A 72,089-nucleotide genomic window follows, 5' to 3' on the forward strand; every position below is an offset into this window, starting at 1 on the left:
TAATGCTGGATAGTGAATTTTAATACGTCAAATGTCAAATTTAAATTAAATGTGCTGATTCTTTCTCTAGTAATCGAAGCTTTGGTATTTGGCACCAACAATCATCAAATTCTTTTGCACGCAAATATTTTCTGCATCAGACCAGTTTAAAATGATTAGATTCACGCCATTAAAATTATACTAATACAATTTTAGCCATAGCTGGAATAACTAGCAAATCCAGTCTTTAGAAAATAATTAAAAATAATTTATAAGAAAAACTTTTATACTGTTTATGTACAGTTCAGCATTTAGGAAAATGCTGGATAGTGAATTTTAATACGTCAAATGTCAAATTTAAATTAAATGTGCTGATTCTTTCTCTAGTAATCGAAGATTTGGTATTTGGCACCAACAATCACCAAATTCTTTTGTGCGCAAATATTTTCTTCATCGGACCAAAGTTTAAAATGATTAGATTCACACCATTAAAATTATACTAATACAATTTTAGCCATAGCTGGAATAACTAGCAAATCCAGTCTTTAGAAAATAATTAAAAATGATTTATAAGAAAAACTTTTATACTGTTTATGTACAGTTCAACATTTAGGGAAATGCTGGATGGGGAATTTTAATACGTCAAATGTCAAATTTAAATTAAATGTGCTGATTCTTTCTCTAGTAATCGAAGCTTTGGTATTTGGCACCAACAATCACCAAATTCTTTTGCACGCAAATATTTTCTGCATCAGACCAGTTTAAAATGATTAGATTCACGCCATTAAAATTATACTAATACAATTTTAGCAATAGCTGGAATAACTAGCAAATCCAGTCTTTAGAAAATAATTAAAAATGATTTATAAGAAAAACTTTTATACTGTTTATGTACCGTTCAGCATTTAGGAAAATGCTGGATGGGGAATTTTAATACGTCAAATGTCAAATTTAAATTAAATGTGCTGATTCTTTCTCTAGTAATCGAAGCTTTGGTATTTGGCACCAACAATCACCAAATTCTTTTGCACGCAAATATTTTCTGCATCAAACCAGTTTAAAATGATTACATTCACGCCATTAAAATTATACTAATACAATTTTAGCCATAGCTGGAATAACTAGCAAATCCAGTCTTTAGAAAATAATTAAAAATGATTTATAAGAAAAACTTTTATACTGTTTATGTACAGTTCAGCATTTAGGAAAATGCTGGATAGTGAATTTTAATACGTCAAATGTCAAATTTAAATTAAATGTGCTGATTCTTTCTCTAGTAATCGAAGCTTTGGTATTTGGCACCAACAATCACCAAATTCTTTTGCACGCAAATATTTTCTGCATCAGACCAGTTTAAAATGATTAGATTCACGCCATTAAAATTATACTAATACAATTTTAGCCATAGCTGGAATAACTAGCAAATCCAGTCTTTAGAAAATAATTAAAAATGATTTATAAGAAAAACTTTTATACTGTTTATGTACAGTTCAGCATTTAGGAAAATGCTGGATGGGGAATTTTAATACGTCAAATGTCAAATTTAAATTAAATGTGCTGATTCTTTCTCTAGTAATCGAAGCTTTGGTATTTGGCACCAACAATCACCAAATTCTTTTGCACGCAAATATTTTCTGCATCAGACCAGTTTAAAATGATTAGATTCACGCCATTAAAATTATACTAATACAATTTTAGCCATAGCTGGAATAACTAGCAAATCCAGTCTTTAGAAAATAATTAAAAATAATTTATAAGAAAAACTTTTATACTGTTTATGTACAGTTCAGCATTTAGGAAAATGCTGGATAGTGAATTTTAATACGTCAAATGTCAAATTTAAATTAAATGTGCTGATTCTTTCTCTAGTAATCGAAGCTTTGGTATTTGGCACCAACAATCACCAAATTCTTTTGCACGCAAATATTTTCTGCATCAGACCAGTTTAAAATGATTAGATTCACACCATTAAAATTATACTAATACAATTTTAGCCATAGCTGGAATAACTAGCAAATCGAGTCTTTAGAAAATAATTAAAAATGATTTATAAGAAAAACTTTTATACTGTTTATGTACAGTTCAGCATTTAGGAAAATGCTGGATAGTGAATTTTAATACGTCAAATGTCAAATTTAAATTAAATGTGATGATTCTTTCTCTAGTAATCGAAGCTTTGGTATTTGGCACCAACAATCACCAAATTCTTTTGCACGCAAATATTTTCTGCATCAGACCAGTTTAAAATGATTACATTCACGCCATTAAAATTATACTAATACAATCTTAGCCATAGCTGGAATAACTAGCAAATCCAGTCTTTAGAAAATAATTAAAAATGATTTATAAGAAAAACTTTTATACTGTTTATGTACAGTTCAACATTTAGGGAAATGCTGGATTATGAATTTTAATACGTCAAATGTCAAATTTAAATTAAATGTGCTGATTCTTTCTCTAGTAATCGAAGCTTTGGTATTTGGCACCAACAATCACCAAATTCTTTTGCACGCAAATATTTTCTGCATCAGACCAGTTTAAAATGATTAGATTCACGCCATTAAAATTATACTAATACAATTTTAGCCATAGCTGGAATAACTAGCAAATCCAGTCTTTAGAAAATAATTAAAAATGATTTATAAGAAAAACTTTTATACTGTTTATGTACAGTTCAGCATTTAGGAAAATGCTGGATAGTGAATTTTAATACGTCAAATGTCAAATTTAAATTAAATGTGCTGATTCTTTCTCTAGTAATCGAAGCTTTGGTATTTGGCACCAACAATCACCAAATTCTTTTGCACGCAAATATTTTCTGCATGAGACCAGTTTAAAATGATTAGATTCACGCCATTAAAATTATACTAATACAATTTTAGCCATAGCTGGAATAACTAGCAAATCCAGTCTTTAGAAAATAATTAAAAATGATTTATAAGAAAAACTTTTATACTGTTTATGTACAGTTCAGCAATTAGGAAAATGCTGGATGGGGAATTTTAATACGTCAAATGTCAAATTTAAATTAAATGTGCTGATTCTTTCTCTAGTAATCGAAGCTTTGGTATTTGGCACCAACAATCACCAAATTCTTTTGCACGCAAATATTTTCTGCATCAGACCAGTTTAAAATGATTAGATTCACGCCATTAAAATTATACTAATACAATTTTAGCCATAGCTGGAATAACTAGCAAATCCAGTCTTTAGAAAATAATTAAAAATGATTTATAAGAAAAACTTTTATACTGTTTATGTACAGTTCAACATTTAGGGAAATGCTGGATTATGAATTTTAATACGTCAAATGTCAAATTTAAATTAAATGTGCTGATTCTTTCTCTAGTAATCGAAGCTTTGGTATTTGGCACCAACAATCACCAAATTCTTTTGTGCGCAAATATTTTCTGCATCGGACCAAAGTTTAAAATGATTAGATTCACACCATTAAAATTATACTAATACAATTTTAGCCATAGCTGGAATAACTAGCAAATCGAGTCTTTAGAAAATAATTAAAAATGATTTATAAGAAAAACTTTTATACTGTTTATGTACAGTTCAGCATTTAGGAAAATGCTGGATAGTGAATTTTAATACGTCAAATGTCAAATTTAAATTAAATGTGATGATTCTTTCTCTAGTAATCGAAGCTTTGGTATTTGGCACCAACAATCACCAAATTCTTTTGCACGCAAATATTTTCTGCATCAGACCAGTTTAAAATGATTAGATTCACGCCATTAAAATTATACTAATACAATTTTAGCCATAGCTGGAATAACTAGCAAATCCAGTCTTTAGAAAATAATTAAAAATGATTTATAAGAAAAACTTTTATACTGTTTATGTACAGTTCAGCATTTAGGAAAATGCTGGATAGTGAATTTTAATACGTCAAATGTCAAATTTAAATTAAATGTGCTGATTCTTTCTCTAGTAATCGAAGCTTTGGTATTTGGCACCAACAATCACCAAATTCTTTTGCACGCAAATATTTTCTGCATGAGACCAGTTTAAAATGATTAGATTCACGCCATTAAAATTATACTAATACAATTTTAGCCATAGCTGGAATAACTAGCAAATCCAGTCTTTAGAAAATAATTAAAAATGATTTATAAGAAAAACTTTTATACTGTTTATGTACAGTTCAGCAATTAGGAAAAAGCTGGATGGGGAATTTTAATACGTCAAATGTCAAATTTAAATTAAATGTGCTGATTCTTTCTCTAGTAATCGAAGCTTTGGTATTTGGCACCAACAATCACCAAATTCTTTTGCACGCAAATATTTTCTGCATCAGACCAGTTTAAAATGATTAGATTCACGCCATTAAAATTATACTAATACAATTTTAGCCATAGCTGGAATAACTAGCAAATCCAGTCTTTAGAAAATAATTAAAAATGATTTATAAGAAAAACTTTTATACTGTTTATGTACAGTTCAACATTTAGGGAAATGCTGGATTATGAATTTTAATACGTCAAATGTCAAATTTAAATTAAATGTGCTGATTCTTTCTCTAGTAATCGAAGCTTTGGTATTTGGCACCAACAATCACCAAATTCTTTTGTGCGCAAATATTTTCTGCATCGGACCAAAGTTTAAAATGATTAGATTCACACCATTAAAATTATACTAATACAATTTTAGCCATAGCTGGAATAACTAGCAAATCGAGTCTTTAGAAAATAATTAAAAATGATTTATAAGAAAAACTTTTATACTGTTTATGTACAGTTCAGCATTTAGGAAAATGCTGGATAGTGAATTTTAATACGTCAAATGTCAAATTTAAATTAAATGTGATGATTCTTTCTCTAGTAATCGAAGCTTTGGTATTTGGCACCAACAATCACCAAATTCTTTTGCACGCAAATATTTTCTGCATCAGACCAGTTTAAAATGATTAGATTCACGCCATTAAAATTATACTAATACAATTTTAGCCATAGCTGGAATAACTAGCAAATCCAGTCTTTAGAAAATAATTAAAAATGATTTATAAGAAAAACTTTTATACTGTTTATGTACAGTTCAGCATTTAGGAAAATGCTGGATAGTGAATTTTAATACGTCAAATGTTAAATTTAAATTAAATGTGCTGATTCTTTCTCTAGTAATCGAAGCTTTGGTATTTGGCACCAACAATCACCAAATTCTTTTGCACGCAAATATTTTCTGCATCAGACCAGTTTAAAATGATTAGATTCACGCCATTAAAATTATACTAATACAATTTTAGCCATAGCTGGAATAACTAGCAAATCCAGTCTTTAGAAAATAATTAAAAATGATTTATAAGAAAAACTTTTATACTGTTTATGTACAGTTCAGCATTTAGCAAAATGCTGGATGAGGAATTTTAATACGTCAAATGTCAAATTTAAATTAAATGTGCTGATTCTTTCTCTAGTAATCGAAGCTTTGGTATTTGGCACCAACAATCACCAAATTCTTTTGCACGCAAATATTTTCTGCATCAGACCAGTTTAAAATGATTACATTCACGCCATTAAAATTATACTAATACAATCTTAGCCATAGCTGGAATAACTAGCAAATCCAGTCTTTAGAAAATAATTAAAAATGATTTATAAGAAAAACTTTTATACTGTTTATGTACAGTTCAACATTTAGGGAAATGCTGGATTATGAATTTTAATACGTCAAATGTCAAATTTAAATTAAATGTGCTGATTCTTTCTCTAGTAATCGAAGCTTTGGTATTTGGCACCAACAATCACCAAATTCTTTTGCACGCAAATATTTTCTGCATCAGACCAGTTTAAAATGATTAGATTCACGCCATTAAAATTATACTAATACAATTTTAGCCATAGCTGGAATAACTAGCAAATCCAGTCTTTAGAAAATAATTAAAAATGATTTATAAGAAAAACTTTTATACTGTTTATGTACAGTTCAGCATTTAGGAAAATGCTGGATAGTGAATTTTAATACGTCAAATGTCAAATTTAAATTAAATGTGCTGATTCTTTCTCTAGTAATCGAAGCTTTGGTATTTGGCACCAACAATCACCAAATTCTTTTGCACGCAAATATTTTCTGCATGAGACAAGTTTAAAATGATTAGATTCACGCCATTAAAATTATACTAATACAATTTTAGCCATAGCTGGAATAACTAGCAAATCCAGTCTTTAGAAAATAATTAAAAATGATTTATAAGAAAAACTTTTATACTGTTTATGTACAGTTCAGCATTTAGGAAAATGCTGGATGGGGAATTTTAATACGTCAAATGTCAAATTTAAATTAAATGTGCTGATTCTTTCTCTAGTAATCGAAGCTTTGGTATTTGGCACCAACAATCACCAAATTCTTTTGCACGCAAATATTTTCTGCATCAGACCAGTTTAAAATGATTAGATTCACGCCATTAAAATTATACTAATACAATTTTAGCCATAGCTGGAATAACTAGCAAATCCAGTCTTTAGAAAATAATTAAAAATGATTTATAAGAAAAACTTTTATACTGTTTATGTACAGTTCAACATTTAGGGAAATGCTGGATTATGAATTTTAATACGTCAAATGTCAAATTTAAATTAAATGTGCTGATTCTTTCTCTAGTAATCGAAGCTTTGGTATTTGGCACCAACAATCACCAAATTCTTTTGTGCGCAAATATTTTCTTCATCGGACCAAAGTTTAAAATGATTAGATTCACACCATTAAAATTATACTAATACAATTTTAGCCATAGCTGGAATAACTAGCCAATCCAGTCTTTAGAAAATAATTAAAAATGATTTATAAGAAAAACTTTTATACTGTTTATGTACAGTTCAGCATTTAGGAAAATGCTGGATGGGGAATTTTAATACGTCAAATGTCAAATTTAAATTAAATGTGCTGATTCTTTCTCTAGTAATCGAAGCTTTGGTATATGGCACCAACAATCACCAAATTCTTTTGTGCGCAAATATTTTCTTCATCGGACCAAAGTTTAAAATGATTAGATTCACACCATTAAAATTATACTAATACAATTTTAGCCATAGCTGGAATAACTAGCAAATCCAGTCTTTAGAAAATAATTAAAAATGATTTATAAGAAAAACTTTTATACTGTTTATGTACAGTTCAACATTTAGGGAAATGCTGGATAGTGAATTTTAATACGTCAAATGTCAAATTTAAATTAAATGTGCTGATTCTTTCTCTAGTAATCGAAGCTTTGGTATTTGGCACCAACAATCACCAAATTCTTTTGCACGCAAATATTTTCTGCATCAGACCAGTTTAAAATGATTAGATTCACGCCATTAAAATTATACTAATACAATTTTAGCCATAGCTGGAATAACTAGCAAATCCAGTCTTTAGAAAATAATTAAAAATGATTTATAAGAAAAACTTTTATACTGTTTATGTACAGTTCAACATTTAGGAAAATGCTGGATGGGGAATTTTAATACGTCAAATGTCAAATTTAAATTAAATGTGCTGATTCTTTCTCTAGTAATCGAAGCTTTGGTATTTGGCACCAACAATCACCAAATTCTTTTGCACGCAAATATTTTCTGCATCAGACCAGTTTAAAATGATTAGATTCACGCCATTAAAATTATACTAATACAATTTTAGCCATAGCTGGAATAACTAGCAAATCCAGTCTTTAGAAAATAATTAAAAATGATTTATAAGAAAAACTTTTATAATGTTTATGTACAGTTCAGCATTTAGGAAACTGCTGGATGGGGAATTTTAATACGTCAAATGTCAAATTTAAATTAAATGTGCTGATTCTTTCTCTAGTAATCGAAGCTTTGGTATTTGGCACCAACAATCACCAAATTCTTTTGCACGCAAATATTTTCTGCATCAGACCAGTTTAAAATGATTAGATTCACGCCATTAAAATTATACTAATACAATTTTAGCCATAGCTGGAATAACTAGCAAATCCAGTCTTTAGAAAATAATTAAAAATGATTTATAAGAAAAACTTTTATACTGTTTATGTACAGTTCAGCATTTAGGAAAATGCTGGATGGGGAATTTTAATACGTCAAATGTCAAATTTAAATTAAATGTGCTGATTCTTTCTCTAGTAATCGAAGCTTTGGTATTTGGCACCAACAATCACCAAATTCTTTTGCACGCAAATATTTTCTGCATCAGACCAGTTTAAAATGATTAGATTCACGCCATTAAAATTATACTAATACAATTTTAGCCATAGCTGGAATAACTAGCAAATCCAGTCTTTAGAAAATAATTAAAAATGATTTATAAGAAAAACTTTTATACTGTTTATGTACAGTTCAACATTTAGGGAAATGCTGGATAGTGAATTTTAATACGTCAAATGTCAAATTTAAATTAAATGTGCTGATTCTTTCTCTAGTAATCGAAGCTTTGGTATTTGGCACCAACAATCACCAAATTCTTTTGTGCGCCAATATTTTCTTCATCGGACCAAAGTTTAAAATGATTAGATTCACACCATTAAAATTATACTAATACAATTTTAGCCATAGCTGGAATAACTAGCCAATCCAGTCTTTAGAAAATAATTAAAAATGATTTATAAGAAAAACTTTTATACTGTTTATGTACAGTTCAACATTTAGGAAAATGCTGGATGGGGAATTTTAATACGTCAAATGTCAAATTTAAATTAAATGTGCTGATTCTTTCTCTAGTAATCGAAGCTTTGGTATTTGGCATCAACAATCACCAAATTCTTTTGCACGCAAATATTTTCTGCATCAGACCAGTTTAAAATGATTAGATTCACGCCATTAAAATTATACTAATACAATTTTAGCAATAGCTGGAATAACTAGCAAATCCAGTCTTTAGAAAAAAATTAAAAATGATTTATAAGAAAAACTTTTATACTGTTTATGTACAGTTCAACATTTAGGGAAATGCTGGATTATGAATTTTAATACGTCAAATGTCAAATTTAAATTAAATGTGCTGATTCTTTCTCTAGTAATCGAAGCTTTGGTATTTGGCACCAACAATCACCAAATTCTTTTGTGCGCAAATATTTTCTTCATCGGGACAAAGTTTAAAAAGATTAGATTCACGCCATTAAAATTATACTAATACAGTTTTAGCCATAGCTGGAATAACTAGCAAATCCAATATCTAGAAAAGTATCAACAATGACACTTAAAAGAAAACTGTTATACTTTATATGTATAATAAAGCACATAGACCAGTACCGGCTAGAAAATTATAGTTTGTTAAAAGTGCTTATGTTCTATATACTATAATGTTGTATATAAAAAATGTGCATTATTATATATAACATTAATTATTAATAAATTAATGTTATTATTATTAATAAATTAATGTGTAAACTTTTGTAAAAAATAATGGCTATTAATTATTTATAACTATGCACTTCTTATAAACAACGTATAGATACCAAAGTAGGCGTTGCAATATATTTATGCAAATATAGAAATTTTGGAATCATTTAAGAAGCTTTCGGAAATGAAAAAAATTGTAGTTGATAGATTTTATACAAAATCAAAGATGAGTGACTGGGGGGTTAGAATCGATTATCAACTCAATCTGTGTATTTGCATACAGTGGCTCAAAAAATTGAGAGTACATCTTACGTTTACTTGATAAATGCGACTTTCAATATAAGTAACACATTACCGGGAAGTGCAAACATGTTTGTATTTTTACACCTAACAAATGGTTTAATTTAGAGTAAAAATTAAGAAAAATCAACGAAAAACTTCTAAATTGAAAAGTTTCAGAAGCATTTTAAATAAACATACACAGAATTTTGCCTCAAAAAATTGAGAATACACCAATGAAATTTTTGCAATACACGCATAGAAACAAAGTGTCGCTATTAAGTTGCATGTCTTTTGGCTCTTATAATGGCCTCTAAACGTCATAGTACCTATTCGATCGATTTTTGGGGGTATCTGAAGATATGTTACCCCATTCTTCTTGCAACATTTGTTTTAAATGGGTTTTGTTTCTAATTTTGGTTTTTGAGCCACTGCTTCGAGTATGGCTCACGAATATTCAACGGTATTGATGTCGGGGCACTGTGATGGTGTGTGTAATTGCTGTTTACAATAAAAAATACACCATATTTTGACGTTACGTGCATTCTGTTTGGGGTCGTTGTCCTGCTAGAAAATGGAATTTCCATTTAAACCGGAATTTTTAACACTTTCCTTTAGATTGCTGAGACCATATGGTTCATCCAACTTGTTGCAGGAACTTGTCAAATCATAGGCAAAAGTGTAAGTGTTAAAACTGTGGAAAATGCTATTAGACAAGCTGGATATAAAAGTTGCATTGTTAGAGAGACACCGTTCATCAGCTTGCAAATGTACAATGAAAGCTACATTTCATTTAAATGAATTAAGAAATATCTAAATATAAGGGAAATCTGTGCAAACCTAATATAAAAACTTTACAAACAGAAATAAATCTAAAATTGTCCGTAATGTAATTAATATATTATTGAAACTAATTTAGAACTGATCGATCTTCTAACAATTACATTTATCTGGGTGCCGTATTTAAATAAACCTTTTACTCCTTTGAAAATTATTTAAAGCTATCTTATCATACGTGTCCCAAGACACATACTTAAACCAAATATAACCTTTTCCAATACACTTATTTACTTTCCACCCCAATTAAACCTCACTCCCTCATTATCAAACTTCAATCAATTGCTCCTGAAAGTCCCCTGGTGCATCTTAGAGATCAAAACCCTCACACAACACTAGTACAGTCGCAATTAACACCGTGGCGTCGGACCCACTCATTAATCGCTTAAGCAAGGCACCTTGCAATGATTTAAGTCCCCTTATTCCAGCGATATCCCAAAATTACGGAAGCTAAGCCGCGTTGTCAGATTACTTGATTGATTGACTCCCGATTTCTGCTAATGACTTTGGCAACCGCGCAATGAAGCGCAGCGCCCTCTGTGGTCAGATAATGCCACTGGATGAGTTTGCTCGCCACGCTCCGCCGATCGACGGCTTTGCAGGTGTAGTGATGTGGTACAATCTGTGGATTGTATTTATAGAAAATGTATATTCCCGTGCAGTGATTCAAGTCACGATTGGATTGCATGGTCGTGACACATGATGCTATGGTTTGAAATATAAATTAAGGTTTTATTTGTTTATATTTATGAAAGTATTAAGGATTCGTTATGTTATAAGAAAAGCAAGTTTATTATTATAAAATATTTCTTAACTAGCAATAAAGGGAAATAGTCACTCGAAATAGGAATTTTTTCTGCATAATGGATTTTTTTTTTTTTTTTTAGGATCTGGCTTTTTATTTTTTTATGATGACATCTGCAGAAAGTGAAAAATGTTAAATAAGTTAAATTGTCAAATTTTGTTATGTTGTTTTGTTTGCGTGTCATCTGTGAAATGTTAGTGTTAAATTTTTTTTCGATTTATCGGTCACAATTGGACAAAATTAGAAAATTTGATAGTTTTTTTTAATCAAAAGAATTATAAGATTTTTTTATACTTTTGAACAGCAAAATTAAACAATATTTTAAAAAATACGAAAAATTTCGTCCGAAAGAAATGCATGTCTTATAGCGGTGACATACAATGTCGAATGCCTATGTGCTTACGAAGTAATTACAGGAATTAAAAAAAAAATTTTCTTTGTCTATAATAAAGCAATAACAAATGCTCATATGCATGAACATTTCTTGTTAAATTTCAGGAAAATCTGCAGCCTTTCCTCCGTTTTGATACATTTAACTTTCTTTATTTGTGTGTCATCTGTGGGCAACCTCTCCACCTTATTTCCATATGTTCGATAACTTCGAACATATACTATAGAGAATATGATGCATATAAAATTTTGCTTTCAAACTTGAATTTGTCAGTTACTGATCAACTGTTGCCTGGCTCATAAAAGAAATTGGAGAATCTCTATAAACACATACAGAAAAAAAAATTGTTGCCTAGGTTTGTCTTGCTAAATAAATACTTAAATAATCTTTTAAATTAATTTGCATTTCTTTAAAAATGAAGACATTTTTAGAACATAAACATAATTTAAATAAAATTAGTGATACTCCGTAAAGTTCACTAAAAATCTTATTTTCTTATAAGTGTATTAATATTGAATATTTTTTTTACCCTTTTGTAAATCTTTAGAAAATAAAATAAGAAGTGTCAGGGTTGACCACAGTTTACAGTCTGAATATATCAATTTTTTTAAAAAACTTCTAATGTAGCAATCATAAGAGATTTTTAAATTGCAAAATAAAATAAAAATCGAAAATAAAATAAACTGCAATTCCATATCATTTTTTAGAAAATGAAAATTATTTATGTGTTATTTTATAAAGATCATCCAAGTACAGCTATAAAAAATATTTGACAGTTTGAAAGGTCCATACATCAAAAATGAGTTATTTTTTTATATTTACGATATTTAATTTGTCGCATTAAGGTAAAATTTAGTGCCAAATCGCGGGAACCATTCTAGTGTAAGAGCTATTCTGTAGGAGATAAATGAGTTATATGCCATTTTTTTGAGAGGAAGCTATGATTAATTAATTACTAAATTTATCCAATGTATCTTCATAATTTTTCATAATGAGTCCTAAACTACCATTAATGGATCGATTTCTTTTAATTTTATTTCATTACTAGATTTTTTCTTTTTTTCTTCGCTTTTCATTTTTTTTTCTTTTGCTACAAAAATGGCTTAATTTACTTGTGATGTGTGTGCATCCTGTGAAAGTAGTGATTAATTGATTCAATTTGCTCTTAGTTATCATTAATAATAGAATCGCTACGGAAAAAAAAGGTTAGTTTTTTTGTAAATGTAGAGCTATATATATTTCAAAAACCTAGATACTTGTTTAAATTAATCGTTTTCAAATGTATATAGCAAGTTGTCCAGGAACTTAAGAAAAAAAATTTTGTATAAAGCAGTTTTAATCTAAAACTAAATAAAAAGCAGTTTTAATCTAAATTAATATAAATTCAGTTCCAAATTTCAGGTCTTTACAATAAAAAGATACAAGTTTTCGCTGTCGATGCTTAAATAACCTATTTCTTGAATTGAGCTTTCATACAAGCTCAAATTTCCATTCTCAGGGTTTATTAGAATAGTGTGCTTAAGGACTAAATATTTTGCCTAAAACACAATTGACCGTTGAGAAGAATAACTGCCTTATAGAGGTAACCTTTCAAGAATTTAGAGAAATACGTCTATCACAATTTCCTGTTTAAATCTGTAGTATTATATTCATTATAATTCAGATTTAATTATTTAATATAAATGCTCAGAAGATTGGCTATGACGCCATTAGATCTCCAGTCTTACGATATTTCTGAACTTTACAGTTTAAAAATAGACATCCTATTTTTGATTATTTATAATATTTTATATCCTACGTTTATTATTATTATTTTTTACTTTCTGTTTTAAAACAAAAAGTTTCCAAAACGCGCACATACACACACGCATTTATCTTTATTATTAGTAGAGATATAGAGATTTGTACATCATTTCTTCTTGATCTTCTTAAAATAAACAAATCAGTAATTATTTACAGTTAAGGTCACAAATATACACAAGATATATACAAATATGCTTCAAAATTTCTGAAAGATAATAAAAGAAAAAAAACCCGGCAATTATATAAAAAAAAAATTACGAATTTTTGTTAGTCTGTGGAACTAATATAATTAAATAAACTATTGAACTAAAATAGTTGTAAGTGATTGTTGCTGATTGATTCGTTTGGATAAATTGATTCGTTTTGGATGTGTCATTAATTTCAGACTTCTTATAAATTAGTTCATTGTATTCATCTGCAATAATTAATCCCGAAGTTTCGTTATTTTCTGCTTATATAATGATCATTATCTAACACGAATGTGAAAACTATAAAAATATATAGTTCCAAACAACAAGTTGGATTGGCATATACATTCAAAATACTAATAATGTAACTTAATAGAGAAAATCAAAATTTGTAACTAATACAAAACAGCTTTTTGCATACAAAATAGTAAAATACTTTCATTTTTTTAAATCTTTATTTAAATTCTTGCTAGGTATTAAACGTAAGTCTAACTGGGGAATTATAAAGAAGTCATACGATAATATATAATAATCATTATCTGTACAAGAAGTTGAAAACTATTCAAATATTGTCTCAACATAGATTTGACTTCTCCATGCAAGAGACTGATAATGCAACAGAAAAGATAAATCATAATTTGTAATTAATGTGAATACGAAATATCTTTTCGCCTACAAAACCGTAAAACATGCATAACTTTCAAAATCTTTATTTAAATTTGTACTAGATATTAAGCATAAACATAACTAGAAAATTATGAAGGAAATCATTAATTCAAAATAATTTATTTGATAGAAAATGTCTCCTTTTAATATTTTAATTTTATTTAGCAATAATTTTCGATTCCTTCTGAAAATCAAGCGTTTCTGCTACGTTGCTCTAATACATTATGAAAGCTCAAAATGAAGCGAACATTCTTTTCCTTAAAGAAATCGTTTGCATGGAAAATCAACATTCCAATTCAAACTTCCACTAATCCTCTCTTGCAGAGTTATGCAGTCGTTTTTTTTTTAAACGAAAGCGGGAAAAAAATCGTTTGAGCCAATCTCTTCTTTAATTGAGAGAAGCGTAGTTTCCGGGCAAATGGTAAGCGAACAAACACTTTCCCGCGCCCTGAAAAGACGCATTAGTGGATTTCCCCTTCTTCTGTGAATGTCTGGGTTTCTTATTATTTCTATCTTCCCTAATTAATTGAAAACTAATATAATTAGCGAAGATTTAAAGATGAAAAAATTGATTCTTTTTAAATGGTTGGAATATAATCTCTGCTTTCAGCAACCCTGGGTTTGCTGGTATATATGTCCTTAATAATTGAAGTTGGCATTAGTGTGCGCTAAAAGGTAAATATTTGTTCGATGTTGCTAGTGTTTTTATTTGTTCATTTAAAAGAAATGCGAATAAGAAAGGGTGAATATTTATAAGGTTCGTTTTAACAGGCTTTCTGGAGATCAGTTATAATTTTGATTTCTTAAATAGGAAGATCTGGATTCAAACTGAAAAGAGTAATGGTAACATCTGTAAACACAACTAAGCTCTTGATTTAGGATTGATTTTTTTTTATATATATTTGGACACGTTTCTTGAGAAATAACGTCTCCTTCAAAAAGAAGAAATTTCTTGGGAAATAAATTCGTAACATACATAATTCAAAGTATTTTCTTGAATCTGTGCAATACATTAGTCACATGATCATTCGAAACCAGTTTAAATCGGATTTTTTTTTGGGGGGGGGGGATCTGGCCTTGAGAAAACAGTTTGGAACTTGAACGATTTTGAGATGGGCTACAAAATAAAAATCGTTTTCTAAACATCGCTAAAAATCGTTTCCTAAACATTTCTAAACATCAGATAGTTCAAACCGGTTCAAAATGGTTTCTTAACAACAAAATAAAATACTGGCCACAAGAAAAAAGAAATTTAGAATTCGATTGATTTTGAGATGGTCAAAAACCATCGCTTTCCTACATGTTGGTGATTGCGAAATATGAATCAGGTGAGAACATGATGACGTTTTTCTGTCGGATTGGTACCACGCGACTTAAAAAATAATGTTCTTACATGATAACTTGAAATTTTTGATAACAGATTTCAATTTTTTTTTGTTATTATTTTTTTTGAAAAAAAATTGAGCTGTTTGATTTTAGCTGGTGTTTCATTTCTATTACTATAATATAGATATTCTAGATTTTTTCATGAGGTTTCATTTTTTTTTCTTGCTTTAACCTATTTCGATTATACGGAGAAAAGTGTCATTACAACAAAATCACATATAATATAAAAATATTTAACATATAAATATATATATGTACTTATATGTTATTTAGAATCTTATTCTATTCTGAATTACACCGGAATGTGACGTCATACTCAATTCGATCTTTTTTTCAGGTTACGCATAGGGATTCGTTATTCGTTTTTGAACTTGTTGAAATGGCTGTTTTTATAAGAATTAAATTCTTATTTTAATCACAATTTTCATAGGTAATATTTTAATTTCGTTATTACAGCGTTTAACTTCAACGTTTTTGGTTTAAAACTGTAGTCTTTTTACAACATCAATTTTGTAATTTTTTCTTCATAGTCCACTGCAATTTTTTAAAATCAAACTTTACATAATGATGCGTCATTGATAAGATAAAAACTGTCTCTTTACTTCCAATCAAAACTTTTGTTGAAGCTGTACTATTATACTGCATTTTTTTCAAACTCTTTTCAACAGTTTCAGCCATTTTAAAACTACATGTAACCCCTTGATAATCACAATAATAAAGGACTAAAAATTAAAAAAAAATCAATTTTGATTGATAGTTGCACTTTAATGAATACTTTTCACAAACCAAAGAGAAGAAAAATAGCTTCTTACGTATAGAAAGTGATTTATACCAAATAGAAGTTATCTTTTAAAAATACACCAAACAGAAAAAATTGCCTTTCAAGAATACCTCATATAACAGAAATTATCTTTCCGGAATGCAAGATATAGAAGAAATTATCTTTTAAGAGTACACCATACAGTCCACTGCAAATTATCTTTTAAGAATACATTATAGAAATTACTTTTCAAGAAATGATGAATTTGAACCTTTTACGAGAAGAAATTACCTTTTAAAAATATATGCTGTAATAGAAATTAACTTTTACGAATACATGATACGGAAGAATCTATATCCACATAGAAAAATTATCGCTTAAAAGTACACTTCATATAGATGAAAATAGACCATATTTTTATGAAATAATGATTTGGAACCTTTTATCAGAAGAAATTACCCTTTAATAATACACGATACAGAAGAAATTCTCTTTTAAGAATATAACATATAAAAAAAAAATTAACTTTTATGAATACACTACATAGAAGAAATTATTTCATTTATGAAGTAAATTTAAACTTTTTTCCATTATGATTCTCAACAGACATTGTTTTTAAAAATTTTAATCTCACGTTTTCAGATTTGTTTCATAGATTCGCATCTATGAACAGAGAATTAAGAAAAGATTTGTTTCATAGATTCGCATCTATGAACAGAGAATTAAGAAGAAAACGCATTATTATCACAAGTTTGCATTAAAAAAAAAGATTTAGCGTTTTTTTTTTTCACTAAAAAATAAGCAAAATTAGATTAAATGTCCTTAGCTACAATTTTGCTTAATTTGTCTTGAACCATAATTGCCAAAACTGTTTGAAAAGAATAATAAGCATGTTTCTGATATGAAATTTGCCATGAGACTATATCAGATGTATTCATACCCCTGGGGGAGCACCCCGAAATGAGGACGAGATGCTTCCGGTTTGGTGGTTGTATCTCGCCACCCTGGTGGGTACATAAATAGAAAGGGATATGGCTCCTCCCATCGATAACGGGACGTACTTCCTTCGGGAAGGGTTGTACCGTGGCGGTGATAGCCCTTAAAGTTCAACAATTCCCTCTAATGTTGCTGTTGCGGCTGTCCAATCATTCAGTATTCTTTATCCGTGTGCCTTCGGGAGGGTTGGAGAATCAGTGATGTGACTTATCAGATGTATTCTCCTTATTGCAATGTATTTCATTTTATTATAATGGTTCTAATTTCGAGTACAGAGTAAAAAAAGGGATTCTAAGAATAAAAACATTACTAATACAATACACAACTGTATCAATATTATTCAGAGGACTTAAGCACAGGCTCAAACAACGAAGTTAAACGTTTTATTACAGTAAGTTTTGTGAAAAGTCCAGCCATACATATATATACAGTGAAAAGTCCAGACAGGCAAGCCATTGGATACATATATTTTTAATAAAATTATAATGAATATGAATGAAATATCGAAATAAATGCAGTTAAAATGAAAGGGTGCTTAATGTTTTATAAGATATGAAAAGATTAAGAAAGAATATTTAGCAAATGAAACTAATGAAAGCGAGGAATTTTGTCAACAATATACTGAGTAATGGTATCAAAGAACTAAAAAAATCTCTCGATAAAAATAAATTAAAATGTTAAAGAAGTGATTAAATCTGATAATTTTAATTCTTTCTGGCCATTTGGTCAGTCATTTGGCTTTAACAAAGTAATCTACTATCAATAATCAACATAGCAATATATAATAGCAATCATATCGAAATTGCATCTTCCAAGATGACAACATAATAAATATAAATATTTTATATAATTTATTTAATCTAAATTAAATTAATTAATATTATAATGAAATGAATAATTTTAAACATGTAATGAGTATTCGATTCTTTTTTCAAATTAAAAAGTTGTGTATATTTATCTCCTTGTCCATAAAGATTTTCGAGCATCTAATTCGAAATGTAAAAGCATAATAATACTTTCATTTCCAGTTCATTCGCTGATTATGGACAGAAAGATTGTATATCCATCACTATGATTCATTGCATTTCTTACTTTTATCCAATGCAATATTTTATTACCTATTTATAAATTATCCACCGACTTTTTTTGCCGGTGAATATAAGTATTATCACTTTTAAATAAATTTGATCGAAACTGTTAATACGAAATGCTGTATTGGCGTTTCTGAAATCTGGATATTCCAAACACTCTAAAGGTTGTTTAAAAATTGTTTAGAAAGCCATACTTCATCAAAATTTAATTTTTATTTTCATCCCAAACTCGAAGGCAGCATATGTTTTGACAATAACATAATGGTTTTCCAACACAACATGTTCCAGCAGCTGGCAAACAGAGAGTCGTTTGGTAACCTAATAGAACTGAAGTGAAAACCAATTCCCAAATTGCACTTGTGTTGCTCTTCAAATGTGTAGTTTTCTGTCCACCTAATTGTTCGACAACATTATTTTTAGTTTCCACTTTTATAAATGTATTTATTTTTCCTTTCTTTACTTTGTCTATTACTTTTCGAACGATTTTGTTTCACTGTTATTTTAACGTTTTTTAACTCTTAACAAAGCATTTTTAGATTTAACAGATATCTAATTCTGTTGTTTGATGTTTGATAGTGAAGTGTTATTTCACACAACAGTGTTCGAAAGAAAACTGTAGAAGGAAAAGTAAATAAAGTTGTTTCATTTTGTTCGACAAGGCGCAAGAAGTGATTTTCTTTTCTTTTCTTTTTTAACCTTGGTGATAGCAGATGGCTTCTACTGATTGATAAAGAAAGGTAACAGATTTTATCATCGGTTATAGGCATCTCTTCTCTCCTATAAATCTCTGATTCTCAACAACAGCTGCCACAACAAGTTAGATAAAAAATATCTAGAATCCAATTTGTTGAAATGCTCTTATAAAGTCCAGTTAAAATGAGTTGTTGTCCATCGACATTTATTTGGTCTCTTCAATTTTTACGTTACAAACTTTTTGCCGAATCAGACATTAATGAAATTTATTTCTTTACTTTAATTGTGTAAGCGTGAAATAATATACAATGCACATCCGAAGAACGCTCTATTTTTATATATTAAAAAGGCTTAGAAATCTTTAAAATAAAATTTTCATACCCCATTTATAAATACATTTTTACATAATTTTCTCCTTAAGGCTTTTTTTATATTTCTGAATATTTTTTTCTTTCTCCCAAAATGTTCTATTAGGAAAAGTAATCAATCAATGTAGGGCAAGAAATCCTACAGCGTGTACGTGCATAAATGCATTTAGGCACTAAATTAATTCTAATTAACAGCAAATCTACACATATGCCTTTAGGAACTAAATTAATTCTAATTAACAGCAAATCTACACATATGCATTTAGAATCTAAATTAATTCTAATCAACAGCAAATCTACACATATGCATTTAGACGCTAAATTAATTCTAATCAATTGCAAATCTACACAAATGCATTTAGAATCTAAATTAATTCTAATCAACAGCAAACCTACACATATGCATTTAGACTCTAAATTGATTCTAATCAACAGCAAACCTACACATATGCATTTAGACTCTAAATTGATTCTAATCAACAGCAAACCTACACATATGCATTTAGACTCTAAATTGATTCTAATCAATTGCAAATCTACACATATGCATTTAGACACTAAATTAATTCTAATCAACAAATATGCATTTAGACTCTAAATTAATTCTAATTAACAGCAAATTTACATGAATGCATTTAGACTCTAAATTAATTCTAATTAACAGCAAATTTACATAAATGCATTTAGAATCTAAATTAATTCTAATCAACAGCAAATCTACACATATGCATTTAGACTATAAATTAATTCTAATCAACAGCAAACCTACACATATGCATTTAGACTCTAAATTGATTCTAATAAACAGCAAATCTACACATATCTATTTAGACACAAAATTAATTCTAATCAACAGCAAATCTACACATATGCATTTAGAGTCTAAATTAATTCTAATCAACAGCAAATCTACACATATGCATTTAGACTATAAATTAATTATAATCAACAGCAAATCTACACATATGAATTTAGACTCTAAATTAATTCTAATTAACAATACATCTACACATATGCATTTAGAAACTAAAGCAATTCTAATCAACAGCAAATCAACACATATATGCATTTAGACTCTAAATTAATTCTAATCAACAGCAAATCTACACATATAAAAACACTGATAGGTGTGATGCAAAAATCATTTTTATTACTTAATATCGAATGGCAACAATCAAATGCAAATAAATGCTTCACGGATCTTTAAGATTGTTTTATGCAAATATGTTTTTATAGCAGCACTTAATTCAATGCTTCTCTTAGCTAATTAATAGAGCGGCAAAACGCATTATTAAAGATGCTCAAAATAATGCTCGCCGATACCTTTATTCAATCTAAGGTAAAGAAAAACAATACAAATAGTCTACAAATAAAAGGTTTAATTTAGTGAAATAGAAGATTTAATCGTGTGCAAAAGTAGATTAACCACTTTGATTGCCGGGGCACTCACCGATAATTTCCACCTGCTATTTAATTAGATGGTCTCTTCTCTATTCCAATTAAGAGATGGGAAAGAAAGATAATGACAACTAATGTATAACGTTATAATTTAAATAAACATACATCAACATTTCTTTATAAGTTTTACTGTGTTAATGTACTTATTTTAACATCTTTCAAATCGGTAATGATTTTAACATGTATTTTTTATGCTTATTTTTTTAATATTTGTCTACTTTAAAAGTCGTTAATTTTTAATGGATATTAACTTCTAAAATCTGGATATTGAAAGTAAAAATGTTGAAACAAATGTTTACTTTAAAAACTGTCATAAGTAAATATAAGATTATTAATGCGGGATTTAAAATACTTTAAATTTGTTTTTTGTTTCATAAAATTAGTAGAACTGCACAGGAAAAGACTGCATTGAATCATGGTGGTTTCTGTAGTCTTTACCATTTTACTTAAAGTTAGAAAATATTTATTTACATAATTAAAAACATAGATAAATAAAGAAAAAATATTGAGATATTTTTTATAAAAATAATAATAACTTTGTTTTAGTTAATAATAATATAAAATATTTAGCTTAATTAATTAATTGTGTAAATTATTATTATTTTATATTATTATTATTATTTGAAAGTTTCTATTCAGGTTTATTACTTTCTTGTCTCTGCAATTATGAATATCATTCATACACAAAAATAAACATATGTCTTTTATAAATCTAATACATTAAAGGAAAAAACATACATATAAAAAGGGTCGATTTTGTGACTGAAAAAAAAAATTCAAAGGCAGGAAACAAAAAAAATTGTTTTCAGTTCAATGTTCGACTGCTCAAAAGAAAAAAAAAAGTTTTTAGTCTGCAAAAAGAAATAATTAATTCCACATCAGTTGCTGAATCATCGGTTTAGTAATAGGATATTCTTCCCCTCGTTATTTTTCTTTTACATATGATTACGTATGGTAAGTGAAACTTTACAATGAAAGAAAAAAAAATGTTTTTTATGAAAATAAAACACTAATTTGACAGCAGGACTTTTCTTTTTCTTTGTTTTAAAGTACAGATTCAATGACGTTGTTTCTTGCAGTAATGACTATCAATGAAATAAAACAATTTAGACAGCGAAAGGGGCACTTTTTTTTGTTCAATTTTTTTTTCTCTTCTATATTTTTCACTACCATTTTAAAGAAGAAATATTTTTTCTTGAATAGTTTTATAGGAAAATTAACTTCGTATTTCAGTAAGAAATAAAACTAAAAATATTGGAAAAAGCATTTTATTTTAACCTTCTTTGTTTAGATATTTATCGTGAATAAAATACAAGTTTCAATAGATTATCCGTCGTTATATTCTCTAATTTTTTATTTCCCTAAAAGGGAAATAGAAAAGACGTCCTATGGATGTATCCCAGAAATGACCTTGCATTTGCGTGCAATACTCACGAAAATCTAAGCTTTTGATTGAATCAAAAGCTTGAATCAAAAGCTTAGATCCCTTTTACTAAATCTATCATAGGGAGTTTTTTTCAATTTTTTTTTTTTTTTTTTGGTGATTAATCTGAATCATGGGTTAATATTACCCAAAAATCAAATTTGTGTTTTAGACAAATTTTTTTATCCGATTGAAACAAAAATTCGTTACAAAACTGCATTTGTAATCAGAAAAATTTACTATATTTAAATCGTTGCGTTTTTAAGTTACTGATTTTGCATGTTTCCGAAAGCTCAGACCGACAGATGGTCAACCAACATTTATATTTAAATCAAAATTTTTTCAGCGTCTACACGATAGAGGTTAAATCTGTGTGCAGACTTTTATCCATCTAGCTCTCTTTGTGTTGAAGTTATCGTGTTAACTTATATTCGAACAACCGGACAGACAGACTTTACTTTCACTTATCTTAGAATTTAAAAATTTGTTTAGAAAATTTTACAATTTTCTAAGAATTTCTAATCCATTTTTCGTTGAGACTCAACGTTTCGGACCTTCTTCAGTTCAATAAATAAATAAAAGAATAAATGTGGAAATATAACTACCAGTCGCTTGATAGCGAGATTATCCGAGATTCAAACTTCATTAAGAATACTTGTAAATCCATCTTCTCAGTAATGACATTAGCTGGTTAGGAAACGGTATTACAGCTTCTTAACAATATTTTTAAGCTAAAATTCTATGTGTTCGTTATGTTATTCTATTGTTATGTTATTATTATGTTCGTTAAATTTGCAGATTAAAATGCTCTTCATATAACAACCATAAGAGAAATTTATTATCTTCCTTCCACAGAAAAAAATAAATAAAATTAATACAAAAGATGAATGTTTACAGTGAGGAAAGCCCACATGCAGCTGTAAATACATAATGTTTATGCGCATAGTATTTTATTACAATTTACAATTCAGATCAGTTAATAAATATTTTTTTTTCATATATCTTCATCCATGCAAATTTTTATCGTCTGACAATTCTCCATAATCTTACAAAAATTTCCAAAAGAAAAACAAGCCATAATTCGTTCCTCTGATCCATTAAACTTTCAACTTAAAATGTGGTTTTAACATTTCCCGAAAGAGAAAAGATGTGAATTTTTCAGACGCCTTCTTTTCGCTTAATTTCATAAAAAATGAGAGGATCTAAAATTAAAGAAAATTTTTGGACCGTAATCTCAAATTATGAAGTGCAGAAAGTTTATTACTAGTTTGCAAAGCTGAATAAATGAGGGACCCGATTCTTTTTAAAAATTTGAAAATTCGTTCATTTTTACAGTAATTTCATAAAACCAATGAATCGAGGGAATTTTTTTCATGAAAGAGTGCATTTAAGGACAAAAAATTATTATCGTAATCTTCAAATATTTTAGGTAGATTCCATTTGGAAGGCTCTCTGCTGCGATGGTTCTCAGGACAAGATTTCGTGAAAAATTCATCCGATTCTTCTTTGTTTGGATTTTAACTGGCTTGGAATATGTTGTTAGAAATGTAAAATTCTCGGACGAGTTCGTAAATGCCCCATCTAGCTCTAATGGGATGGAAATTTTCATTTCGCTATAACTATTTTAATTTTAAAGATAGAAAATTAAATACAATTAGCCAAATGAGCAACATCTTAAGGCAAACATCTTTTGGATTTATTTTTTTTTCTCGATAACTGCAATATCTTAGAAGTTAGGGACTGAAAAGTTATTTTCACGCCTTAAGTTTGACTTTTTCTAACATCAACAATTTATATTGCTAGATAGTAAGCCATTTTTACAATGAAGGGAAAAATAACCATTATTATAAAAACATAGCCATTATAACAAAAAAATAGCCATTCACTGACTCTCCGACCCGTCTGTAGGCATACGGAAAATAAATACTGAATGATCGGACCGACGCAACAGCAACATTGGAGGGAACTGTGGTGGAGTCCTAAGGGCCATCACCGGCCAAAGTACAACCTGTCCCGAAGGAAGTATGTAACGTCATCGATGGGAGGAGCCAGACCCCCACCTATTTATGTACCTTCCAGGGTGGCGAGGTGGCGTTCCAGGTATCTCAACCTCTTTTCGAGGTGCCCCTCCCGGGGGGAGTTGCCAGAAAGTAGCTCAGATGTAAAGGAATCTACCTTTGCCTTCTATCTTGCCGAGAGGAATTTTTTTTATATTCAGACCTCCAAAATACATTGAGTTGCAATTTTAAAGAGTGTGATTTTTTTTCTCAATTTCCTCCTACATGCAACTTTACAATTCTGCGTACGCATAAGTGTTTTTATAATAATGGCTATTTTTCCCATCATTGTAAAAATTATTTGATTCCTAAACATCATTTTAAATATACAAATAATGGAATTATGATTGTAACTTCCCAAAAGATATTTTATATATAGATTCCCACTAAACTTGCTAAGATTTTAGTTCAAATTAGAAAGGCGTAATATGCATTGAAAAAAAAACTGTGTTACGTTGAATGCTATACATATTATTTTAAATGCAAAATAATCATGTATAAAAATGTTTCATATCTTCAAAGAATTGATTATGATTATTACTTTAACCTTATTATTATAACCAAAGATTTAAAAAAAAAAATATTATTTTAAGTAAATCGTCTGCATGAAATAATTAATATTTTTACTATGAATTTTCCTTGTTTCTTTCATAAAAATATTTAATAAAATTGTCTTGATTCTTAATTTTTGCTTTCCTTCCAAAAAAATAGGAGGGAGGGAGGGAGAGCTAGAGAAATGTGTTTGAACAAGTGTCTTTTTTAATTGAAAAAATTTTAGTTTCAAGGTAGTTGTTAAGAGAACAAACACTTTTACCAATCATAGAGCGAAGCATTAGAGAAATTCTAGCTCTTCGATCATTTTTTTAGAAGCGCCATCCTTTATTAATTGGAAACTAACTGAATTAGAAAAGATTTAGCATTCTACATTTAAATGGCTGTGATAAAATACCTCTTTTCGTATGCCAGGTTTACATGTATAGTGCATCTTTAATTCAATTAGCTATTAAAGAGTGATAAAAGGTAAATGTTTTTTCCTTTCCTTTATCTTTTTTTCTCTTTTATCGATCGAAATGGAAAAAAAAAAACGAAAAAAAAAATGGAACTGAAAGGAAATTTACTACGTTTTTTAACAAAGTTTTTTTAAGGTCATTATTATTATTATTTTTAAAAATCTTATATCTAAGAAATTGGATTAATAGATAAGAAATTCAATATAAACAGTTTTAAATGCAATTAGGCTTCCGATTTTGTGTTAAATGGAGTTATTTTAATATTTAAACCTTTCATGTGAGTGATGTATTCCTTGATTAAAAAAGGATTAGAAGAGACTGACTAATACACTCAACATGTAAAAACTTTTTTTTTTATATATCCTGAAAAATTATCCTTTTTTTCGAATAAATAAAATCTTGCAGACCTTGAAATTTAAAATTATTAAGAGTTCTTAACATAATATTATATATATATATATATATATATATAATTATAATATATATAATAATTATGTTTACGTTACGTAACATAATTTAATGTAGTTAATATAGTTTAATTTAATTATAGTCACGAATTATCTTATAATTAGTTTATTAGCAGTTGCTTTGCTTAGTCTTAAAAAATATTTATTATAATAGTTATTATATAGTTCTATAGTCTTCAAATTAGTAAAATTTATTTGAATAATTAGAATAGTATTTGAGAAAATCATATAGTTTGAATTCGAGGTCTAACTAATTAATGTTATGTTTTTTAAAATCGCCAAAATGCATACTGCGGTATGCAAAAAATAGTTTCACAGTCTTCAATCAACAACAACCGTCACGGATTGATAAAAAGAAAAGAAAAAAGACATCTCTGTATAGTTGAGTCAAACGAACAAAACCTATATTTAATTTTAATTTCGCCCCGAGTCTTTTATACAGCATAGTACTCTTACTGTATTCACAAATAATATGCATTTTAAATTAGGGTTTTTTTCCACTTTTTTATCTAGGAAATTAAGATGATACAACTGCCTTCATACTTCCGTATACTTCGGCAAGTCATTTTTCTTTTCATAAAATCTCAGTCAAAACGCAATACCTTCTATTCTCCTTCAACTAACTTCTATCTCTGCCTTGTATGTATGTGCGTCTGCCGATCCAACTGGAGTATATAGATGGGAAACTATAATTAAGCATGTTTTTGTTTTTCTTGTTGATTAAGCAGCGTTGTGGGGTCGAGTTACTTCCACTCTAATGAAACGACACATCTGTTGCAGAGAGGTTAGACCTATCTGCAAAACGACTGTTTCAAACTTTCCTTAAGATTCGAAACCCACCTACCCACTGTTGTTGCCACGATAATTCAGATTTTTTCGAATGTTTAGCCACTTGATTAATTTCAAACTATCTATTCTTGTGACTTCGTATCATTTTATTTCATGAATGACAAGCATAGATTATTTCATAATTTTGGGGGGCATTCGAAAAAAACAATGGGAATAAACACAATGATTAGAACTTAAAACTGCAAATGCAAGCTCTTAGAAACCTATAACTAACCTTAACCTTTAACAGTTGCTAATACTTCCTTTTCTCAACAAATATATGATATGCATCTATATAACAGCGCCAACTACCGTATTCTTTAGTTCAGAAGAACATTAGTACACACGCTTTTAACGATTTTGTATCATGGTCTATATAGTCTCTGTTAAAATATATTGTTAGTTTAAAATTTAATCAAACATGAAATTTAGAGATGTAGGCACTGAGACTTTATGGAATCGCAGGAAATCGTATTCCCACTTCTTTTTCTACTTTACAAACTTAGCATATTTATCCTAATTTTGATTAAGTTAATAAAATTCATGGGCAACATGATGGGCATTTAAGAGAAAAATGTTGCAACGAACTTTGTGCGGAAATTTTACAAAAGATTTTGATTTCTTTTATTTTAAAATCTGTAAATTAGATGAACAACGTTGTAGAAACTTGTTGTTTCAATTTAGATTACTGAGTTGCTAACTTTCAGTATCATTGTAAATGCTTTATTGTCATGTCATTTTCATTTCTAGAAATGTACAGAGATTCTTAAGGAATATTGAGTCGATATCAGGTCCGACTCCCTAACTCTGGAATGTTTAAACGATGAAAATGAGAGTTCCGAATAATTCCCAATCCTTATACTGAACATCTCTATTAGAAACCGAGATCCGGAGATCTTTCTCGAGAGTTCCATATATTATCGCCTTCTATTAGAAAACCTACACAAACCCAAAAGTTTCAAGAAAAGTATTCTCACTGCGGAGTTGGACAGAGAGAGTATTCAGAATCTCTGCACTGTTACTTATTCTCTGATTCTGAGGAGATTCTCAGTACTTTCTCTGAATCATCACAGAATGATCAGAATCTCTGAAGTATTGCTGTTATTTTCTAAATGATTTACTGTTTACTTATATCGTTAGTGTCTATAAATGTTAATATTTGTATATATCTTGGAATCTGTTAACTGCGCTCCGCGTTTCTGCAATATTCATGGAATAAAATATCATTTTTCATTTTCTAGTGTGTCGAACTTTTTCCACCGTAAACCCATTAGATAATTATTTGTAGTGAGACATTATGTATATTATTCGCTTTCTTAAATTTAATTATTTGACATCTAATTATATTCAAATCCGTGTTGAGCGGGCTCTTGGCTTCTCCATATGCTTCAGACATTAATTTTTATAACTTGATCTTTACCTTTTGAATCTGCAATCTAAAATTAAATGTTCGTTCAGTCAGCGAGGGGAACTTTATTTTTAAAGCTATATACAATTTAAGTTTTGTTCCAGACGCACTTTTCCTCTTTAATTTCAACAAACTTAAACAGCACAAAGAAAATTATTCATACAAAACTGTGAGACTAAAAAATCTTATTATTCACTATTTTAAAAAGCTACAGAATATGCTTTATATGGTTCATTGCCTTTTGCCTTTTTACATGAATTTTTTTTGAGAAATAACTTGGCCAATAAACTTTATTCTATTTCCTTTAACCAATTTACTGAATTGTAATCTAGTGTTTTAGACAGGCGGGCTGTGTGTTTTAAGTTAGAGAAAATTTAATTAATTTAAATAATCTGAAGAGACTACATTGTTGCTATGCTAAAATGGCATTTATTTTTCAGGTAAATACATACATGCACGTATTTAGTAATAGCTTAATGCTATTATACTAAATCATAAAATACCACCTTGCTTTTAAAGTCAGGCTTCAATAAGTTTAAGTTTGCAAAAATTTTGAAAGTAACCATATGGTCCCATACCACTGAACATTTCTTCCTAATATAGTCATAAAAAGTAGCTTTTGATGAATTAATTCAACTGAAAAGAAAACCATTTCTTAAACTGTGTTTGTCTTTTCTTAAAATATTTATTTTCTGACCAAAGGTACTGGATATACTCATTTTTAGTTTTCACCATTGCAGTTGCGACTGCTTGTTTATTATATCTATCTGTTCGGTTTGTTTTCTTTTCCTGACGTAAGGATTGTATTTCCTTTTAGCATAAATAATGTTCTGTAGTTTATTCTTATCTTTAAACAATCCGATCTAAAATATGCGAAATACTTTTATTGTCTATTTGGGAAAAAGTGTCATTTTGAACAACAGAATTAAAAGTTGAAACAATATCTTTTCATAATTTTCAACAACAAGGGAACTGAAGTTTCTTTCCTTTATTCTTTATAATGTAATGATATTTCGATATCAAATTTAAAAGAATTTCGCCAAATCTTACCTTTGATTATCACATTTTCGAGTCTAAATTCTCTTCAGTATGTGCCATGGCAAGTTAGAAAATGAATATCAGCATTTCAATTTATTGACACACTGTTAAAAAAAATTTGTAAGTGATTTGTAACACATTGCTAATTTGATCTTTTCTATCTTCCTGTTGCAAAATTATCTCGAAAACCTTTCGAACGATTTTTTTTGTTACAGTTTGAAATAACTCAAGAAGCACAATCAGAAAAGGATTAAAGATGGGTATTAAAATATACAATTTTAAACAGGAATTTTTTATCAATAAAAGATATGGGTTGCTGTCGATAATTTTCATCATAATTTTAGTCACTTTTAACGTACTTTTCATACATTTTAAATACTCTCTTTCCCCTAAGAACAGCCCCAGTTAAAATAAACACTATTATAGAACATTATATCCTCTGTATGGGTATATTTCAGTGTTAAATAATTTATATTTCAAATTAATTGAACATTATATCATTTTAATCATTATGGCAGCAACCTTGCAATACATCGCTTCAGATGGAAAAATAAAGAGTTTTATACTAAACATTGATAATATTAAAATTTGAATAGTTCAACCGTTCGTAATCAACCATTCGTTATCTCTGATTACCTTTCAAATGGATAGCAGTGAACTGCAACAAGTTATTTTCATTTTTCCAATAAAGGATTGAGGCTAAAGAATTTTCCTTTTTTTTTGTTTGAACACAAAATGTATTCAAGGAAATTTATGAATCAGATGTATACTGACCAGTGTCTTCAACAAACACGATTTGAGTATGTAATAAAAGACAGTGTTCTTTAGAAAAATGAAAAACAATATTAACTTGTTGGATGATGACCGGAAGCTATTCAGTGTTCTTTAGAAAAATAAAAAACAATATTAACTTGTAGGATGATGACTGTATGTTATTCAGCGTTCTTTAGAAAAATGAAAAACAATATTAACTTGTAGGAAGATGACTGGAAGTTATTCAGTGTTCTTTAGAAAAATAGAAAACAATATTAACTTGTAGGAAGATGACTGGAAGCTATTCAGTGTTCTTTAGAAAAATGGAAAACAATATTAACTTGTAGGAAGATGACTGGAAGCTATTCAGTGTTCTTTAGAAAAATAGAAAACAATATTAACTTGTAGGAAGATGACTGGAAGCTATTCAGTGTTCTTTAGAAAAATGGAAAACAATATTAACTTGTAGGAAGATGACTGGAAGCTATTCAGTGTTCTTTAGAAAAATGGAAAACAATATTAACTTGTAGGATGATGACTGGAAGTTATTCAGTGTTCTTTAGAAAAATGAAAAACAATATTAACTTGTAGGAAGATGACTGGAAGCTATTCAGTGTTCTTTAGAAAAATGGAAAACAATATTAACTTGTAGGATGATGACTGGAAGTTATTCAGTGTTCTTTAGAAAAATGAAAAACAATATTAACTTGTAGGATGATGACTAGAAGTTATTCATCTACCTATTCAAAATTTCAGCGTTAAAGGTCCGATTAAGAAAATTGCTACTATTATCCATAAAACAACTTTTATATTTTTTGTTTGATTTTTAAATTAATTGATTTCTATTTCAGAATTAATTAATTTCTATTTCAGAATTAATTAATTTCTATTTCAGAATTAATTAATTTATATTTCAGAGTGTAATAATTTATATTTCAAATTAATTGGATTATATCTCAAAATTAATTAAAGTATACTTTAAAGTAATTGATTTATTGCTCAAATGTTAATTGTAAATGTAAGAAAATGTCAAAAAAAAAACCCAGACAAATAAATATTCTAAAAAATTATTTTTCATATTCAGGCGAATATTTGTTATATAGTAATGACCTGTATTGAGCATTTAGAATATTTATTAATATTATTACAAAATTGTGAACAAGAATGATGTAATGTAAACATAAATGTTTAATGTCTATTTTAATTGCAAAAAACATAAAATTTTTCAAGCGGTACAATGTGATAAACTGTTTTAAAATAAATAAAATACTGAACTAAAATTTAGATATATTCCTTTCAAAAATGATTTTTTTTGTCCATTTAAATTTAATTCTTAATTAATAATTGATTATATTTATGGGCAGGAATTTTCCAAGTTGCAAAAGGTTCAAAACTAAGAGATTTTATTTGTCAGAAAAATCCAAAGCGTTAAGTAAATTAATATTTAGTTTAACACGAAGAATTATTTTTTAAACTAAATTGGATATTAAAGTAGAATTGTAATTGATGTTCTACTGCATATAGAAAAAAACTGAAATGCAAATTTATAACAGGGTATTTTCATTTTTATCTTCTCGAATGCGATTTATGCAAACGGAAATAATTGTAATCTTTAAAAACTGGAACTCGAAAATTTGACGAATCTCCACTTTTAAGTATATTTTAATTCAAAAAATATATTTCGAAATATGTATATCTATGAATTCGGTATCTCAAAAATACTTTAACTTAGATGGCTGGAATTATATACTTAATACCAAATTTGGTACATATACTTAAAAAAATCACGGTACATATATATTTAAAATTTACGGTATATATACTTAAAAAATTACGGTATATACACTTAAAAAAATTACGGTATATACACTTAAAAAAATTACGGTATATACACTTAAAAAAATTACGGTATATATATATATATATATATATATTTAAAATTACGGTATACATATATATATTTAATATTACGGTATATATATATATATATATTTAATATTACGGTATATATATATATATATATATATTTAATATTACGGTATATATATATATATATATATTTAATATTACGGTATATATATATATATATATATATTTAATATTACGGTATATATATATATATATATATATATATATATATATATATATATATATTACGTTATACATAAAAAAATTACGGTATATATACTTAAAAAATTACTATATATATATATTTAAAATTTCGGTATATAAACTTAAAACCAAATCTGTGGATTCCTATCAAATTTTTTGTGAAATTATTGCAGAGGAGTTCTGTTTGTCTAGCTCTTCTAGTATAACTGAACAAGATAATTACAAAACGTTATGTGCTAAATAAATAAAATTTGGTAATATTTTTATCAAATGTTGAATCGCATCGGTCAAAGAATTGACCATCGATCTGTCGGTACTTTCACATGCATGTAAATGCAATGACTTAAGTGAAAGAAATTTGATTTGTGATCTTGTTATTACAATTGTATTTCTCTGTCAAAGCTTGATTTCAATGTCAATCTATTGGAAACACAAATTCGATTTCCATATGCTTGTGTATTAACAACATTCTAGGAATTAATCGCCGAAGATTACATGTTAGAATCGGTAAAACTGTTAAACTCATATCAGACATCAATATTTCGCAACAGTTGTTTTTTAGTACCATGTAGGGCAATCACGGTCATACCTATGGTTCACAATTACATACGGGAGCAGGGATTAATACTGTGGCGAATTGAATTGAGCGAGGATAGAACTTTCGACCTTGTGGTTCGCAGTCCAGTAACATGACCACAATACAAAAGCAATTGCTCGTGCAGCGTAGCTGTTAACTGGCTTATAAGCTTTCACCAGGCTAATTGAAATGAGCGAGGATAGAACCTGGGACCTTATGGTTCGCAGTCCAGTAACATGACCACGATACAAAAGCAATTGCTCGTGCAGCGCTTATAAGCTTTCTTGTTTATAAGCTTTCACCACAGCTAAACTGGCTTATAAGCTTTCCCCACAATACCTTCATTAGAAAGTGCGCGAGAACATTTAGGGAGATCACTTCCGTTCCTTCATTTTAAGAATTTATAGTAACTAAGTAAAATATTTTTAATTCTTATTCATCCTTTAATGAATGTTATTTCATTAACACACTGATCAATTGTCATCTTCTCTACTTTGTTATCTAAAGTAAGTATAAAATTTGTCAGAAAAAATGTGAAATATATTTAAAAAAGAAAATGTGTTCAAAATAACAACATCGCAAGGATAAAAAGCATGTTTGAAGATAATAAACGAAAAAAAAAAAAAAACGTTATGAGTCAATGTTCGATTTGTCATTAAAAAAAAATTGCTTCTTAAGTCCAAAAATTAATTCCTCAGCAGTTGCTGAATTATTGCTTCAACAACAGACAACTGCTCCTTATAATTTTTTGTATAATTAACATAACTATATAAGACAAAAAAATAAGCACTTATGAAAATAAAAGTACTGAATTAAAAGAAAGACTTTTATCTTTCAGTTGTTTTGAAGTATCTATTCAATGGCATTGTTTTTGTTCTTTTGATTGTTAGTAAAATAAAAAAATGTGGCCATTTTAGGGGTTGCGTTTTCTTTTAAACATTTATTCATGTTTTTGTCATTGATATTTTCCCCTAGCTTATCTTGAAAAACAAAACACTGTGTCGTGAACGTTTTCATTATCAGAACATTCCATTGTCGTAGCAGTAAGAAGTAACAAAGGAAAAAAAACATTGAAAAATGTTTTTATTTTGGATATATTTATTGAAATATTTAACTATAAGATTTTAAAGATTTTTTTTTTCAATTGTTGCATTATAAAGGAGAAAAAAAGTACATCAGTTATTCTTCATTATGGCTGTTTTCAGAAATGTAGGAATAAGTTATTACTCGAAATTAGAAATTTTATCTAATACATATTAAACATTCATTAACATTAAACATTAAGGAATTAGACGAAATCTCTAGGGAAAAAAAACTGGTCTGGACAATTTATATACTGAAAATGTAAATTTGCGTGGCACACGTCAATCAGAATTCTAACTCTTCTAACTTGGGGCATAAATCAAATTCAAGAGAGAAATTATTGCTTTATTGATGCCTAGAGTTATTTTTTTAATACAAAGGAAAATAATTATTTAATGAAATCAGAGAAAAAGGAATAATATTATTTTATATATTTCGAGCTCCAAGTGTTTGATAAAAAAAAAATACTTCATCTCTGCACACCAATAAAAATATGCTTTTTCTATTTTATTTAACCCTTAACTGGGGAGTGCGGTCTCTCAGATCTCTAAGGATGGACTTTCGGTCACCCCTATTCTATTTTTAGCTCAATCGATTGGATTGACACTGTAGCTTCCTGTTTCGTGACCTTCATTACACGCGTACTTTTTCAACTGGTTTCAGCGGATGCTTTTTTAAACATTTCAGCTATTTCTTTGCGTGACATCTGTAAGACCGCTCCTCCCTTTTAGTGTTCCAGTATCATACAAGGCTTAGCAGATGGATCTTGGTCCTCGAAGTACCCATTCAACTTACTGGTCCTCGTTATGAAGCAGAGCCCCGCAGACTTTTAAATGAAGTGAAAGTGAATTTATGAAGAGGATAATTATACAGAAGATATTTTTGTCGGAAATTCGGGTTCGACTGGTTCTGATATGTATATTTAAATATAATTAACTTTTCTAGAGATAATGTATTTTGAAAAAAATTAAAATATATTAATATAACACGAAAAATATCTATACAGGCTATTACAGGCTGATTTTTATATTAGTTTTTAACCTGTATGTTTAAAATGCCCTCGAAAACCGTTCAACGAATGTTCACAATTTTCTGCTTAAAAATAATGCCAATAAAAAAAAGGTTTATTAATTTTTTATTTTTCATATAATTGTTGAATTTTCCATTACATTGTTTTCTATATACCTTTGTGTTTTGGAAAAATAAATAGGATTTCCCAGCAATATGTTTTAATTTAAATGTAATGTATGTTTTTTCAAGAATATTATTTGTTGTAACATGTCATTTGAGAAGAAAACGTGTGTTCAAATGCGATTACTTTTTCAATGATAATATATTTTGAAAAACTTCCAAACCATATTTATACATCAAGAAAACTATCTGAAGAATATATTGGCTGATTTTCTTACTAATACTTTCATTAGAAAATTTAATTTGAGCGTAAAGAAAATACGGTCTCGAAGACTACCGGGGGGATGCAAAGTCCTAAATTTTTACATCCCCCGTTAAGGGATAAACCCCAATTTTTAAAATGTGATGTTGATAATTTATAAAGATGTAAAAATGATTCAAAATTTAATTCAGGGCGAATACAAAATATATGCCGGCGCCTATATCGTTAAAACAAATTTCAGAGTTGTTACAAAGGCTGAACATTTAAACATTTAAAACTTCGAATGCTACTTTAAAATAAATAAAGACATTCCAGATGAACTCAGCTTTCATCACAATTTGCAATTCAGATCAGTCATGCAATGCTTAGACACCCCCCCCCCAATTCTTTTCTGTTCACATGTATTTCCATCATTCATTCATTCCTCCCCGCATTTTTATAAACTTCTCCAAAAAATAAGCACTAGAATTCGTTCGTCTAAACCATTAAAATTTCCATTTATAGCGTGGTTTTAGCACTTTGGGAGACCGGGAGTCTTATGCATATTTCAGATGCCTTAGCTCGCCCACACTTAATAAAACGAAGTTCTAAAATGAAAGAAAAGCTGGAGGTAGTAAACTGAAATTATGGGGTGCGAAGGCTTTAAGTACTAGTTCTTAAGTTTTGAATAAACGGAAGATTCGATTTTCTTTTAATCAAAAATCCGTTTAGTTTTATTGGGATTTCCTACAACGGATAAATCGAATTTCTTTAGAATGTACAGGGTTTTAACTTGGAATGCAATTTAGAGGGATCAATAGAATATTTGTTTTATACTTCACTGGGAAATATTTTGTGATGAATATTTTTAAGGGATAAGCTCAAAATCGTTTTTCTCTGCAGTTTTCTTAAGGTTTTTTTCGAAATATGTGAAATAAAGAATTTTTATTTCAATATTGCTTAGTCAAACAAAAATTATTTAAATATAGTAAATATTGAGCAAACTATATAGTAGTCTTATGCAAAATTTACTCTAATACAAATTCTTTGCTGAAGTAAAAGATTCAATGCATTTTCTTATTTAAAGTGAAAAAGATTTTAGTACAGCTAGTTATAATGTATTGATAAAAAATTTCTCAACATGTAATCTAATTTTATTTATATAGCTTATTGATCAAATATGTAAGAAATGGAATTAGTTGAATTTTGCTTATTCCTGATACCAACCCCCACCCGGGGGGGTACCTCGAAATGAGGATGAGATGCTTCCGGCATGGTGGTTGGATCTCGCCACCCTGAAGGGTACACTGATGGTGGGGGATCTGACTCCTCCTCTCGATGACGGGACGTACTTCCTTCGGGGAGGGTTGTACCGTGGCCGGTGACGGCCCTTAGGACTCAACTACAGTTCCCGCCAATGTTGATGTTGCGGCGGTCCGGTCATTCAGTTTTTATGGTTTAAATCCGTGTGCCTTTGTGGCGGGTCGGAGAGTTAGATGGTTGACTTATTCCTGATACCTGGAAACAGAAGATAGCTCCTTTCTTATGTCAATATAATTTTAGTTTAAAGGCCTATATGCTTGCATAAAGGCCTTACTTTGCATACCATACATAAAATAATGGAATCGGGCTCCTCAAAATTTTCAACAAAATCTCTAATAAAGATATTATCCTATAGAAGGGCTTGCATAGATAGCATTGGTGTACAATAGATATGAATTATTAACCTTTGGCGGGGATTTAGCATTTTTACTGAAACTATTGAGTCTTTAGTTAGATATTTGGCGATTAATCCCTGGCATACGGTTATTTGTGTCAGCTAATCTAATTTCTGTCTTTGATGCGTTTTTTCCGAACCAATTTGACCCAAAACTACACTTGTAGTCACAAAATTACATACTAATTTTTGAGTTACCCTGTTTACATGTTTCTAAAAGTACAGATCGACAGACGGTCAACCTGTTGTTGGATTTAGCTCAAAATCTGATAGGTTTCTAGATTATACATGTTAATTTTGTGTATTGAATTTTGTTAATCTAACAATCTTCGTGCTAACTTATATACGGACATTTAGATAGACAGACTTCCTCTGAATGGATTATGCTGAAAATTTGATAGAAATCTACAAATTTGATATAAAGACCGTCTACCAAATTTCACTCGTCTAGGTCAAAGTGTGTTTGAGTTATCTCTCTCACAAAGAGGCAGACGGGCCATTTTCCAAAAATGTGTTTTTCGAACTGAAGGAGGACTAACGGAAATACATCAAAGTGTAGAGTTCGAATATAGAGTTGAACAATTACTATACTTCTTTTATACTGCGCGTGCAAAGAAAGTAAAATATGCATACCTTACATGAAAAAATTATAACACTATACACTTGATTTATCATTTCGATAAAGGGATGAAAAAATCTCATATTTCTTTAAAACCGGGACACTAATAAATATTTTCACATTTCCAAAACATAGAAGGTTAGATTTATGGATACTTTTCGTATTCCATGGGATGGTACTGTTAATATTTTTAATAAATTATATCGGGCAAAATAATTATAAATAAAAAAAAAGGATACATTGATTTTTGCATACATTGATTATTCTGCTCCATCCTGGAGCACATGGAAAAAAAAAAAAAAACTGAATGATAGAACAGCCTCAACAGCAACACTGGCGGGAACTATGGTTAAGCCCTATCCACGGCCACGGTACAGCCTTTCCAGTGGGAAGTACGTCCCGTCGTCGATAGGAGGTAACCAGTCCCCACCATTTCTGTATCCATCCGAGGGATGAGAGCCAAGCACTATACCGGAAGCTTCTCATAATCATTTCTGAGATCCTCTTAGGGTGAGAGATAGGAAAGTCATATCACTGCCTCTCCGACCCGCCCGAAGGCACACGGATAAAGAATACTGAATGACCGGACCGTCGCAACAGCAACATTGGCGGGAACTGTGGTTGAGTCCTAAGGGCCATCACCGGTTACAGTACAAACCTTCCGATAGATAGAAGGTAGCCAATCCCCACCATTTCTGCACCCATCTGAGTGCGAGAGCCAACCACTATAACCGGAAGCTTCTCATACTCCTTTCTGAGGTGCTCCCAGGATGGAAGATAGGAAAAGGGAAAAATAATATATAAATATAAGGATGTAACTTCTCAGGAGAAAATTGTCTCTTTAATAACAATGTAAAGAAATGCTGCTTATCAATGGTATAAATATATCAAAAAGTTGTTTTTATTCGAAAAAAATTTCAAATTATTTCTAACGAATATGCATATGTTTTCATCCCAAATGCTTCCGAAATTTTCCCCTGGAACAAAAATAATTAAAAATATTTAAGAGAAGTTTGAATCCTTATTTGTTAGCAAAGAAAAATTTGCTTTACAGAGTGATATGATATAAAGAAAGGGGAAGACAATGTACTATATCTTAATTTTTGTCATTTTAATTCTTAATTATATTACTATATCAACTATGTGGCAATTTAGGGAGATAAATCAAGCTTTTAATCTTTCGAGTTTAGTTACAACTTTTTTGAGAATCTGACAATAAATTCTATTTTCGAATTAATATTCGATTGTATTGACACTGATATTCTTTGAAGATGGAAAATAATTTTTGTCTTTAATCTAAAAAGTAAGAGCACGTCATTATTTAAGGCATACAGTAATATTATTAACTATATGTATTTAAACAATTTATTGGATAATATGAAAAGAATATTGAATATAAATAAATTATAAAGATAAATTATAACTTCATTAAAAATAAATTTCTGTCCTTATGATATTTAAAATATGGTTTAATTACGATAAATAAATTGCATATATCATATATGAAATGTTATTTCATCTGCAAAATTTTTAAAAATGCACTTTCCAAATACATGAGTTCTAATTATTCAGTTGCAGAGAATTAAATGAAATCTATGCGACTAAAAATTGAAAAAGATCATATGTTCAAGACATGAATTTTGTATAAAAGAACTCTTTTAATATAATTATTTTCTGGGATTATAATCTCCTACTCGAAGAATCAAGCATGCTATCTATACTGTGCTAATAAATTATTTTAAGAATAAATTATTATTTTCTTAAAAGATCGTATACATGAGGAATTAATATTGTTAGTGAAATATTCGTTATTCATTTTAATCTGAAATTTGCGTCAGAAACGCTCACTGACTTTTTATTTTCAGCGGAAAGAGAGAAAAAAATCGTTTGGAATATTCTCTTCCTTAATTGAGAAGAACATAGTTTCAGGGCAGGTGTTTAGAGAACAAACACTTTCCCGTGCCACAGAAGAGACGCATTAGCGGATTTCACCTCTTCGGTAAATGTCTTTATTTTTTATCTGTTCGCTTCTCTGATTAATTGAAAACTAACTTAATTAGAGAAGATTTAGAATCGAAAAAATTGTATCCTTTTAAACGGATGGAGTATAATCTACTAATTCGAATGTGTTTACAAATACACTGCATCATTAATTCAGTTCGCTATTCGACTGTGCTAAAAAGGCAATCTTTGTCCGATTTTTGGTATTATCTGTCTCATTTTATTGTTAGAAATGGAACTAAGAAATGAGAGACGAAAAAGTGGATTTCTTTAACTTCTTTTTCAAAAGGTTTTCAGAGATCAGTGATACTTTTAAATCATTAAATTAAATTAATAGAATTGAAAGCTAAACAGTGGGAATGTAAACTTCTTTAAACTCAATTAAGTAATCTATTGAAACTTGAATTGAAAGTTTTATTTAGTCTTTTAGAATTCTTTTTGATATTTGATGTTCGAAAAATAGCGCTTTTACTCAGGAGCAAAAGGCTTGCAGAATTTTTTTTTTAAACGGAAGTAACAAAAATATTTTCTGTCTGTCTCTAGAACAAATATGATTACTCGAATAAGTGTTTCTTGTAAATATTAGGTATCTTCAAATATAAGGAGTATTTTAAAGATGTTTAATTTTTTCTTTTATGTATACGCAGTCTAGAGAAAGTAATGTAATCGTTAAAAAATTCGAAATTCCAGTGCAGAAACATATATAGCTTAGACACCTATCAAAGTTTGAGCCAAAACGAACTACGGGCTGACTGTCTGTCAGTCTGTGCTTTCAGCAAAATATAAACGCAAATTAAAACGAAAACGAAAAATTTAAAAATGCAATGACTGACATAAATATATCAAATTTGGTTTGGAATTTTGTGACCACAAGTGAAGTTTTGTGTCCAATTTTTATTTCAATAGGTTGAGAAAAATGTCTTGAAACACAAATTCGGTTTCTGCATACTATTAATGTATGCCAGGTATTAATCGCCAAATAACACCAAAAAATGGCATGATAGATTCAGTAAAAATTCTAAATTTAAACCAAATATAATATTTTGTACTTGTTGTACGCCAATACAAAGTTAGGCTTTAACTGGTATGACAAGATTATGAGAGAGACTAAGAGAAAATTTGGGTGCGCCACTCCCGTTGGTTTAAAAATATTGTTACGGATCACCGGGTTCGCATTTAGTGGGTGTATGCTTTGAAAACGGGAGGTGGACCTAGAACCTTCTGGACCAATCAGGTGTATCTCAGTTTCTATTGGATGGATCGCTAAAATTCTCGAAGTTTCCATCATTATCCATTTTCTCGCCAAGCTCTGGGATAACTGGCTCGGCACTCGAGCAGCATCCAATACAGATGATTGTAAATCAGTCTTTCCGGTGATAGAACTAACCGTGCTGGGAAGCAACATGACTGGTTTGTAACAATATGTTACTTACTGTCATACTATGATTTTCTTTAAATCATACTATGTAAGGAATAAAAGTGTACAAAAGTTTTCACAAATCATGTAAATATTAGTGCAAGTTAAGATTTTACTGAATTTTTGGCATGAAGTGTATAAAAAAATTGCTAAATTTATTCATAACTAACACTTTTTGGCTCCTTTGTCACCGAGGGAAAAAAAAAAAACCAACTTGGTCTCTGATTTAAGTAGTAAAACAATCGTGTATATCTTCTTACAAATACTTACTCATATTTTTTTAGCATAGCTATGATGTCAGATCCAGTTTTTTCCTCAAAATCAGTTAGGAACCTCGAAATTAATTAAATCCTTTTTCTCAAATTTTGGGTTGATTATGGCCTTTGCAGGTGACGTGGTATTCATATTTATGTCTGAAATGCTTTATTTCAATGTCTGCTTATATTAATCCAGATTTTACTTTGCTATATTAAGAAGGTTTGGTAATCACTAGCAATTATATCAGAAAGTGTAAACTTTATTATTTACATTCTACATTAGAAATATTCATTTTATCAGAAATAACTAGAGAAAACACAGGATTTTTTTTACTTAGTTATACGTCATTCATCTTGATGTACTTAGTCCAATTTTCAGAATTTTTTTTTTGGTCATATTATTTTAGAAATTATTTTGTACGATGATAAGTGAAAATGTGTGCAGCTGCTAAGAGTAACAATTTCACATATTTTCATTATTTTCTAGTAATGCTCTCAACAATTTTCAGCTACGTTGGAGGGTTTTTTTTTCTCTTGCATTTATATTTGTTATTCATTTCACAATAATTCATTTGAAAATTCATTTCAAAATAGTTGAGACGCCTGTCGCTAAAACCTGAATAAATATTTTTGTTTACCTCATCAGTGTTTGAAGGCATTTATTTTTAAAGTTTCTTTTTATTCAATTTTTTTTTCCAAAATTTTCAGTTTCACTAATCATCAGTTTCAAGAAATTTTTTTGTCCACGATTTAATTTTGATTATTAAAATAATATTATTTTAAAATACATATTGTTACAAGCCTGTAAAGTTGCTTCCCAGCACGGTTAGTTCTATCACCAGAAAGACTGATTTACAGTCATCTGTATTGGATGCTGCTCGGGTGCCGAGCCAGTGATCCCAGAGCTTGGTGACCATTTGGCAACTTGGCAACGAATTTGGCGACAAAATAGATAATGCTGGAAACATCGAGAATTCAAACGATCCTTCCATTAGGAACCGAGATACGTCTGATTGGCCTAGAAGATTCTCGGCCCACCTCCCTGGAGCTATAAAATGTCGGCTGTCTCAAGCTACAGAGAACCAGATCGGAATCATAGACAAATAACGAGTCTTCGAGAGGATAGCGAAGCAAAGACGGAGTCACAGCGTTGTGTGGAGCCCAAGCTATTGTTGAACCGGTCTCTGTGGTGAGTCCTGGTGGTTATGGGAGAAGCAGTGTCGTATCGCGTGTGGATATCGTCAGTCTTGTAGTAGTGAATCGGCAGTTGGATGCAACTATAGAGAAGAGCCAGAGGAGTGTCTCAGCCGTCTGGAGAGAACGGTAGAGCGAAGTTCCCAGGATTCCCTTTCCTGCTGAATTCTGTCTGGCCGCTTGGTGTGCTGTGGTCGAATACTACTTGTGGGATACTGTGTGTCGTAGTGTGCCGCTGTGTGTTCGTCTCGGCTGTTTATAGTTGTCGTCTTTGTATTTGTCTCGTCTGTGTTCTCGTGTTCTATGCCTCAATGTACACAAAGAGAAACTTTTGTGATGATCAAAAATTCTGGACGTGAAATTTCGACGAATCTCTATCTTTCAGACATCTCTGAGTCTGAATCGCAGGTTTCTGGCTTTCTCCTGTCTGTCAGTCTGTGAAGACAATAAGTGAAACACGCTTTCAGCCTGACGGATGAAATCTGGTATGTGGCTTTTCTTACAACACATTTGTAGATTTATTTCAAATTTTGAACATTATACATGCGCAAGAAACCTGCCTGTGTGTCCAACTACAGAAGAATTCTATAATTCTAATGCCAGAAGAATAAAATAAGATACAAATATTTAAAGCTAAAATATGAAGTATTATTCAGTGTTGAACGAAATCTATCAAAAGATTGACTTAGAAGACTTTGAATAATGAAAGACTTAGATGCAGGAAATTTAGTACATCATATTAGCATCTAAAATATATATTCTTTAGATTTGTCAAAGGTTTGGTACTCTATCTGTCTGTACTTTTGAATACATTTAACCCACTGACCGTCAAATACTGAGTATCTGAATCTCCGTAAAGTGACAATTATCATAAAAAAGGAGAAAGCACTGATGATTTTTACATCACAGACGATCTTATGACAATTTTCAGAAAACGATTTACTATGATTCTGCCAATTCTCGAATAGTAATCGAAGTATGAATTTCTGCGTTGGAGCCTTTACAGATGTAACTCTTTAGAACGACTTTCTACGTTCAAGCCGGTTAAAGGGTTAAACACAGCTTAAATGAACGTAAGCGTGCTTTTACATTTCAGTTCCATCTCACATTTTGGTTTCAATCAAACGATAAAAACATCCAAAATGCACACCTGTATTATTAGACTACCAAGTACAAAACGCTCATGTGCGGGACTCTGGAAATTAGAAAAGATGAGCTTTCGTGGTATCTACGGCTATTGCTAAACTCCACAATTTTATATGAAGAGAGAAGGAGATATACCTTATGTTATAAAACCATTATCATCCTTTCCATCCATGTGACCTGGCTGCGGTGCTACTTGCTGCAAACGTCTTGCAGAATCAAGCACTGAAATTAAAGCTATGCTTTGATCAACGGATCCAAATTGAAAGGAGGGAATACATTTGAAACGGAAAGGCGCTTTTAAATAAATGTTTCGACGATTGATCATATTTAGAATCAATTATTTAAATTTTCTACTTCGACTTTCCACATTTAGAATCAATTCATTTAAGTCTAATCTCTGGTGAATTTTATTTAAATTTATTTGTTTTTGTTTTGGAAATAGTCAGCCGTTTGATTTTTATATTTCTGAGCTTTTCAGTGTTGATGTTGGTGCATGCATGTTTGTCTGTGTGTTTAGATTTTATTTATTTACTTATTTTTGTAGTTGCATTTATTTTTTGGCTTTTATTTTAACTTCGTAATTTCAAAATTTTTATTCTTCAATTAAAGCTAGAATTTATTATTTATTTAGTTTGTACAGTTGAAAATTTATATTGAGTGTGTTTACCGGTGGGACGGTTCTGCTAATTTCAAAAATTGATTCTCCAGTATCTGGGATATCTAAAATAACTTTGTAATTAAATTATACTTTCTTTTATGGGGGGAGTTTCCAAATATACTTAACCCTTTAAGGGGCCCTTTTTTTAGTCATATTATGTTAAAATATTTTTAGGCTTGAAATTAGAATAAGAAAAGGAATTAATTCATTTAGCTTATTAGATAAATTTAATTTGATTCATTAATTTGGTTAATTAATAATTAAGTAACAAATCAAGACACGTCATTTTGTGTGAGATAAAGAGCTGAATCGTCTAAGTTTCTGCCTTTCTAAAAAAAATGTCAAAACTGATGCCAACCAACATAATTTCATACAAAAACTGATAAATTTGGCGGGAAGTGTACTTCCCACGGCCCTAGAAAGGGTTAATGAAAAATAAATCCCCTTCCGTTCCGACATTCTGCGTTCTACACCCTGTCGGGTAGGCTAAGTCTGTATGGGTTTTATATTGTAGTGTATAGTGTATTATGTTTATTACAGGGTGATTGAGATTGCTTAATGGTTGTCGGTGCCAATTATTATTTTTCCAATAATATTTTTTAAACATCAATAACTTAAAATTAAAATAAAAATAATAAATCCCACGTTAAATTAAAGGCTCGCATTTTTTCAATAATTAAAGGCTTTTGATAATTCCATATATTTTTAGCTAGACTTAAGTTTTATTCTTTTATCCTTTCTTTGACATTCTCGTATTCTTAGATAATATAGCACTCACTTTTCACCAAAAATGTCTGAATCCTGTGTCATGAAAGTAGAGAGGGAGAGGAAGATAGCAAACCCTCCAAAGTGATGGCAAGTCTGCAAGAGTGAGTGCCTCCCATCTAATTATCCTACGCTATGGTTCAATATCTAACATTCTACATTTTCATTATATAATAAATAAAATGATAAATAATTTTGAAAACCGTCCCTACGAATAATTTCGTCTAAATTTTATTTGAAATCTAAAAACTTGTATCCATCAATGCCTACAAAATTTCAATATCAAAATCGTCGGTTTTCAAAGTATAGCATTAATATACTTAATTATAAACACGTAAACAGCTAATTATCCTGTTGAGATCTAAAATTTAATGTACATCTATATTTCTAATGACAAAATTAGGTGCAAAATTTCAACTATGTAGCTCTTTGAGTGGTTATGGCGTTCACATTCGCAACAAATATAATGCCGAAAGTGTCTTTTTTGACCTCATGTAAGTCCAAAAAGAAGATTAAATCAATTTTTATAAAAGAGTTTATTTAAGATTACAAGATTTTTTTTTTTTTTTTACATCGTAGAAGAAAAAGTAAAAGGGCGTGAAAAACAGTAATTGCAATCATTGCAGGTATTATTATGGGCACTTAATAATAATTAAAAATTAATTATTGTTAAATTAACACTTAAAACATAATCAAACCATTGTTATGTATTGTATAACAATTGTTGCATACAATATACATTGTATAACAATTATTGTATACAATACTTAATTATTATGTATCGTGCAAACAATTGTTATATATTGTTGTGTCAATAAGATAATGTAATTATGTTATTGAAACTTAAAACATAATGCAAACAAATATTACTATTAAAACAGGACAATATGAATACAAAATTTTATCACTTATACTATCTAGAAACATTGTAAAACCGATAAATGTTGCATGGTGGCATTACTATTTTATTCTCTTAAAGGAGAGCGTCAACATAAAAACTTCAGATATTTGGTATAAACTATTCAATTCGTTTCTCTAATTTTCTTGTAAATTTACAATCACAGATGTCAAATGCTGAAGTGTTAACTAAGAATTGAAAAATAAATTATTTATTTACTAACATTCCAATAAATTTCTTATTCTACTGAGTTTCAAAGTAATTTAAAAAAGCATTATTTATTAAAGACTTCCACAGCTTGGCTAAATAATTTGCTTTATTTGACCAAAAATTCTGATATTTCAAGCCAAAATTCTTGAAAAGTAAGTTTCCCCTTAGGATTTTATTATGTCATAATTGCTTTTGATTGGTAACTGTTAGAAGCACTATATGTGATACAATTAACGTCATTAATATGTTCTATTGACTATGAAATCAGCTGACATCTGCGATTGTAAATTTACAAGAAAATTAGAGCAACGAATCGAATAGTTTATACCAAATATCTGAAGTTTTTATGTTGACGCTCTCCTTTAAGAGAATAAAATAGTAATGCCACCATGCAACATTAAACAGATTCTGACTGGGATACCGTCTGGTACATCAGTTCAATAGCGAAACTTAATTACCGAGTGACAAAGTTTATTTTATGCGACATTATGGCTTTATCATGATTTTTTCTGTGTTTTCTTTTGTTGTCGCTTTACGTTGTAACATTGCAGTTTTTCCCCAGTAATTTAGTACGATTTTGTTTTTGTTTTTATGCCATGTCATTGTTATTTTACAAAATGGAAATTATAGTTGCGTGCAGCAAAGTTAAAGCATTTTTCTGTTTATACATCTTATTTTGTTGATTTTGTCAATACTAAAAATAAAGGAAAGTAAGCATGTGCGTGTGTGCGTGCTTTTAGCACTCAACAAGATAGACAACTAAATTTAGAAGCTGTCGAATTTAGTGTAAACATTCGTTGATTTGTTTATTGGGGAGTGTTGTTTAAGAATCTGTGCTGGCTAAATGAAACATACTTTTGAAGGTAGGAATGAACATGTCATATAGTTTTGATTCGTTTGAAGTTTTAATTAAAATATTAATTATTTACAAAGTAAGCATTGTTTTGCTGTTTTTTTTTCTGATAACTAATGAAAATTCTATATATATATATATATATATATATATATATATATATACAAACGTTAACGTTTATCGCACTAAAATCACATTTATTACTTACTAGCCGCCTTTGGTGACCAGCCAGTACGCCAACTTAATGTTCGTTAAAATTTTAATAATTAAATATTTTATGTAATTCCTACTTTAATAGCTTCTTCATCAAAATATTTTAAAACTTCAAATTTTGATAGTCATATAATTCACTCATAATATTATAAAGGCCTTCAGTCATAACGTAATATGTATCTCTCTCATTTTCTGTTAGCTCCCGTAGAATTTATGCTTTAAATTAAAGTGAAAAGGATTAATCTGCAATTAATATAATAATATTTTTTACTGAAACACAGCAATTTTTTATAATACAATTACTGAAAACAGAGTCACTGAGCATTTAAACCTTATGGGCACTAAAGAATATCTTTCTTAATTTATGTAATATCTCAAGAAATTGTCAACAAAATTTTCTCAGATTCATCATAAGCAGATCGATTAATTAACAAAGTTTAATTTTAAATGCAACAAACACTAAGAAAACAAACAGAATTGTTTGAAATAGTCGAGCGAAAAATCTTAAGCTTATCCTCATTCGCATGGGGAAACAGCCTTACTAATTTGACGGTGGGGAAAATGAAGATTTTTTGGGCGGGAAATTGTTTTTAATCAATATTTAAAATTCTAATTCAAAATTCAAAAAAGGGGACCCCAGGTGCACATTCCCGACTTCCAAGGTATACACGTGCCAAATTTGGTAGCTGTAGGTCAAACGGTCTGGCCTGTAGAGCGCCAACACACACACACACACACATTGAACTTTATATAAGTACTAGCCACCTTTGGCGACCAGCCGGTTCACCAGTATTACCGCTCGCTACAATTTTCAATTAAATATTAAAACTTGTCTCTTAATAGCTTCTCAAACAAAAAATTTTTAATCTTCAAATTTTGATAGTCATGCCAAACTTATACTGTTGTTTAGATCGTTTTGTTCAATTTACTATATATATTTTGCTAATTTGTTGTCATTTCCCGTAAAACTTCAACTTTAATTTAAAGTGGAAATGCTGAAATTGCAATTAATGTAAAGATATTTTTTAATGAAACCAAGCGTTTTATTTTATTTATCATTTTTGTTGTTACTTATTTATTATTATTAGTATTGAATATGAGTACTGCAAGCAGAATCTTTCGGTATTTAAGTCTTATGTGAACTACAAAATATTTTTCATAATTTGCGTAATATCTCAAAGAATAATTCAACAAAAATTTCTCAGATTCAGCATAAAATTCAGTTTTTAGTTTTGCTTTCAAAAGGATTGAAATGAAATCAATAAAAATATTTTGTTCCGGCCTATAAATATATTTCAAAAATTATGAAATCTCAATTTAATGCAGTAAGGTATCATATTCTGAGAAATATTCTGGACACACAAAATTTTAAATAAATGAATGAATGTTTCTATTTTCCACGATTAACTAAGACTGATTTATGAAGTTTTGAATGTTAAAAATTTAGAAAAACTCAACATTTTTATAATCTTAGGCCAATTAATCTTGAGAAACCTGCGCGCTGATTGGCGTATTTTCTTTAAAACAATCGATGGAAAATCTAAAATTATCTTCTTTTTTTTTGAATAGTGATATTCAAATTTTTATAAATCAGTCAGTTTATATGATTGATTTTGTTGATTGGAAATTAATTCTTTATTTAAAATATTAGTGTTTCAAGAACATTTTGTTAAACGTGATTTCCACAGTAGAAGCTTTATGTAAAATCAAAAATTCGTTATATATTAGAGTATTTATTGGATCAAGTTACATAAAATATAATCATTTTCTATTTAGACCATTTTAGCAGATCTGTGTCTATTACTAAAGGTTTACAAATTAGCAGTGTGGCCCTGATTTGAATGGATATCCGGTTCATATTAAACAAAACTTGCCTTAAAATAAAACTGATTTATCGGATTAATAATACAGATAGTGTAAAAGATCATAAAATAATTTTTCTTGAATTTATGTTTTAGAAAAAAATAATATTTCATATTTGTTTAATTTCCTAAAGACACGTGACGAAAATCATATTTTTGCAGATTTCATTTCCAAAAAGATTTAATTTATTTTTAAATGGAGCTTTAATCGATGTGATGGCAACACTTTGAAAAAAGCTAATTTTTTCCCCATGAATGCGAAACGTGCTCGTGCAGCTTAAATTTTATTTTTATTTTGTACGAAAAAAATTGTTGAAAAATATAGTTAAAATATTTATTTAAAAATTCATTAAAAATAGAAATTTAATTTTAAGGTTAAAGCATTGGTATCATTTAAAAGATAAATTTTTGATCTTTAACTTGATGTAAAGATCCTTTTTGTGCGGTAATATTTTCGGAAGTTATAGCAGAAACACGCTAAAATTTCGCTTATTTTTTAAATAAATAGAATTCTAATTAAAAATTCGAAAAAATAACCCCAAGGTGCACATTTTCGGCCTCCAAGGTATACATGTGCCAAATTTCGTAGCTGTTGGTCGAACGGTCTGGCCTGTAGAGCACCAACACACACACACACACACACATTGAGCTTTATTATAAGTATAGATATAGATAGATTATAGAATGGCAGATGTAAACAGACTAACAGATTGAAATCAACGCTTCGCTTAGCTAATTAATAGAACTACAAAATATTATTGGAAATGGTCTGCAAACAATTTGTCATATTAACAAAAAGTACATTCAGTCAGGGGAAAGGAGCTATAAAAGAAATCAAGAAAGAAGGTCTCAAACAAACTTTAAACGATCGCAAAAATAGGCTTAATCATCACCAACTTGACTTGCCAACGGAAATGGACGGTCATATCTTCCAAAACTATTATCTTATGAAAATATTCTTTTTATTATCTTAAAACTTAAAAAAGTATCTTTGTAATTATATTAATTTCATTTTCGTAAAATGTATTCCTTTAATTTTATAATATTTTCAATTCAATTTGAAAAACTATCTGTGACAATATTTATGAATGCTACGTCAGAATTCAAACACATTCTTCAAAACATTGATACGCTTGTTTTTACTAATGAACAACTTCGTAGTAGAATTTCTATTTCTGCTTTTTTTTTAACTAATATGTATTTTTTTTAATTTGCAGTCACCAAAATTCATCTGAATACATGTTTTAACGTTTCATCAATTAATAAGCTGAAACGCGTTCTAATCTCTGGTGAATTTTATTTAAATGTGTTTGTTTTTCTTTTGGAAATAGTCAGCCGTTTGATTTTTATATTTCTGAGCTTTTCAGTGTTGATGTTGGCGCAAGCATGTTTGTCTGTGTGTTTAGATTTTATTTATTTACTTATTTTTGTAATTGGATTTATTTCAGTGTTCATATTTTTAGCGATTATTTTAACTTCGTAATTTCAAAATGTTTATTCTTCAGATAAAGCTAGAATTTATTAGTTATTTAGTTTCTACAGTTGAAATTTACATTTAGTGTGTTTTAATGATGTGACGGATGTGGCAACCGGTAAATTTATTCTCCAACATCTGGGATATCTAAAATAATTTTGTAATTAAATTAGACTTCTGTTTATGGGGAATGTTTCCAAATATACTTGATGAAAAATAAATCACCTGGGCTTTACACCTTGTCGGGTAGGCTGTGTCTGTATGGGTTTTATATTGTAGTGTATTATGTTCATTACAGATTGATTGAGATTGCTTAGTGGTAGTCGGTCCCGATGCATATTTTCCAATAATATTTTTTAAACATTAATAACTTAAAACTAAAATAAAAATACTAAATCCCACGTTAAATTAAAGGCTCGCATTTTTTCAATAATTAAAGGCTTTTGATAATTCCATATATTTTTAGCTAGACTTTTAGGTTTTATTCTTTTATCCTTTCCTTGACATTCTCGTATGCTTAGATGATATAGCATTCACTTTTCATCATAAATGTCTGAATCCTGTGTCGTGAAAGTAGAGAGGAAGATGAAGATAGCAAAACCTCCAAAGTGATGGCAAGTCTACAAGAGTGAGAGCCTCCCATCTAATTATTCTAGGCTATGGTTCAATATCTAACATTCTACAGTTTCATTATATAATAAATAAAATCAGAAATCATTTTGAAAACCGTCCTTTCGAATAATTTCGTTTAAATTTTATTTGAAATCTACAAATTTGTATCCATCAATGCCTACAAAATTTCAATATCAAAATCGTCGGTTTTCAAAGTATAGCATTAATATACTTAATTATAAACACGTAAACAGCTAATTTTCCTGTTGAGATCTAAAATTTAATGTATATCTATATTTCTAATAACAAAATTAATCGCGAAATTTCAACTATGTAGCTCTTTGAGTGGTTATGGCGTTCACATTCACAACAAATATAATCCCGAAAGTGTCTTTTTTGACCTCATGTAAGTCCAAAAAGAAGATTAAATCAATTTTTATAAAAGGTTTTATTTAAGATTACAAGATTTTTTTTTTTGTTTACATCGAAGAAGAAAAAGTAAAAGGGCGTGAAAAACAGTAATTGCAATCATTGCAGGTATTATTATGGACACTTAATAATAATTAAAAATTAATTATTGTTAAATTAACACTTAAAACATAATGCAAACAATTGTTATGTATTGTATAACAATTGATGTATAAAATACGGTGTACTGTGCAAACAATTGTTATATATTGTTGTGTCAATAACAATGTAATTATGTTATTGAAACTTAAAACATAATGCAAACAAATATTACTATTAAAGCAGGACAGTATGAATACAAAGTTTTATCACTTATACTATCTAGAAACATTGTAAAACCGATAAATGCTGAAGAATTGAAGAATAAATTATTTATTTGCTAACATTTCAATAAATTTCTTATTCTACTGGGTTTCAAAGTTATTAAAAAATCATTATTTATTAAAGACTTCCACAGCTTGGCTAATTAATTTGCTTTCTTTAACCAAAAATTCGGATATTTCAAGTCAAAATTCTTGAAAAGTAAGTTTCCCGTTAGGATTTTATTATGTTATTGCTTTTCATTGGTAACTGTTTGGAGTACTGTAAGTGATACAATTAACGTCATTCATACGTTCTATTGACTATGAAAGCAGCTGACATCTGTGATTGTAAATTTACAAGAAAATTAGAGCAACGAATTGAATAGTTTGTACCAAATATCTGAAGTTTTTATGTTGACGCTCTCCTTTAAGAGAATAAAATAGTAATGCCACCATGCAACATTAAACAGATTCTGACTGGGATACCGTCTGGTACATCAGTTCAATAGGGAAACTTAATTACCGACTGACAAAGTTTATTTTATGCGACATTATGGCTTTATAAGGATTTTTCCTATGTTTTCCTTTGTTGCCGCTTTACCTTGTAACATTGCAGTTCTTTCCCAGTAATTTAGTACGATTTTGTTTTTGTTTTTATGCCATGTCATTGTTATTTTATGAAATGGAAATTATAGTTTCGTGCAGCAACGTTAAAGCATTTTTCTATTTATACATCTTATTTTGTTGATTCTGTCAATACTAAAAATAAAGGAAAGTAAGCATGTGCGTGTGTGCGTGCTTTTAGCACTCAACAAGATAGACAACTAAATTTAGAAGCTGTCGAATTTAGTGTAAACATTCCTTGATTTGTTTGTTGGGTAGTGCTGTTTCAGAATCTATGCTGTCTAAATGAAACATCCTGTTGAAGGTAATAATGAACATCTTGTATAGTTTTGATTTGTTTGAAATTTTAAATAAAATATTAATCATTTACAAAGTAAGCATTGTTTTGTTGTTGTTTTTTTCTGATAACTTTTGAAAATCTATATATATATATATATATATATATATATATATATATATACAAACGTTAACGTTTATCGCACTAAAATCGCATTTATTACTTACTAGACGCCTTTGGCGACCAGCCGGTACGCCAATCTTAATGTTCGTTCAAATTTTAATAATTAAATATTTTATGTAATTCCTACTTTAATAGCTTCTTCATCAAAATATTTTAAAACTTCAAATTTTGATAATCATATAATTCACTCATAATATTATAAAGGCCTTCAGTCATAACGTAATATGTATCTCTCTCATTTTCTGTTAGCTCCCGTAGAATTTATGCTTTAAATTAAAGTGGAAAGGATTAAACTGCAATTAATATAATAATATTTTTTTACTGAAACAAAGCATTTTATTTTATAATACGATTACTGAAAACAGAGTCACTGAGCGTTTAAACTTTATGGGCACTAAAGAATATCTTTCTTAATTTATGTAATATCTCAAGAAATTGTCAACAAAATTTTCTCAGATTCATCATAAGCAGATCGATTCATTAACAATGTTAAATGGAACAAACACAAAGAAAATAAACAGAATCCTTTAAAATAATCGGTCGAAAACAGGTTAAAAAAACTATTTAAAAAACGATGTACTTAAAACTATAAGCATATACAAAAAATATATAATTAACATAAATACAATTTAATTACAAAAACGTACAACTAACCTAAAAATTTAAATCAAGTTCGCATCCGTTGAAAATAGTTGCCAACAATCATAACACAATGCGGATGCGTGAATTTTCAATACCAGTTATGGTACCGCAAATGCGTGAATTTTTCTACGCCAGTCGGGGTAACGCTATGCAGATTAGAAATTTTTAATTTCCTTTATTCTGTTTTATTTTAATTCAAAAGTACTTCAGAATGAATCTTAAAGATCGACTAATTAACAACGTTTAATTTTAAATGCATCAAACATTAAGAAAATAAACAGAATTGTTTGAAATATTCGGTCGAAAAATGTTAAGCCTATCCTCATTAGCGTAGGGGAAAAAAACTGAAGATTTACTCCTTTGGCTGTGAGGAAAATAAAGATTTTTTTGGCGGGAAAGTTAGTTTTTAATTAATAATTAAAATTCTAATTCAAAATTCAAAAAACGGGACCCCAGGTGCGCATTCCCGACCTCCAAGGTATACATGTATCAAATTTGGTAGCTGTGGGCCAAACGGTCTGGTCTGTAGAGCGCCAATGCACACACACACACATTGAATTTTATATAAGTATAGATTATAGAATGGCAATAGGCAGACTGCTTCATTTAACATTTTTACATCTGCATTGAAATCAACGCTTCGCTTAGCTAATTAATAAAACTACAAAATATTATTGGAAATTTTCTGCAAACAATTCGTCATATTAACAAAAAGTACATTCAGTCAGGGGAAAGGAGCTATAAAAGAAATCAAGAAAGAAGGTCTCAAACAAACTTTAAACGATCGCAAAAATAGGCTTAATCATCACCAACTTGACTTATTAACGGAAATGGATGGTCATATTTTCCAAAACTACTATCTTATTAAAATATGCTTTTTATTATCTTAAAATTTAAAAAAATTACTTTTTTAATTATATCAATTTCATTTCCGTAAAATGTGTTCCTTTAATCTTATAATAAATTCCATTTGAAACACTATCTGTAACTATATTTATGAATGCTACGTCAGAATTCAAACTCGTTCTTCAAAACATTGAAACGCCTGTTTTTACTAATGATCAAATTCATAGTAGAATTTCCATTTTCGCGTTTCTTTATTAATATGACATTTTTTTTTTTAATTTGCAGTCACCAAAATTCATCTGAATACATGTTTTAACGTTTTATCAATTAATAAGCTGAAACGCGGTTTTTAAATGCGTTATATATTAATCAGTTAGTATCCTGAAATAATTATTAATCATAGGTTAAGTTGTTAGGTTACTGCGTTATCACCAATATTTCGCAGCAATGTAGTACTGGGGGAACTGTTTAACAATATTTTACAAAAGTCAATAATCGCCAGATTTCGTGGCTTAATGATGGCAATCGCCGCACTAACAGAAAAGTTTAAAAGTTTTCTGTTAAGTGAACTTTCAAATTTGATTATAGGATGTCTGTCTTCAATTTAAGACTGGTTGGTCCATTTTAGTTTAGAGTGTCTGGTATTTGCTCCATTTAAATTTTTCTCTTGGAGAACTTTTACATTAGGTTTATAGAGTGATCAACATGAAGTTTAGAAAACTATTTTGCCTTAAATAATCAGGAGCGAGGGATTGGTGCTTTGGAATTCGTAAATTTATTCCGAAATAATAACATTTTTCTTAACTGATTCTTTTCCTCCAAGCTAAATTATAATAAATTATCTGCATTTTCATTTGTACATAATCGAATATAAATCGAAAGGAGCATGACCTTACAACCTTTGTACATAAATCGAGTGGAGCATGAGTTTTGACTATAACCTAACGGTTTTCAAACTATTAGCATAGCAAGTGATTCTCTTTACAACAAAGCTAAAGTGAAAATCATTTCCCCAAATTACACTTGCAACCTTCTTAAAAAACAATTGCTTTTCTGCACACTAAACTATCACGTTTTTTTTTGTTTACACATTTATAACTGAGAGCTTTTATTTATTATTTCTTTTTGGCACTCTTTCTGTTGTTCTGCCAATGAACTGATTTGTACCGTTCGTTTCAGTATTCTGAGACGTGCACTTTTCGACGATTCTATCTTATTAAGGGGTGAGACGCGGAAGGATGAGTGCATTTCCGGAATACTTCGTCATTCTTTGCTTTTGATTTTCGCCCTATTATATACTTTTTTGTTGGTTTTTCTTCACGTGTATATGAATATCGTGATGTTTCTGACCGTATTATTTTAATTCAGTCTGCGAGTAATCTGAGTTTATTTCATTGTTAAATGTAAACATCCCCTCCTTCCATCTTTCCTCTCACTCCTATTTTTAGGAATTAAACCCATCCTAACGTATGCTCTAAAACTCGGAGGGTTTTAGAATCCGTTGTCAAACAATACTTTACAGATATGATGTTTACTTGCTTTTTTCCTCTGATAACATTCACAGATCTAAAATAGATCAACATTTTTTAAAAGTGGCGTGGTGATGAATTGCTGTTTCATACAACAGACTGCAGAAGAAAAAGACAGAGAAATCTCATTATTTTTTCTCTCAAGGAGTTAGAAAGATTTTTTTTCGGTGTTATAGTTAGCGGATGGTTAATTTTGATTGATATAGAAAACTAATAGATCTAATCTTCAACGATAAACATTTTCTGTTCTATAAATCTAAAATTTCTTATAACAGCTGTCAAAGCAAAGTAGATAAGTAACTATATCTTCGGAATGTAATTTAATGAAAACTTTCTTTGAAATTTACTCTCAATGGTTTTTTATCTATCGATAATTGGATCCAACTTTTCTTCCGCAAACTACATCAGAATGAGCTTTACCAAAAACCATTTTAATTTCTTCCTTTCAAAATATTAAATGATATCAAAGCATGTAAAATAATTTAACATTATTTAAGAATAAAAAGTTGCATGCAGCATATGAGAGAAATCTATAATATATGCAAAAACATACAATAATATATTTTTCTATAATTTTTGAGTCTTTTAAGACATTTTTTTTATATCTCTAAACATTATTTTTTACCTTCTATCGAAGAAATCAAGACAGCGAAAATAACCATTAACACGTGATCAACGATATTTAGGTAAAGACCAAATTCGAACTCAATAATTCTAACTAAAAATTTTGTTGTTTCTATTATATTCGTAATCGTAGTGAGGGCAATGGTGGCAAGGTCTCGATTTCGGAACCGTAGGGCTTCAGGTTCGAAACCCGTTTCCAAGGAAGAATCGTCGTGTAAACGGGTTTGGTGCACGTTGAATCCGTCGGGCGAAATGACCTCCCGGTGATGTGGTGTGGAAGTTTCGAGAGGGGGTGTGCATCTCAGGTGCCGTCCTCGTCATCTGACAGTGGTTCAGAATTACGAGGTCCTCCCCAAATAGTCCTAGTATTGCTTTAAAATAGGGCGTTAATGTAACTATACTAAAGGTAATCGTGGTTTTAGAAGAAAAAAAAATAGTTTAATTAAAAACACGAAAGAAGTATTAACTTGTTGGGAAATCACAAAGAATTATCAGCACAATAAGCCAATTTGTTCATAATAGCGGCGAACTCGTGGCACACTCTTTAAAATCACTTTGCTAATTTTCAAACATATTTGCATGTACAAAATTATAATGTTTCCTCATTTAATATTTTGACATGAAACTAGTTGCGCTATTTTTTCACGTACTTCTTATACTGCTTTTAGTTTTCAATTATAGAAACACAATAAAATATGAAATTTAGCAAAGCATAGGTGATGTAGTTTGTTCAACTAATGGTAATATTTCTAACATAACAGCTTACTTATGCAATACAGAAAAAGAAAGTGATGACAAGTCATCAATTTCGAAATTTTTACTAGTCTCCATTTCATCTTCCTCAGATTGAAAAATGCATCTATGAATTATTTCTGTTTGATTTTGCTAGTCATAACTCAAAAACGCTTTGATACATAAGAATAAAATTATGTATAAGGTTTTTGGTGCCAAAATTGTAGATTTCTGTAAAAATTTGAATGAATAAATTTCTTTTAAATTTTGAACAATGAAGTTTGCCTGTCTGGCTGAAATTGAAATATAAAACTAGATAAATAAAATTTGGTACATATACAAATTCTTATATAAATTTTGAACTATATCTGAAGAAAGTTTAACTTATTTTTGTACTTTCGCAACTATGCAAACACAGTAACTTTAAAATGTAAATAATTAAATGATAAATTATTTCTGGAAAATAAAATTTAGCACATGACCTTGTTATTAAATTTGTAGTTTTATAATTATATTTTCTTTTCAATCGCTTTAAAAAGGCCGCTAAGTTTTATATTATTTCCAATTGAGATCGAAGTCTGTTTTCTTATTTTAAATTTTTGCACAAAGTACAAAATTCTCATGCCTGGAGTTCTAACGATCAGAATCTGAGCACTTGTTGGATTTATGGCCTTGTTCTGGACCCCTGATTTCATACAGGGTGAATAAATCCTTCAATAGAGATTGTGCGAGAAAATTATAAGGAAAATAATATTTTTAAAAGTATCAAAGGAAATAACATACTCCAAAGCATTTTGATCATTTTAAAATTATTCTTTCTAATCCATTAACCGCTGGTGTTGCGTTGACGCAACGGTCAATATAAATAAATATAAAAAAATAACGATTAAACAAATTTTTGAATAAATTATAGTTTTATGTTAAAGAATAACACTAAAAACAAATCAGTGAAAAAATTGACTTAAAAAATTATTTTACACCTAATAATCCATGTTTTACTTTAAGCATTTTTTTGTTCAAATTTCCAAACTCATTTCTTCTTAGAAAAAATTAAAATTAAAAACAAATTGGGGTTTGGTTGTGAATTATATTAGCCAAGGTCACTCTTTGTTAGTACTTTCCACAAAGCAGGTTTTCTGTGGGGGAGGAGGGGAAAGTAAAAAAAGGTGTTGCGTTCGCGCAACGTCAGCGGAAAGGGGGTAGACTGTTATCCTTCTTGAAAGATTTCATTTCAGCCCTGTACGTCTTATTGGTAGCAACTTTTTTTATCCTCTGTGGTTTAAAATGCGTAGAAGAAGATATCTTACATTAGAAGAAGCTTTGGAAAAAATTTTCGAACAAAATTCCGATGACGAAGATGCAGATGAGACCGTTATTGTTGTACCTCCAGAAACATAACATAACGCCATCCTGTGCCCCCGGTACCTATAACACTAAGTTATCTAACCAGTTGGATGAGCACAAGATGGAAGGAAAAAAAAAAGAAAAGAAAGAAAGAAAATGTTGGTAGAAAGAAAGAGACGACAGACCATCCAGGGTTCTCCAGAGAGAATCCCAACGGTGTCAAATCCTACAGGACTGTATTTAATTTTTTGGTGACGTAATAACCGAATAGAGGGGACAAGGATACTTAAACAAATGGTCACTATGGGTTCAACTTACAGGGAAACGAGATTACTAACTGAAAAAAACTGATAAATTACATTGAGAACATCTATATGATATGTATAAGCATATAAATTATCACTGAAAGGTCAGAAATCTGTAACGTCCTTCTGAGTCCTGTGGTTTTGATTTCCTTCGTCAGAACTGCACTTTTGAGGGACTTTTGAAGTTATAATTTCGGCTGATTTTGATAAGTGGCATTTTGGTCTCAGCTATTGTGTTGTCTTGAAGAGGTCTTGGTATTTATGAATATGGTTTACTATGGAGTGGATCTTGCCGCGTGAAAGGGTATTCGATGCAACTCTCCTGTACCATTCTTCCTCGAGACTTGTTTCTGGCTTCCTCATGTGCCATGAGAGAGTCAGTAGGCATTCGGTGGCATAGTGAATTGGGGATCCTATCTCCCCACAGCTACAATAAGGAGAGTTGGCCAGGTGGAATCTGTGTAGGTATGTCGGGAATGGGCCGTGTCCAGTGAAGAAAAGGACATCCGCTCTGTTCCAGTTGGTCGCGTAGAGAGAAACTTTCGGTATTATGTTGAATGTGGAGCGGCCTGTTTCGCCTTCTTCCCATTCCTTTTGCCATCTTGTCATCATATCGGTTTGGAGGATGTTCTTCAGATGACATCTTGGAAGCTTCATTACATTCCGATCTTGATTAGCATTAGCCGCTGTTTTGGCTAGTTTGTCCGCCGCTTCATTCCCTTCATAGCCTACATGTGCCTTGATCCATGAAATTTTAATGTGAGGATTTGCAAGAAGAAGGGTGAATGTATCACTTGCTAATTGGCTATTAGATTTTGGTGAACTTGAGGCTTGTATACTTGCTTTATTGTCGACGTAAATTGTGATGGGATCTGATGCAGGAAGAGAGGTTGCGTATTTGACTGCTCTATTGAGTGCTAGTAATTCAGCTTGGAAGACCGTATTTTCTTTCAATAGGCTGGTTGACCACTGGTGTATAACCACTGCATCCTGCACAACACAAAATGCAGCCCCAACTCCTGCTGAGGTCTTTGATCCATCGGTATAGATCCCGAGTATTAAATTCTGAGATCCACCATCCTCCAACGAAATTTGATGTGCTTGGAGATGTTTGGAAGGATGTGACGTCCATCCCGTAGCTCTGTGTTCATATTCGTATGAGCTGATGTGTGGCATATCATGTACGATTCCACGAAGTCTATACAGTTCAGTCATTCTTGCCGTCATCTGAAGCTGCAGATGAAGTGGTGGCAAGCCAAGGATAACCTGAAGTGCTGCGGTAGGCGTGGTCTTGTATGCTCCCGTAATTGCTAGCAGAAAGCCTCTTTGGATGGAAGAGAGCTTTCTTGCTAATCTAACCGTTGGGTGGAGGCACCAAACTCCTGCTCCGTGTGCAAGCATCCTTTCAATGACTGTCTTGTACAAAATTTTTCTGTGTCGAAGTGTTATTCCCCAGGATTTGCCAGCTATTTTGAGAAAAATTGAATTGTTGTTGTTGCGCTTTCAATGCTAAATGCTTGAGGTGGGTATTCCAATTCAATTTATCATCAATATGGACACCTAGGTATTTAATGGCGTGAGTCTGCTTTATTCTTTCTCCCTGCCAATAGATTCTGGGCCCTGCTACCCATTTACTAAACAGAATAAAGTTGGATTTCTCCGTGGACACTTCTAGATTGTTTATGTCAGCCCAGGATACGAATTGTGCTATTGATTCTTGAGTATTTTGTCTTAGATTTTCTTTTGTTTTGGCTTTAATGACCAGAACAAAATCATCGGCGAATGCTTGGATAGTTGTATGGGCAGGCCAGATTTTACTAAGCAGATCGTTCGCCACCAAGTTCCACAGAGCTGGACCACTGCACGATCCTTGGGGGCAGCCTTGCTTCTGTTCTCTTATGGCCCAGCCTTCTTGAGTGTTGAGGATTATTTTTTCTGGCATGTAGCAAGTTTTCAAAGATGTTTCTTAAATTTTGGGGACATTGGAGTTTATCTAGATATTTAACTATTGAATGGTGTTGGATATTATCAAATGCCCCATTGATGTCCACTGAAAGTACCAGAATATTGTCTTTTTCCCTTTTTCCATCATAAATTTTTTCTACAAGCTTTTTAAGAGCAGCATCTATAGATTTTCCTTCACGGAATCCAAACTGGTTATTGTTGATGAGTTTATTTGATTCTAGAAAATAAATAAGATGTTGTGTGAGTAATTTTTCTAGAACTTTTCCTATAGTAGGTAAGAGAGCTATTGGTCTGTATGACGTTACTAGTTTAGGGTCTCTTCCAGTTTTTTGAAATAGGATGATATTGCTTATTTTAAATGGATCCGGGAATTTTTCTAGTGAAAGACATTTATTAAAATATTCTTTGAAGAGGGTTGGAAAATTTTTGTTTATTGTTTTCAGAATTAGATTATCGATACCGTCATATCCTGGTGCTTTTCCATGAGGGAGATTATCAATGACCTGTGCTATTTCTTTTTCAGTGAAAGGGCAATCATTAGGGGTGGTGGTGATTTCATGTGTTAAAGATGGGGTTGAATTTGGGAATGGAAAAATTTGTTCTAATATATCCTGGGCTATTTTTTGGTGTCCTCCTTCTGGACTGATATTGTTCAAGACTGTTAGTTGAGATGGATGAATTGTTTTCCTAAAGGCAGCTTTGAAATGTTTCCCATATGGATTTGCAGCTTCAGTGCAAAGATCTTTCCAACCATCATTTTTGGCTCTCTTGACTTTCTTCATATATTTTTTGGCTTCTGTCTTCCACTGCAAATATTTATCTGATCTTTCCTCCGAACTTGATCTTTGGGCCCTTCGCCTCAATGCCTTAATTCTTTTCTTTTCTATTTCTAATTTGTCTGTCCACCAAGTTGGGTTTTCGGTCAATGGCTGTTTCTTTATTTTAAATGTTTTATTGCAGGCTTGAATTATTGTTGCTTGAAGAAGGGAGGTAAATTCATTTAGTTCTTGTTGGGTATTGCAGTTCTTGATTATGTTAATTAGTTTTTCGACATGAAACTGAAACTGCTTCTGGAATTTATTATGGTTTCCATGGAGGGTTTTAAACCTATTGAAAATGTGGCTAGTAATTATTGTTCTTATTGTTGTCTGAATAAATTGGTGATCACTAAACGATGGTTCTTCGAGAACTTCCCAAGAGGCTACCTTTGTGATCATTTCCTGCGAACAGAATGTCAAATCGGGCCAACCCACATCTGTATTTCTCGTGAAGGTAGGTGGGGCATCTGACGAATTGTTGATAAAAAGGTTATTAGCCTGTAGAAAATCCATTATTGCAACACCCCTGGTGTTGGTGCGATGATATCCCCAAAGAGGATTGTGACCATTCAGATCGGCTCCTACAAGGAAGTTTTCGTCTGGTAGCATTCTTATAATATCCTGGATCTCTTGTAAAGTTTCATTGATATCCGCTATTGGAGAAGAATAAGCTGAAATGAGTGTTAAAGGTTTGTTGTCCGTATGGAGTTTGATTGCTATTGTATTTTCCAATTTAGCTACTGTAATTGCTTTATGGATGGTTTGGGGAATAAAAATTGCAGCTTTATTTGATGTGGATGTGAAGATATTCCAAGACATCGGCAAACCTTGTATTTTATTGTTGTACACATATGGTTCTTGTACCAAGAGAATGCCCGTTTTTAATTTTACCACTGTCGGGTGGAGGTGAGTGGTTGCTGCTTTAGTTCTGCCAAGGTTAATTTGGAGAATATTTAAATTTTTATTGCTGGAGAAGGAAGAATTTAGAGTGATATTAGTTGTCATTAATAATCCCTGGTCCGTTTAAATGCTGCTAGCGCTTTTTGGTAGCAGGGGCATCGTGGGTCTATGGCCATATGGTAGATATGTAGGTTAGTTCCATTGAGTCTGTTCGACTCTGAGCAGTTTATGCAGAAGTGCTCATTAGACATGCACTTCCAGGTGTGGTGTCGTCCGCTGCAGCGACCGCAAAATGGAATATCATTTTTGCATTGGCCCGAGTTGGCTGTATGGGTGAAAGCCTGGCAGGTTGAGCAACGCTTGACATGATGAAATTCCCTCAGATGAAACATTTCCCAATTAATAGGAATCCTTCTCAAGTTTTTTAGACGATGAAATGCCTCACTAGGAGCTTCGAGGATAAGGTGGGAAGTGTCTTCTGTTCTGCCTCTCATTTTAAAGCGAAGTTTTAGATGCTCAGGATTTTCTGTATGTGCACGAATTGCCCTTTGAACGTCTTCCATTGGTATGTTGTTGGGCACATTATAAATTATAATGCTAGGATGCCTCATTCCAGGTCTTTTAGTTGTTATATTTTCTGTGATAGCTTCTTTTTGTTTTAGGGTTTCTGTAAACTTCTGCAGGTCTTCTTCCCTCTTGCATGTGATAGCCAGCCCTCCTTTCTGGATTCGTCGAACTGATTTGATTTTCACAGTAGTTTCTGACTGTTGGAGTTCTTTTTTAAGTAGGTCCTCTACGTTTGAATTCGGCTTTTCTTCTTTCGGATATAAAAGAATTGTCGCCGTGCTTTTAGGTCTTTTCCTTGTAATTTCTGCATAGGATGGACCTTTTTGGTGTTTTCTTACTGGCTGGCACGATTGTATTTCTGTGAACTGTTCAACATTATCAGTTTGAGCAGATGCTTCCGCTTCTGGTTTTTTTGTTTGATATTCTAAAGTCCAATACATCCAGAATGCTGTTGGCTGCCTGTAGTAGAGAGGTTGTTAAGTATTTCTGGACTTTGTTCCCCTTTTTGCGTTTTTGCTCACTATTTACTACTTCTCTCAGTTTATGAAGTAGTTCCTTGGTCAACATACCTTCATATGTTTGCGGTAGAACAGACTGGGACCCAACCGATGATTGTGACGAAATCGAGTTATTTCTTAGTCTCATAGAGAGGGGGATGTTTCCACTCTCTTCTTTGTTGGAGCAGGTTTGCATTGAGTCTATAATAGTTTCTGGCATAACACTGTATAGAACTTATAACGAGATGAATATTAAAATATAATAAACAATGATTTTACAGGCTTTAAGGGAAGATATTCCCCTGTACTCGATCCACCGCCCTCTATCCCGTGCAAGCTTATAATTTTATCTAAATTAAATAATAACAATAATAATAATAATTAATTAATTAATTATAAAATCACATACACACACACATTGAAAACCTAATGTTATTGACAGGATTGGCTAAAAAAAAATCTCCAAACCCAATCTTTATCTCCCAACCGACAGAAAGAAGGAAAAAAGAAAAGAAAAAAGACGTGTCTAAATGTTTTTGACGGAAACTCTACTACACTGTAATATAAAGCTATACTGTCCAGAGAGTAACAACAATGCAAAAGAGGGGTAATTCGCCGGCAGCTATAAGGGTCGCTTTGATTCCGAAGGTCAGAGGTCAGGACGAGAAAACGACCGGCACCGATGTGGACTGGGGGGCAGACCTAGAAAGACTTTCCAGCTGGCGCAGTTAGGGGTAACGATAATGGGGACTCGACAGACAGGAAACAGGATGAGTTATGTGGTCACCAAAGGGAGTTAGAAATGGATGAAGGTAGAAAATTTGTAGACCTCTTATGGAACTCGGAATGTGAGACTCTGTCACTTTGAGATATTATTATTAAAATTTTCCGTTACTGTTAGAAAATTAAAGTGGCTGAAATCAATTATAAATTTAATAATTGACTGCAATGAAAATCATGTTTTGGTAATAGAGGACTTGCTGGATTTAGAAAAAACGAGACATGCAATTTAAAAGGATCAAAATAAGATTAACATTACATGTCTTAGAAATATAATCTAGAAAAACTTAAAGTAACTTTGCAGAATATATATTTTTCCTCCGTCCATTTATTCACTTACTCTCTCTCTCTCTCTCTCTCTCTCTATATATATATATATATACATACACAAAAACATATACACATATATATACATACACATAACATATACACACATATATACATACACACAAACATATACACACATATATACATACACACACATAAATACACACCCATATATATATACATACATACACATACACACGTACACACATATATGTATATACATACATATACACATACACATACACATATACATTCATATACACATACATATATACATACACACACATACATACACACATATATACACATACATTTATATATTTATTGACTATAATTTTTCCAATTAGTTGAGGTAAAAAATTTTATATGATAATCTCAATCAATTAAAAAATTAAGGAAATGTGAATTGTGTAAGTTAGACTAGCCCTTGATGAATTCCATCAAGGGACTTCTGCTCTGTTAGAAGGCACCTCATTAATGAAAAGAGATACTAAATGTGTTTACAAAATCTTGAAATTTTTTTTTTAATCTTGAAATAAAAATCAGTATGGGGTATTATTATTAGAATTTTATGGCTTGAAAAATTTCGACATTTACCTTTATATTTTAAAATTCATAACATTTCATCCTGTCTGAGTTCCTTTAGAAAGGTAACTGCGTATCTACAAACTTTATTGTTAGATTGAGAACATGAGGGGAAAGAGTAGTGGATTTTATATTTTGGCATTACAGTGAGGAGAAGTTGAATAGTATTTTGACATCTGTCTGCAGCTGTAAAATTGTGAATTCATCAGTTAAAACCTTCTAGAATCATAAGCTTTTAACTAAAATTTAGTGTTAAAGCTAATAATACACAATTTTTTGTTATTGTTTTCCCTCCCATCTCTTTGTTCATAAAATACAACAAATAATTATGATTTAATCTCCTCTGTAAAATATAATAGAACTTCTAGATAACACGATAAAAAACATGCATTGACAGTTAAAAACTTTTTAATTTGTGTGAAAAAGAACGGTTAAATTGAAATTATTATCTGATTTAAATGTGTGCCAATGTGTGTAATTTGATGCTATCAGAATTTTTAACTTTATGTATGTGATTTCATCTTAAAAATAGAATTAATAAAAATTTTTTGCCAAAACATAATGTTTTTTCTTTAGGGTGGGTGTGTATTTAATTTTTGTAAAATATATTTAAAGACACCACTTATATGAAGTGTATGCACTAAATCTTAAAATACTCGCAAAAATGTCCACCATTTTTGCGAGTATTTAGGCCATATAAGCCATTTAAATTCAGGGGAAAAAATCTTTTAATTAAGTGAATCGATAAAGACAGATAAAGATGAGGGTAGAAAGGTGTCAACTTGTCTCGTATCCGGTAAACACAATTATTTAAAAAATTCATTAGATAGACACACACAAAAATAAAATCTTAGTATTTATATCAGCTTGCACGGCAGAAGGAGCATTATTAAATCATAGTAGCAGGGGAACACTTACCCCGTTTGCCTTGCGGAGCTTAGCCAGACATTTTAGCGATGCTATTCATTCCACTCTTTGTGATGATGCACATTGAAGAAAACAAACACAATGTGAATAAATCGCACAGATACTTTAGTTGATATTATGGAACACACTTTCCAGTACTATTTGATGTAACAATATGCACTTTTGATTAAGAGTTCGCTGAGATATGCCTTTTCTCCCCCTTGAATGAATAACCTTAAATGTAAACCTAAAGGACGGGGACGTAATCTACCTCCAGAAACAGCAGATGCTAGTGATGAAGAAGAAAGCAATGAAAATATTTTAAATAAAGATAATGAATTTTTACCTAGAGATACTGCAGGGGAAGTTGAAATTCATGTAAAGAAGTTAGATCTCCCAAAAGTTCTGCTAAAGAAACAAAACGGAAAAAGGAAGAATTACGATGGACAGAAAAGGAACCAATTGATAGGCCTCAACCAAAAAATGAAGAAAAAGCTTCAATTGATCGTATCAAACAAATCATAGAAGATAAAATTAGTGCAGATATTTTCAATCTCTTTTTTTTTTCAATATGAAGAAAACAAAAAGATACTTGTTGTTCGGTGGAACGACAACTCTGTTGTGACAATAGGGTCAACGTTTGGAAAAATTGAACCACTAAATAATGATTCTCGATACTCTAAAAATCAGAAGAAAATATTAGTAGCCCAATCTCACTGCATTGAACAATATGATCAGAAAATAGGTGGTGTAGATTTGTGTGACAATTTTGTTTCCAATTACAGAATTAGGGTCCGTGGCAAAAGATGGTGGTGGCCGATATTTTCAAATTTCATTGATGTTGCACTAACAAATGCTTGGAGAATATCAAGATTTTCTAAAGAAGGAAGTAAAAAGTCGATGTTGGATTTTAGACGAGAGGTTGAGCTTCATCTTTTACAGACGCCTTTGGATAGTGAGATAAATAAGAAAAGATCAGCTACAGGACGTCCGAGCAAATTCAGCCTTACAAAACCAATATCCGAAGGACATTTTATTGTTAAGTCTACAGACGGTAGAAGATTACGTTGCACGTATTGCCACAGCCAGACTATTTTTCGCTGCAATGTTTGTGAAGTTGCTTTAAACCATAATTGTAGTGAAGCATACCCTACTTGAAATTTATATCACCTCTATTCTTATATAATAAGCTTGCCAACTACATTTATTTGTTAGTTTTTAATAAATTAAAATTCTCAAAGAAGTATTTTGACTATTTTACTTTATAATTTACCCTTTATAAGACTATTTTAACCCTTTAATAAGCTCACAAAAATTTTTAGTTTTTAAAACGTGAAGAAAATGCGGCGTAATGCTCGTTGATAGCGATCAACAAACATACTTCTTTTCCGCTGACGTTGCGCCAACACAACACCCTATATTTTTAAAGGAAAGTGCAATTTCCATAGTTTTACATTACTACTATAAGTGGTCAAAATAATAACTTCTATTGTTTGCATCGAAAACAAATAACGATTTTGATTCTTGGCGTGTAATGGGCTAATACGCTTAGAGTATTATTTAAACCTCGTGGGTGCGAGAATGTATAGGTAGCAAGTGTTTTTTTTAATGGCAACATTTGGTGATTCTGATTTAGTCGCAAGTTAGTGGGCCATTAATATTTTATTCTGCAGGTATTGATTCGAATCTACTAGAAAAAGATAGTCTCATATAGTCAATGAACATATTAAATAAAGCAATAATGATAAGTATAGAAAATGGTTTCATTGCAATATTAATTTTTTTATATTTTATTTTAAAATTCATTTATAGTTTTTATAACACTTTAGTAACAGTTTGACGCATACAGTTTTATTAACACTCTTAAGAAATTTTCGTGTGACGTTTTGTTTTATTTACTGCATTTATAAAACAAAAATTCCGAATAAATTAATAAAATTTGTATAAAAATATAAATGGATTTAAAAAAATTAAAGATTGATTAAAGATTAAAATATTGACTTTTAAAAAAATGCATATAAAAATAATGCTATCGAAATTAGAAAGACATAATATTCAAGGACAGAAACATAAAAAATGCTTTGTATCAGCATTCGAGTGTTAAAAAAAATGTTTTTATTTCGGCAAAAAATTATAACTACTTCCTTATAGATTTTTAAATCATTGGCTTAGTAAAAACAAAATATTTCTCCTGCTCATTGTTTCACATTTGATTAATAAAGGCAGCTGCAACTTTCCAATGAAAGAAAAAAAAAGGAAACATTATGTAAATGCTTTTATAAAAATGTCATTCCTTGTTTTGATCAGAAATTCTATAACGTTAATTTTTGCTACAATCATTGTTATTGGAATAAAAAGAAACGTGGAAAATGGAATGTCTGTATTTTTCTCTTCTCAATTTTCCGACTCCGTTATAAGCATCTGTTTTGACTACAAATTTATAAAATAAAGAAATTGCGTCATGAATATCATCTTGAAGTAATTAAGCTGTCATATAAGTAAAAAATAACAAATAAAAACCAACCTTTATTTGAAATTAATTTATTAAAAATTACCTTTATAGAATATACGTAATTTTTTATATGTAACTCACCTTTAGCAATAAAAAGATATATTTTCTATATTCAATATTATGGCATATTTTGCTAGATGACAGTAAAAATTTAAGCTCATCTAGAATGGAAGTATTTTTCTAAATATAATAATGCTTCTTTATAAACTTTTAAATTCCAAAAAAATAATTTATTGAGTTCTATAGTTATTTATAGAATGACTGAAGATATTATAGTCTGATCGCTGCAAATGTTGCATGAGCAGTGCGAATATTGCGCCATTAGATTTTTTTCTAATCCATATGAGCTGAAAAAGCTGCTTCATTGAGATCTATATAAAAAGACTGAATTTGAATCTCATTTCTGTAGCTAGTCAAATCAACGTATTCTCTCATCACGTTGTAAACAGTTTTCCTTTTTTTTAAGGTATTATCAATACGACGCAGTTATTTTTATTGCTGATGAAAGAAAAGTGATAGAAAAGGAGAAAATGAAAAAAAAAGAATAAGAAAGATGATAGAAGTTGAACAGTTATATATCTTGACTTCTAATTATACGAAAGCAGAGGTAGCAGACTGCTCCCCAAATTACCAATCGGAATCCTTGTTTAAAAATATTTTGAGAGTTCTGCTTTATGAATTTTAAAATTTAAAGGATTTAAAGTTTCCTCTTTCATCTACATTAGAAATTATTCATATATTTTTTTGAATTTAAAATCATAAGATAAATAGATCCAAATGTTATTAAGCATAGTATAAGCATGTATGGCGAAAATGGCGTCAATTAATATTCCCGCTTACTTAATATTAGAAAGGATGACTATAAAAGAAATTATTAATATATTTCTTTGAATTTAAAACTGTAAGACAAATTGACTATGTAACTAAGAATGCATATCGTTATGAAAGCAATTGCGTATATATGGCTAAAATGGCGTCAAATTAATTCCATGCTTGCTTAATATTGGAAATGGCGCCTATAATAGAAATTAATATATTTCTTTGAAAATAAAAGCGTATGACAAACAGATCCAAATATTACTAAGCATGCATATTGTTATTGAAGCATGGCATAAGCATATATGAGGAAAATAACGTTAATTGACATTCACGATTGCTTAATATTATTTCATTAAATCTTTCTTTTGGAGGTTTATAAAGGACAGAGTGTTTACAATTTCAGTTGAAAATATCACTCTCAAAATTAAGATAGCACTCTCAATGAAACAACCGAAATTTTAGACAAAGTATGGCGAAACAATTTTATTTAACATTTTTCGAGGCACCAAGAGTGTTTAGAATAATATTTACTAACATAGCTGGTTTTATTAAAATTTTATAACCGTCTTTACATTATATCGAAACAACCAAAGCCCCAAATTATAATATTTTTTAACAATAATTTTTTGATAATCAGAGAAACAGTTTTTGTTACCTCTTTACAATAAAATATCTTATTAAATAATTAGCTTTTACTGAATTAAAAAAAATCGACTGAAATATAAATTATAATTCTTGACGATATTTGTCCACTGGTTGATGAAATAAAAATGTATTCTATTTTAATGTTCTATCCCATTCTCTATGAAATGAAGCAATATGATTTCTGACTGATCCATTTCCTATTTTTAAAAAATGAAGTCTGTCTGAATGAAGTCTGCAGTTGAGAATTGCAAAACAATGGATTATAATAAATGATGACTGGATGAATTGGCAAAAGATAAAACTACAAACGAAACAATATACCAAAAAATGTAAACACAGTGAATCTCGAATACAAAGTAAATAGTAGAATAATCTCTTATAACATAAATATACAGTCTTTATTTTTCAGGCAGTTATTTCACGGAGCGAAAAGCAGATTAAATCTTCGGAAAAATTGAAACTCAAATATTAATTAATGAAATGTAAATAAAGACTGAAAAGTTTTCTTTAGGAACGACTTTTATATTCTTAATAATTACTATTTTCGTTTGTTTCAGCAATTATTATACATTTTGCTGCATGAAATATTTTCTCGGGATGTTTATTCTCTCAAGAACGAGACTGAAGAGAGCAAACATATAAAATCTTAATTTTTACATATGTGAAATGTCTTTGAAATTTCACGAATCATTCAGAATTAAATCTTTTACATTGGGTACATAACGCTCATCATGTGCACACGAGCAGCATCGAATAAAAGAAATTTCAGGTTTAAACTTTTGAGATATTATGACAATGTTCAACATCTTTTACATAAAACAGCAATCACTGTTTATATTTTATCTATCAGATGAACATTATACAATATACAAGGTATGCTGTAAAATTCTTTTAAGTCCTTTAAACTCAAAACGACATCTTGTATAGCCAGGAAGGTAACATGGTACAATGCTCCTAGCGGTGAAATGAAGAACTTACAAGATATAACTCATACAATTAAAAGGAATTTCTCAAAAAGTTCATTTAGAAGAATGCTCGTTATATCATAATAAAAACACAAGGGAAACGTTTCACGGGGTTCCTTGCAAAAATGTAGGTAAATCATTTAAAATATGAACTTTACGTCACATGAAAAATGCCTGGTTCTAAAAAGAGAAAAATATATGCTTATATTTCACTTCCTCCCCAAGCGCGTTTTTAATTTTTTTTTTATTTATTATTTTTGTTGCTTAACTAAGAAAAACTGTGTGATAATACCAGAAAATGCTTTTTTTCATTTTTTAGACTGGCCATTTTTAAAAGTCAAGGAAAATTAATCATTTTAATGGCAAATATCTAGGTCAATTTTACACATAAATCTATGAAACTTTTCCTGTGTTTTTATTATGGTATAGCGTACATTTTTCTAACCGGAAATGTAGCATCATTTTTTTTTTTTTTGCAATTTCCATATATTGTCGCTAGGGTCGCTGTAACCAATCTCAATAAATTCACCATAATCCATTTATTATAGAGTTACTTTCCTGGCTATATGAAACGTCATTTTGAATATGAAGGGCTTATAAAAGGACTTCACTGATTACCTTGTATATATTCAACATATGATTATTCTTTGTTATTCTTACTTGCATATATATATATATATATATATATATATATAAAGCTTTTATAAATTTTCAAGCGCCTTTCCAAAATGATATTATTTCTGAATTTCCTACAATTCGGTAGTTTTCCGTACACATAATTGCTTCTTTTTAAGCCTGGGGCCATAATTGAGGAATCTTTCATAAAATAAAATCCCTTTTTGGTTATTTCATAGCTTGTAATTGCTTATTATTTGAGTAATGTCATGAGATTATA

Source organism: Argiope bruennichi, chromosome 1 (genome assembly GCF_947563725.1).
Source record: "Argiope bruennichi chromosome 1, qqArgBrue1.1, whole genome shotgun sequence".
Lineage (NCBI taxonomy): Eukaryota > Metazoa > Arthropoda > Arachnida > Araneae > Araneidae > Argiope > Argiope bruennichi.